This window comes from Ruditapes philippinarum, unplaced genomic scaffold (genome assembly GCF_026571515.1).
Source record: "Ruditapes philippinarum isolate M1 unplaced genomic scaffold, ASM2657151v2 ctg2887_1_1_1_1, whole genome shotgun sequence".
In the NCBI taxonomy this organism is placed as follows: Eukaryota; Metazoa; Mollusca; class Bivalvia; order Venerida; family Veneridae; genus Ruditapes; species Ruditapes philippinarum.
Genome location: NW_026866476.1, coordinates 1 through 72,089, shown reverse-complemented (window position 1 = coordinate 72,089; position 72,089 = coordinate 1). Strand labels below are relative to the sequence as shown.

The 72,089-nt window shown below is 31.3% G+C and overlaps 2 protein-coding genes across 5 annotated transcripts; both read left to right on the top strand.

Moving 5' to 3' along the window:
• The first annotated feature begins 15,981 nt into the window (after window positions 1–15,981).
• On the top strand, window positions 15,982–23,029 carry LOC132732608 (uncharacterized). Its single transcript, XM_060719088.1, has 10 exons — window positions 15,982–16,520; window positions 17,072–17,252; window positions 17,523–17,624; window positions 18,160–18,395; window positions 18,797–19,608; window positions 19,961–20,013; window positions 20,141–20,144; window positions 20,324–20,516; window positions 20,704–20,832; window positions 21,465–23,029. Exons 1-10 carry the CDS (start codon window positions 16,070–16,072, stop codon window positions 22,289–22,291), a joined length of 2,988 nt encoding a protein of 995 aa, XP_060575071.1. The 5' UTR covers window positions 15,982–16,069; the 3' UTR covers window positions 22,292–23,029.
• Window positions 23,030–41,727: 18,698 nt separating this feature from the next.
• On the top strand, window positions 41,728–69,715 carry LOC132732606 (uncharacterized). Of its 4 annotated transcripts, none has more exons than XM_060719087.1 (9): window positions 41,728–43,735; window positions 60,784–61,041; window positions 61,613–61,885; window positions 62,255–62,475; window positions 63,480–63,642; window positions 65,550–65,753; window positions 66,176–66,229; window positions 66,672–66,747; window positions 67,209–69,715. In XM_060719087.1, exons 1-9 carry the CDS (start codon window positions 43,672–43,674, stop codon window positions 68,065–68,067), a joined length of 2,172 nt encoding a protein of 723 aa, XP_060575070.1. In that variant the 5' UTR covers window positions 41,728–43,671; the 3' UTR covers window positions 68,068–69,715. The 4 variants fall into 4 exon arrangements, with proteins under 4 accessions (XP_060575070.1, XP_060575069.1, XP_060575068.1 ...); XM_060719086.1 differs by having other exon boundaries at window positions 67,197–69,715; XM_060719085.1 differs by having other exon boundaries at window positions 66,176–66,247.
• The last annotated feature ends 2,374 nt before the right edge of the window (window positions 69,716–72,089 follow it).

Here is a 72,089-nt window from a genome sequence, read left to right as displayed (position 1 = left end):
CATTCCTAGCACGTGGCTCTGCCTTTTTTGGTCTTCATCTTTATTTCATTTTTTGCTTATATAAATTTGATTAACAGTTAATTTCAGGACACGAACTGGAGTAAAATATATCTGTAAAATGATAATCACGTACTGAGGTTAAGTACTTTCAAAACATAACTCATACATGCACATCATATCAATACATAATCATGCTAAACAGTACAACTTTACATGTTTCATAATTATAATTCATAATTAGTTTTTGCACGCTTAAACTCTTAAAGCAGCTTACAATTATGATCTAGAATGCCCGAAAAATCTGCCTGAAACTTGCAATTCTGCTTACACGAGACTTTTACAGGTGGCTAATAGATTTAATTTTGAAATCATATTTCATAAATTACATGTAAAATTCTACACATAAAGGGACCTGTGGATTCATTATAAGTAACAACTTTAATCTCAAAATTGATTATCTTTAAAATGTGTTCTTAATGTAGTCTGTTAACGTAATACAATCTATCAACATGGTATCCAAAACAATCACGTTCTTGTCGAGGTCTATTAATTGCATAAACGGTAGGGATATTATAAAAAAAATTCACAGGTAAAAAACAGGTATGCTTCTGTTCCTCCTTAACATTTACAGTTTAATGCGATAAGAAATATAAGAAATTGGTGTCAGCCAAATCTACACATCTTGATATTAAATTTTAAACAATATGTTTACATACTAGGTAAAACTTATTTAGTTGTGTATAAGGTACCAAATATCCAAGAAAACAAAATGTTTGTACATACAATTTGGGTCGTAACATGCTTAAAAACAGTTTGTTTACCTATTTTATATCATAATAAAATATATAATCTTAAAAATCGTTCATTAGAGAACAATATGCTTGACCTATAGAAATCCACATGATATTTAATATTAAGTCGTTGGAGAAAATATTTTTACAAACGACAACGCAGTCTTATGGCTTAGGTGTTGTTAGTTCAAGCTCGTTTCCTGAGTAAACAAGGTGATACTGAAAGTTGTTTGGGTTCACTGGCCATAGGGAAGCCAATCTAAAGACATATCGCAAAAAACATATCTGAAAACATAAAACATTTTGTATGATTGTACTTGTACAAAATCTCTTAATACTTATAACTGATAAATCTTCATGAAGATCTCTCGTTAATAACTTCTTTGAAAACATTGTTTACTGTATTATGAACAATTTATTGTAAAATATCTTACCTTTAACATATATTATGTAATAATGGTTATATGTTATATATAGTTTGATGCCAAATAAAATATTGATTTGAATTTAATATAAACTGCAAAGTAACTTATAATGATACACTATATCACAGTTAGAAACAATTTATTTTTATATTCATAATTTCATTTTATTTTACTATCTGCATAATTTTCATATAGTTTGAACGTTCAAAGTGAAGCTGAAATTTGGTGAACAGATCTCTTCGGAGGACTTATTAAAATGGAACAGCATCTCAAGAAAGCAAATCTGTATATTTGTTTTATGTATTGAAAGCATCAATTTAACATAGCGGAAAAAGTCTTCAAACATTCGAGATAACAAAGCATAAGAAACGTCGCATTTATTTAGGTAATTCATTAACATCGTACTATCAATTGATCATGCATGAATTTATATCAATTTAATTAAAGCACGGCTATGTATTAACTTTTATTTAGAATTGAAATGCTTTATGTTTAAATACATTATGTTAGTTACGTTACATCATATTTGATGATTCCTCATTTGAAATATTTCTTAATTTTGTCTGCCCAAATTATAGGCTCAGTAATGATCATACATCATGCCATCTTTAGTTTTAAATGAATCGCTGTATGTTTTCTTCTGAATTCCTTAACTCAATGAACTTATTTTATTATATCAAATTTTAAATAGATCAATGACAAGTAAAAAGCATAAGGATTCTACGTCCTCAGGCGCCACGCATGATAATTATTTAGGTTGTGTAACATGTTTGACAGACTCCATGTTTTGGGGTTTGTTGTTCATGAGTTTTATATTTTATGACACTTTAAAAAAGTCATATTGTTATCATGATTTGGATGTTTATTATTGACATGATCATCGGAGTCTAATGTACATTTACTTTAGGAATTTTCTAAAGTTCAACCATTTTGGTGTCAAGTTAGGAAAGTTTTACAATCATTATATATTACAAAAGAATTGTTGATATCAAAAGAAACAAAAGAAACCAATACAAATTATGATATTATAAGAGTTTCCATTAAACAAAATGGCACCGCCAATGTGTCGGTTTACAAATACGGAGGAAGAAAATAAGAACGGCGAGTGTATCTGCTGTGATTCAAAATAATCATTACTTATAAGTTTTAAAAAGAGTTGCCCTATTTTTTTTCCACGAATTTCCGGTATTCAATAGTTACATAAGAGTAATTGTGACGTATTTATTTGAATATTGACTTGCAGAAAAAAGGTTCAAAAATACTTCTCTAAACTAAAAAATCCTATTTTGTTTGATGACTTAAAGTGAAAGGCGTCTGCAGTGATTCTGTTTTAAATGCCCAACTACTTTTATAGTAAGCAAGAGTTTCGCTAAAAAGGTTCAATTTTAAGTGTGTGATACATTAAAACCTAAAGCTAATACAAACGAAATGTATTCCAACAAACTGATTTATAATGGCATTTAAGGTAATCCAAACATATGATTTTTGCGACGGACGCGCCCTCAGGCACGTTCATAGCTATGTCATCACCACATTGGATTTCGTTGGCTACAATCGCGCAATATGTCCTCAACCGAATAACAGCCCACGAAATAGTACATGAATTTGATCCTATGAAACTCCCGTACTTCTTTGGGATATCTTAAAAGCTTCCATATTTAGCCTTTTCAATTTCAAATTAAGTTATCCAAGTTAAAATATAAACGTATTTGATTGATAAAAACGCTGTAGCCCCGTAGTATTATTGCGCAATTATGCAAATAACTGCTGAAACGATTTACCGCTGTCGAAAAAGTAGAACAGCAAATTATGCTATAATTAAGGAGTAAGCTCAATAATTCATAGAAATTATAAGCAGGAAATAAATATTTCCCCATTAAACAAAACATTTTTATTAACAGATCAAAAGTTTTTTCGTGACTTTAGAATAACTCGCGCATTAATTAAAGAAGAACTCTTTTCGTGACTCATACCGCGGGTTTAGCTGAATATCCAGCAGTTATTCATAAATTAGACTACAGTACACTGGTTAGTATTATAAATATCTATTTTTGAAAATGCATGTAACAAGGGAGTTTTTCAACACTTTACCACCATGTAGTCTTTCATGGTAATCTTTATTGAAGGAAGTTATAATATCAGTTCTACTTCCGATTCTTGTGTTTTGTTTACATAGTTTTCTAGGTCACGATATGAGTTAACCTGCTATGAGATTACAATAGCCTTCGACCAGAAGATAACACTATTCTAAAAATAGATTCTGCATCATCTGTGCTGACTTTCAGACGAGTACACATTATACATGTAATAAACCAGCGGATACTTCCTTTGTTTACATGCAATACTTTAAGAAATTCTATACAATTGTAAGAAGCAAACAAGTTGAAAATGGAATTTAGTGTGAAATTGAAAGAGACAACTAAACACTGTAGTGCTTAAGTGACGTAAATGAAAAAAAAAATCTAAAAAAAATACACCATTAATTGCTGATGATTTTAACCAAAAATATTTTTAATGAGACATATCCAAGAGAAATAAAAAATAAAAATACAAATGACTTATATTTTATTGTCTATATGCCCACTATGATATAACACGAAGCAATTCTAATTAACATTCTCACATGTATTATGTATTATGATTGAAGTTAATTTGCATGGTTTTATTTTAGAAATATATCGTTGACAGTCTTTTTTCTATTTACATATCATTTCTTGAAATAAATCGAAAAGGACACTGATTTTCAAGTTTGACCAGAGTTTTTAGGCATAAATTTCATTCTGTATTTAAATATTTGGATTTGTTCTGCTTGAAAGTAGAAAATCTGAATTATATCAGAATGGGACACATCAAATATATTGCTCTACAAATCTCGAACTTGTATGGAACAAATTTTCTCTGTTATATCTTTTGTGTTGTTTTTTTTTTTTCTAAAAAAAGCCTTAATGTCTCTCCGGTTGCATGTCCGTCGCATTCAGTGCTGCAGCACTTTGATTTATTATTGTAACACTATCGGCGATTTCCCTTATACATGTATAAACAATTAAGACCGGAAATGTAAATTGTAACTCTTATAGTTCTTTCGTACTACGAATACACTGCAGCATGTTACTAAAATCAGGCGAAATTCAAGAACGCATCATTAGTGAAACTAAAGATATTCAGAAACATATCTGTTCACTAAAATAAATTACAGATTGCAAATACATTAAGAAAATATGCAATAACGATCAAACCAGTTTGTGATTTGATATTTTGTAATTCTCTGAAATGTTACAGAAATGTAAAATAGATTCTGGATGTCATAAAATACAACTTTTCATTGTTATCGATTAATATGTTGGCATATTGTATATTAGAAACTGTAACATAAAAATGTATTTTATCACATTTAAAGAATTTAAAACATATATAAACAAGCTATATTACATTCAAAATTGGAAAGATTATTTTGTTATTAAGGCAATATATATTTTTGGTGAATGGAAATTGCTAATCACAAAAACAAATTAGAGCCCCATCATTATTATTTATAATATTGTATTTATTATATTCCAATGTAAAATCAAATTAAAAAACTGTTATTTTTGTACTGATTTAAGAATACATATCAATCAAATTATGTTTATTATTATCTTATAATGTTACATTACACTTTTGAATTTCATCGTAAATTGTAAAGTGCATTGGATTTCTATTGTTTTGTTATAGTTGTGTGTGCATACATAGCCATTCCTATAAATGTCCCCCCTGATTGCTAGTATTCATATTAATATACATGTTCTATATGTGTAATGAGAGTATTATCTGAGATTATTACGTTTAATGGTTTTTAGTCATCTTCAGAACTCATTGATTATAATTATACTTAAATTAGAACTAGAGATATTTTTATTTTTGCATGATCTAACATGATCCCTATAGTTATATAAATCAAGAAGAATGTAGTTTACGATCTCTATCAGGAAACATAAATTCTATTTCCTTTACACTGTATTAAATCCTGCTTGTAGCATTAAAAGTTGCATTTTGCATGTTCTATCATTTCAAAATTTTTCATCTAATTATGGTTATATCTTTCTGCATGTTTACTTTTTCTATGAAACCTTACAGCATGAAATAGACATCACTGTAACAGTAATGAACAGAAATAAAACGAAAGGCTAATAACATAAAACAGTATTTCTAGTACATATTTTATTATGTGTATTATGTGTATCATTGATGTGCCGGTGAAGTATATATTAATGATTCATTTCTTTTATATACCACTAGTAAAACTCTCAATTAAATATTTCTATTACAAAAACGAAATAGACTTTTCTATAGCCATAACCGATGCCACATGCTTCCTTGATACCAAGCTATAAAATTATCTTTGAATAAACATACTTTTTTAGATTCTTAAGTTAATTAACTTCAAACTGCATAGTCATTTAGCCATTTAGCAAACAAATTTACCATTGGCTATTTACAATATATTTTTATGGCCAAGACAATATATGAGTTATTAAAACAAACAAATACATAAATCGTAAATACACATAAAAAACAAATATTCGTACAAATTTCCAACATTATCGGAAACATAAAAATATATTGTGTTAGTCTGCGTGCGTATGTGTGTTTTCGTGTGCGCGCGCATGTGTGTGTATTTGCTGAAATTTGAGGACTTAAGCTTGAGTGCACACCTTTATAGCGAGGACTTATTGTCCTTAGGAGGACTTACACTCGAGTACTGGCAAAGAAAATCACAAATTTGATTACATTTGAGCATTTGCACTGTTTCAAACAAAAATGAACCGAGTCCTTACTTTGGCGGTTATACCCGAGACCGATACTCACTCTACGCACAAAATTATCTGTCACGTGACCTTGAAGTGTATATGATCTCATGCATATTCGGATCCCTTCAATTATTTCCGGTACACTCGTGTGTTAGTCTTCTAAAAGGCCATACGTCCTCGTAATCAGGTGTGCATTCAAGCCTAAGTCCTTTTAAATATATATGATCATGATGCGCTAGTCGCGTTATCTAGCAAAGCGTCTACAGATTTAGATATGCAATCGTGATTAAAATCCTGTTTGCTGAAGAAAATCAGTTTTAAATCAGTCTTGTTGCTGGGTTGTGTGTGTGTTGCGTTCATTGAACGCCGCCTTTCCTTGTTGGTCTTGTTCATCATATGTTAACAGTTAATTTTCGGTATTTTGATGAATATTCAATAGTAATGTCTTTGTGACAATGGATCCTTCAAAATCTGTAGCTATATACTGCCGTATTATTGCTATAAAATGATAAAGTGCATGGATTTTTGCACATCAAGGGGAATTTTATTTCATGCAGACGGTTACAAAAAAAATCTGTTCAGTAAAGATAATTTCATGAAAGTTGCAGACTTAACAGTGCGAAGTTCTTTCAAGCATCCATTGGTTGTCAATATAATGTAAGTTCTAATCTCAATATTTAAACATAATTACTTGTCAGCAGCCTTTGAATAACAGTAGCTTACTGGATGCTGAATTTTCTTCATTTGAACTGTTATCTTATGTACGAACATTAAAAGATTAACGTTTTAATAGACGTTTGTGATAACACTGCATAAAAAATTTGAAATCTCGAAATTTGTCTGCATCTACACCTGCCACCCGTAACAAGAGCCATGTCAACATGGCCATCCCCCGCCGAATGTGTTTGCTCATTGGAAGAATGTATATGTAGTAGAGCAGAATAATTCCATTTTAAGAGGTCTTTTGGTAATGAAAACTGATGGCTATAGTGATTACAGATTTGAAATTTATGTGAATACTGATGGCTGAAAATAACAAAGGGCAATAACTGAAAAATAATGCAGGGTAGGTTATCATTCTTGTGTGCTGCATCCGTCCTCAGTAAAATCTATCCACCTATGAAGTTTCAAGTTTGATACCTCAAATACTTTTTGAGAAAAAAATTGAATTGAAAAATTAAGTATGAAAAATAACAAAGGGCAATAACTCAAAAATTATAAAAGGTAGAGTTATCATTCTTGTGCAGTGCACACCTCCTGAGTGAGATCTATGCACCTATGAAGTTTCATTTTGATATCTCAAAGGCTTTTTGAGTTATGCTCTGGACAAAAATTAATTTTGAAAAATAACAAAGGGCAATAACTCAAAAATAATGCAGGGTAGAGTTATCATTCTTAAGCACTGCACTCCTCCTCAATGAGATCCATCCACCTTTGAAGTTTCAAGTTGATACCTCAAATACTTTTTGAGATAAGCTCTGGACAAAATAGCATGAAAAAAACAAAGGGCAATAACTCAAAAATTGTATAGGGAAGAGTTATCATTCTTGCGCACAACATTCCTCCTCAATAAGATCTATCCACCTATGACATTTCATGTTGATATCTCAAACACTTTTTGAGTTATGCTCCACTCAGGTGAAAAATTAGGTATGAAAAATAACAACGGGCAATAACTCAAAAATTATGAAAGGTAGAGTTATCATTCTTGTGCACTGCACACCTCCTGAGTGAGATCTATGCACCTATGAAGTTTCATGTTAATATCTCATAGGCTTTTGGAGTTATGCTCTGGACAAAAATCAATTTTGAAAAATAACAAAGGGCAATAACTCAAAAATCATGCAAGGTAGAGTTATCATTATTGTGCACTGCACTCCTCCTCAATGAGGTCTATCCACCTATGAAGTTTCAAGTTGATAACTCAAATACTTTTAGAGATATGCTCTGGACAAAAATGTCGGACGGAAGGACGGAAGGTCGGACAGACGGACGGAGACTATTTCTATATCCTCCGCCGAAAATTTTCGGCGGGGGATAATAAAGCTGCACTGGACAATTAGTGACGTTTTTTAAGTTTTGTTGTTTTCTTTACGCTTTCAGGATGACTATTCTTGACATGTCTCCATAACACACTGCTTCTAAATGTTCCGAAACAGGTTGCACATTGCACATACTTTAGTCCATCTACTTGCCTCGATGGACGTTTAAATGGTATTATTTCACCTTGCTGTTTCTCAAGAACATCAACATTATGTGAACCGCCTCCGTGGTTGAGAGGTGAGAGTAGATGACTTCTAATCCAGTTACCTCTCTGGCGTGGGTTCGATCCCCGGGAGATGCTTTGGTAGTTTAGCGCGGAGGAATGTAGTCTAGTACTTGTGTAACTCTCCAGGAACGATGGTTAGGAAACTACCCGCCTATATGACTGAAATACTGTTGGGAAAAGGCGTAAAATAAAACAAACACACAAACAATCTTACAGATCCATATACTACAGAACCATAATCTAATTTTGATTGGATAAGACTTCTGTATAATTTCAGTAATGTTGAAGAATTTGATCAAATACAAATTGTACTTGATAAACAAATTGTACTTGATAAATCCTTAAGTAAATTTAAAGCTTTTAGACATTTTGTTTAATATGTGGTATAAAGAATTTTTTTTTATCAAATATAATTCCTAAAAACTTCATTAACGACTGGAACTTAAGAACCAGATATGTAAAGTTCAGGGTCATTATGATGTTTCCGTAATCGACAAAAATGAACACATTGAGTTTTTGACTTTAGAAATTTAAGACCATATAGCAGATAAGAAAATCGTCTACATATAGAGAACAATTTATGCCTGGTGTAAGAGGGCTAGCAATATTGTTTATTTTAAGGGCAAAAAGTGTAACAGAAAGTATGCTTCCTTGAGAAACACCTTGTTCTTGTTGGTGGTCCTCAGAAAAAGTTTAACCAAGTCTTACTTTAAAGTGTCTATCGTTTAGAAATCCAGAAATGAAAAGAGGAAGTCTGCCCTTAAGTCCAGCATCCTTTAGATCATTTAGGATACCATATTTCCAAGTAGTATAATAATAATAATAATAATATCTTTATTTAAAGAAGGTTACACATTAAGAACATACAAAAACAATCATATATATCTTATTTCCAATGTGGCCTTCTGAAATAGAAAACAACAACAACAAGCATTTGATAGTATTGCGGGCAATACAGTAGTCCCCTACCTGTCCCTCAAAAAGTTCTTTAATTGTCATACACTCCTGTGTATTGCCATTTATAATGAATTTGAGGATGAAGTCTGTATTTGAAAATATATCGACCACAAAACATAATAAAAAAAGTTTGTCTATATCACAGTTATGTGTTAAGTTTCCATGCCTAGTAAGGAAATTATGTTTATACAACCTTGTCATATTATTACGATGTGGGATTTTAAAGTAAATCCTATAAGGAATGAAGAAGTTGGAGTGAAAATACCAGTTTCTCGAAAAAAATCTAAGTTCAAGGGGGACATAATTCTGGAAATAATCTTGCTAGAGTATTTAACCTTCTCAAAAATGTCGAGTGATAATAAGAAACATATATATGAAGTTTGAAGTAGATACATTAGGAAATAAAGAAGTTATTTAAAAAAGACAACATTTTTTCCCCTAAAAAATCTAAGTTCAAGGGAGGTAATACTGATATTTTTTGTGCTAGAGTTATAAACCTTGTCACATATGATGTGGTTGATGACCAGAAACTTATATTTAAAGTTTGAAGTAAACACCTTAAGAAATAAAGAACATATAGTGTAAAAGCTGAAAAATTTAAATCAGAAATCTTGAAATTCAGGCTATTTGTTGCCATAGCAACCAGAATTTTCAACATAAGAAGAAAAGAAAAAGATGTGCATAATCTCCAGACTGCCATCTACCCATATTTCAAGTTTCATAAAAATATTTTCAGTACTTTTTGAGTTATCACTGGATCCAGTTTATGTGTTAAATTTGCCATATTTTCAGACTATTTGTTGCCATAGCAACCAGAATTTTCAACATAGGAAGAAAAAAAAAAAAAGACGTGCATAATCTCCATACTGCCATCTATCCATATATCAAGTTTCATAAAAATATTTTCAGTACTTTTTGCGTTATCGCGGGATCCAGTTTTGTGGACGGACGGACTGACGGACTGACAGACTGACAGACAGACGGACAGACAGACAGACAGACGGACAGACGGACGGAGGGTAAACCTAAAGTCCCCTCCGGTTAAACCGGTAGGGGACTAACAACAGGACATGCATAGGTAGAAAAATATATGTATAATATGTAATTTTTAGAATATTACAACTCATATACTTTCATTTATTAATTTATTCATTCACTCACTCACTCATTCATTCATATGAACATCAAGATATGCTTTGTATTTTTCTTTAAAACATTTAAGGTTATTAACATTACGAATATTTAAAGGTATATTGTTCCAAATGTTCATGCCATAATAAGAAAATGTGTCTTTAATATAATTTGTTTTAGGTCTTGTCCATAATACAATATCTTTTCGTTAGCCTTCGCAAGATCAAACAGAATTGATACCAGGTGTTGTTTATGTACAAGATGATCGTGTGTACGTCTTCGTTGTTTACGAAAACCTGACTGAAAATTAGTGATAATTCCATTAGATTCTAGATTCCAAACTAAGCGATTATTTATCATTCTGTCGAATGTTTGCAATTTGTTAGTGAAATTGGACGATAATTTTTAGGGTCGGTCGTATCTTTTCTTTTCCAGGTTAACGGATAGGAATAACCAACGCATTTTTCCAAGTGTTGGGAACTTTACCAGATACCTAACTTTTGTTTAAAATTCAAGGAGCAAGTTAAGAGATTGGGGTGGTAAATGTTTAAGAAACTGGTAGTTTTCGGGCCTGCAGCACTGTCTTTTGCAGTTTTGATCGAATAAATTAAGTCATCAATAGAGAAAAGGGAATTATAATTTTCATCGTTTGTTGAAGTAAATTTAACATGCTCTTTCTCAGCTGTACATTTATGTTGTTGAAATTCATTTGAATAACTTTTTGAAGAAGAAATTTTTCAAAAGTTTTAGCCAAAGTTTCTGCAATATCCGTTTTTGTTTTGTCATTTTGGCTATTACCAGTTTTTAAGTGAACAGTTGGACTATTTTTATACTTACCACTTATTTTTCGTACTGCATCCCAAACTTTCTTAATAGGAGTATTTGAATTAATATTTGAAACATATGATTACCATGATTGGCGTTTAGATTGACGAATTGATCTTCTCGCTTTGACTCTAAATATTCTGTAATTTTTAAGGTTTTCTTTTGTACGGCAATGTTCAAACTTTTTAAGTGAAGCTTTACGTATAGGAACGGCTTTTTAACATTCATCGTTAAACCATGTTTTTCAATTTTGTTACTTTTATTATTTTTTGTTAATGGAATAACTTTGCAAGTAATCGCATGTAATCATGAAGAGAACTTATATCAGCAGAAGTGAAATTAAATTCATTTTTTTGTTATATCAATAGAACAGAGACTAGTTAATGTTTCCCAATCTGTTTTCTAAAATTTAAAAATTTGACGTCTTTCATCTAGAATGAGTCATTTGATATTAGTAACAATGGCTAATGATCACTGCCGTACTGGTCATCTAAAATTTTCCAATCTATAGAATGGCAAATGATAAAGTGTCATTAGTTGCCAGAAATGATAATGATATTGTCAGATTTGGACAAAAATGTTTCAAAAATTTTCCAGTAACCAGTATGTTAGGCAAAAGATGAGAGAACTTGCTAGATTCCTTGTCTCTGCCAGAGCTATTGATGACTGAGTGATAACATTACGAGACTGCATTAACAGTATTAAAATATGAAAAACAAGATCAACAAGGAAAGGCGGCGTTCAATGAACGCATTTTCTGTGTGTGTAAAGGCAGTAAAGGAATTGTGTGAATACAATGAAAATGATTTTACATTTAAGATACCTTCACTAGCAAAAAAATTGGCCACTCCTTACATAAAGTAGCACGGTCAGTTAGGACTGAAGCAGCAAAGACGGGAGACGATGAATTGAGAAGACGAGCCAAAATTCTGGAAACAAAGTGATCCCTCGGAAGCATTAATCACAACAAAATTACATAAGAATTGCAGACTCGGTTTGATTGAGTCTGTACATGAGAGATAATGAATAAGTGCAACATCCCTTACGCCCCCTAGCACCGGCTTGAGCGGTACTCAATTCTCAACACTTAATAGTGCTGGCATCAATGATCCCGAAGGACCTGAAAATATAACAACACTGAAGTGAAGTACGGGGCAACTTTTTACAGCTGCCACACGGCACTTGCTGTTGTGAAGTACTAAATTCTGGAAACAAAGTGATCCCTCGGAAGCATTAATCACAACAAAATTACATAAGAATTGCAGACTCGGTTTGATTGAGTCTGTACATGAGAAAACATGTACATAAAGCCTTTTATTGAAGTCTACATAAAAGACTAGGAGACAGAAATATGTCATTCTACTCTTCCGACATTAGACACTGAAAAAACAAGCCAAAAAGAATTCCATTGGCTCAAGACTTGAAAGCTTTAAAATATGATAAACAAGATCGACAAGGAAAGGCGGCATTCAATGAACGCATTCATTTAAAAACTTACCTTAGAAAGGAAGCAGCAGTAATTTTGTTGGAATTTTTTTACTCTGATCAAGCCTCTTGAATGCAAAGTAACCCTTGCATAAACTGTTCTCTTTAATAAATGGAGATAAGGAGAAGCGGAGAGATGAGAAGTAAAGCAATACTTAGATGGAATTCAGCATGGGAAAAACCGCCAAGAGGAGGTACTTAAATCCCTTTCTCCTTTGGAAAAGAAACTATTTGAAATTGTTGATAGGATAGAAATAATTAGAGGCAAACTAGGAAGAAGAGTTGCAATATTAGTCCATCACAATTTAAAAAAGCAGCTTCATTATCCCTCATGTACAGACTCAATCAAACCGAGTCTGCAATTCTTATGTTATTTTGTTGTGATTAATGCTTCCGATGGATCACTTTGTTTCCGGAATTTTGTACTTCACAACAGCAGGTGTCAAGTGCCGTGTGGCAGCCGTAAAAAGTTGCCCCGTACTTCACTTCAGTGTTGTTATATTTTCTGGTCCTTCGGGATCATTGATGCCAACACTATAAAGTGTTGAGAATTGAGTACCGCTCAAGCCGGTGCTAGGGGGCGTGAGGGATGTTGCACTTATTCATTATCCCTCATGTACAGACTCAATCAAACCGAGTCTGCAATTCTTATGTTATTTTGTTGTGATTAATGCTTCCGATGGATCACTTTGTTTCCGGAATTTTGACACTGGTAAAAACCGAATTCTAGGCTGCATTGATGAAATCAATAAGTATATGTTTGCTAGACCGGAAGATACTGAATTCCCAATGAGAGCTGCAGATTTTCTTAGAAAGTACGCAAATGAGTGTTCTTGTTGCTGGGTCATATGGGGGTTGCGTTCATTGAACGCCGCCTTTCCTTGTTGATCTTGTTTATCATGTTTTGAGCTTAACAACCAGAACTTCTCAACTCTACCTCATTTCGGAAACATGTAGCTGTCATTGTTTAGATGCTTAATCTTATAGTTTTAGCTGACATCCTAGGTCATGACATTCGAGTCCAACCGCCTCCGTGGTCGAGGGGTTAGAGTCGATGACTGTCCTTTTTATGTTTGGGGTCCGCCTGGGCTCCTTGCCATTGGTTCTTGTTGCTGGGTCATATGGGGGTTGCGTTCATTGAGCGCCGCCTTTCCTTGTTGATCTTGTTTTTCATATTCTAATCCAGTTACCTCTCTGGTGTGGGTTCGATCCCCGGGAGATACTTTGGTATTTAAGCACGGAGGAAGGTAGTTTAGTACTGGTGTAACTCTCCAGGAACGATGGTTAGGAAACTACCCGCCTATAAGACTGAAATACTGTTGGGGAAAAGGCGTAAAATGAAACAAACAACAAACATTCGAGTCAACAGAGAGTTTTCCGCCTGGGCTCCTTGCCATTGGCTCTTGTTGCTGGGTCATGTGGGGGTTGCGTTCATTGAACGCCGCCTTTCCTTGTTGATCTTGTTTATCATATTTTACAGACTTCCACAAAGTAGAGAAAGCAAAAATCCCTAAAGAAAGTCCAACACAACATAATTAAAAATGTTGCAAGCTCGGTTTGATTGAGCCTGTTCATGGACGGTACTGTAAAGTGCAAACTACCGTCCACGCCCCCTAGCACCGGCTTAAGCAGAATTCAACAATTTAAAATGAACTGGTACTATTTTAAATTCTGAAACATCCGCAGATGTGTTCATATGGCGGTTATCATGGAACCTTCAATGTGACACTAAGTGCCATTCCATGAAAAGCGGCATATGGTCCCCAAGTAAAAAAATGCGTGTGCCCTAAACGAGAAAACAATGGGCGGAACCAAATAAAATGGAATTTTGAAAGGGGATCAGATGTTATGAAATAGATAAATACAGAATCCCTAAAGAAAGCCCAACACGGCAAAATAGAAAATGTTGCAGGCTCGGTTTGATTGAGCCTGTTCATGGACGGTACTGGAAAGTGCAAGTTACCGTCCACGCCCCCTAGCACCGGCTTAAGAAGCCTGCATATCACAGATATTACGTCAAAAGACAAAAATACAAAGCAGGCTACATATCCTAAGGGTGATTCAACAGTATTCAAGTGAGGAATACTGGAACCACCCAACAAGAAAAAAGCCAAATAGAAAGAACTAAATTACCGCAAGCACAACAATTATGTCGTGCTGAACTATCTTTAAGGATCGGAAATATAACATCTCTGATTGAATGTACGGGGCGACGTTTTACTTCACTTCACTTCAGTGTTGTTATATTTTCTGGTCCTTCGGGATCATTGATGCCAACACTATAAAGTGTTGAGAATTGAGTACCGCTCAAGCCGGTCCCAGGGGGCGTGAGGGATGTTGCACTTATTCATTATCCCTCATGTACAGACTCAATCAAACCGAGTCTGCAATTCTTATGTTATTTTGTTGAGATTAATGGTTCCGAGGGATCACTTTGTTTCCAGAATTTTCAACATTTAAAATGAATGAAATACACAATGCAGGTAATGCTAGATCGCTCAGCACGACATTATTGTTGTGCTTGTGGTATTTTTAGTTTCAACTTTTTGGCATTTTCTAGTTGGGTGGTTCCAATATTCCTACTTGAATAATGTTGAATCACCCTTAGGATATGTTGCCTGCTTTTTAAATTTGTCTTTTGACGTCTTATCTGTGATACGCAGGCTTCATAACCTCTGATCCCCTTTCAAAATTCCATTTTATTTTGTTCCGCCCATTGTTTTCTCGTTTAGGGCAAGCGCTTTTTAGTACTTGGGGACCATACGCCGCTTTCATGGAATGACACGGAAGTGTCACATTGAAGGTTCCATGATAACCGCCGTATGAACACATCTGCGGATGTTTCTAAATTCAAAATTTTACTATTTCACGTTTAAATGTTGAATTCTGCTTAAGCCGGTGCTAGGGGGCGTGGACGGTAACTTGCACTTTCCAGTACCGTCCATGAACAGGCTCAATCAAACCGAGCCTGCAACATTTTCAATTTTGCCGTGTTTGGCTTTCTTTAGGGATTCTGTATTTATCTATTTTAAATTAGAGCTGTCATTGATAGAAGCGATATCGGTGTGGCATTGATATTTTGTTTTGTTGATCGATTTAAAAAATCGATACTTTCATTAATTATAAGGTCTACGAATGACAAGTATTTATTCGAAACATAAACGGAAACAGGTGCCCTGTCAAAAGGACATGTCTTAAACTATGCCGTAGCTACTTGATCATTGAGTTAAGGTAAGACCTGGGTAATACATTTCCGGTTAATTCGTGTTATTTCGACATTTACCGTCATTTTCCGGTTTATATCGGACTTTTCCGTTATTCCGAACATGGTTCCCTGCATTGGAATTAAAAATTTAATCGAGCACCGGGAACTACACTGTTACATCCTGGCATTTCAAAATGGCGTTGCGAGATACAAAAGGCCGGTTCACGGCGAAGAAATTAACGAAAAACAAGTGCAAAAGATCACGATCAACTTGTAATGATCATAATTATTATTCGGAAGAACGTTCTTCATTAGATTCGAGTTTAACTAAGTGCAGACAAAGTGATACAAACGTGAATTTGCCTGGAAATGTTGACAGAGATGGGTGGAGAGTTGGACGGCGGATTGTGGTGCTGGGCGTTCTCTTAGATAAATTAGAATACTGTGTGAAATGTAAGCTAGGACCAGTAGCCTTAACAAAATATTCTCTTGTTGGTGAGTTAAGGAAAGGGTTATCGGGTTTTCTTTACGTCAGATGCAGCAACATGGACTGTAAACATGTGAACGTTGTCCCATATGGCAAGACACATAGATTGAAAGATAGAGGCATGCCTTGCTTCACAGCAAATACAAAGCTTGGTGTCGGTAAGTTTATCAGTATCTTCTGGTTTTCATCTTAGAATTAGGACGTTTTATATATAAATAAATGAGTAACAAAATTCAGCAATCTGGTCAAAATAGTTGTGTGTATAAGTATGTGAACCAGTAGAGTCCCAAATTCTTATATTGTTCTATTCATTGTATCATTTAATTTTTAAATCTCAAGATTTTGCGGTCAGAGCTCTAACTGACAGGGAAGGGTACCTGAGGTCTTCCTCCACCAGTAAAGCTGGAACGTCGCGATATGACCTATACTGTGTCGATGTGACGTAAAACTCAAAACAAACAAATCTAACTGACAGACATTTACATTAATAACTAGGTCAAAGTCATTCATTAGAAACTACCTATTATGCTAGCCTATTATTTTATTTATTGGTAAACAGTAAGTAAATTGATACAGTGGGGTCCAAGGCTAGTATTTATTTTTATACAAGCTATCAAAACTGTTTTAAATAGTAAAAAGTTTAATATTTTCCACAAAAAATGAACATGAAAAACAAAAGATTAATTCCAGATTTTCTCTTTTAATTTAGCCATGATAGATAGCATTGGTGGTTCCGGGAAAGTGAACAACATGCTCTCCACCCTAAACATTGCCCCAGTAAATAGAAAGAGTTTGCAGGATATGGAAAGGCGTGCTGGAAAATTGGTCGAGTCTGTTGCCAAGCAGTCTATAGATACAGCTGCCAAAAACACATTTCAGAAGGAAATGAGGTAACCTAGATTGTGTGTTTATTAATTTGTATAATTTTCTCTCACAAACATTTTATCCAAACATTTGATGTAAAACTGCAATTGTCAAAAACATTTCTTGAAGATCTTATGGAAAACAATTCTTTTTAATTTATGTTAAAGTTATTGAGGCATCTCTTGACATTGTGCTTTTGTAATTTCTTTCATAGAACCCAAAAAATATATATATATATATTCATATACACACACAACAATATATACACACTGACAGTTTCGAATATATTTTTAAAGTGAAATTTCCCAAAAAGAATCCATAGAGGCAGAAGCTAGCATGGATGGTCTCATAGAAGATCTGGGTGTGGCACCATTACCAGATGCATCACCAGCAACCATGTAAGTTAACTGTTTACCAGTTTTTATTGTAACATTGAATGGAAAGTTTCATGTATTTTGTATGTTATGTAAATTATATATCATAAGCTGTTTTACAGGGCTTGTCCTGGTTTTAATAGAATAATAGACAAATTGTTTGTCAAGCGAAAAATAAATTCCAACCTTTTTGCGTGACAGTAACACCAAAATGTAATGTTGTTTTAACATACACTTGAAATACATGGATATTGTTAACATAAGTTTTCCTTGTTCAATAAATTTTATTCATTTATGTCATCAGCAAAATTTTTATAATAAAAATATATAATTGTATATATCATTGCGTTTGTATTGTGGTGGAGGAAATATGAGCTTAAGTTAAAGATATGTACATACTCGAATTGACATTTATCCGAAAAACACTACACTTTCGGCTCTCAGAATTTGCTGATGTTTAGGCCATAATATCAATTTTAAATTAAAATATTTCAGTTACATATACTTTTTTAATCCAATGAATAATGTAGATATTTCTAACAGTTTTAGAATATTTCAGGTCTGTCTTACAAACTGCATTTGTATCAACAAGTAATGAAACAGAGTGCCCTGAAAAGGCATCTCCCTCACCACCGAGACAGCATAAAAGAAAGTGTAAACTGTTTGACCATAACACATGTAAAAAAACAGCTATCAAAAAGAACCTCCTCTCCACATTCAAGCCTAAGAGTCGGTATGGTATGTCCTGCTCTGCTGATACAGCTTGGCAAAAGCGTGGCTTTGACAGCCTTACATGTAAGCTGGTTTTTTTTTGGTTAGTTTTGTGACTTTTATTGCTTCTTCTATGAAATATTACCCTGTTATAATTAAATATCACTTATTTTATAAATTAATTGTGATTTATCTTACCAAATTTAGCACACAATGAATAAATTAGGAGTAAGTTTGTTGGTTCTAGATGATAATTATAATTTTAGAAATTAATATATCTGACTTAGTTTGAAAATAAATACTTGACAAGTTGTAATGATGAAACAGGGAAAGTTCTCTCTTACACCCAAAATGATGTGTTATGTTACAGCATCCGATACCCAACTGTCTGTCTGACTATATTTTTACAATCAATATTAAGAAAGTACTTAAATGATGTAATTTTTTACGGAATTTTCAGTTTGGTGCTAATGTTAAAATTTCAGCTCATACATTTTTAATGAGTTCGTCAAAGATGGGGAAGAAGGTTCTGAAGAGTGTCATATGCCACAGACAATGTTCAACATGCAATTGGTGGAGACGTCATCGCCCTGGTCAGCAAATACGACAACACCGATGTGTACGAAACCACTTTGGAAGTGCCCGTTCCATGGAGAGTGAGAGTGGAGAGAAAGCTGTACTGGCTTTAGCAAAAGCAGGTACACCAGTTGAAATTCTTGAAGGTGATGGCGACAACACTTTATTAGCCAGACTTAAAAGCAAGCACAATATCAGTTTGAAAAAGAGATATGATAAAAACCATGTGATAAAAAATTTAGGCAAAAGCTTTTATGGTTTACAAAATGAGAAGGGAATCAAAATCAGTAAGATAACTATAAGCCATTTACAAAAGTGTGTGTCATATGCCCTTTCTAAGAACTGTGGGGACTTGAATGGATTACAAGAAAACCTTAAGGCAATTATTCCCCATAACTTTGGGGATCACCAGTTGTGTCAGCCAAGGTTTTGTGGTTATCTTAGGAATAAAGATGTATCCTATATCCACCGTTCTTTACCATACAAATCAAGTTTGACTGGTGAGATGTTAAAGCAACGGTTAGACGACATTATGAAACCTTTTATTGCCAAAGCCAGCCAACTAGTGAACCTAGGGTCAAGCCAGCAATGTGAACACGCCAACCGAGAAGTGTCCTTAAAGGCTCCAAAGAACATTTACTATGGAGGGAGTGAGGCATTAGATGTTCGAGTTCAAGCAACTGCAGCATTTATAAACGAAGGAAGAAACTACATAGTAGAGGTATAAACAGTTGGAAAGTTGTTCAAATGTTTGTTATGCTTTATAATGAGTTTGTTTTACAATTTTCAGTAAATCTTACCTTGGCAAATGTTCAATAGAATTATATCCATTTTTGAAATATGCAATTATTTTATAAACAGTCATCATTTTACTTCAGTTTACTTTGATTGCCAAGCTAAGAATTTATCCAACTTGTTAAAGTTTCTTTATCAAAGAAGTTATAGACTACAGTAACCGAGGAACATTTTTGTGAACTGTTTTGTAATGTTTTGATTTATGGTCCAAGTGCTGTAATCTATAAGTTATGTGTATTTCAACTCTTTTACAGTTTCATTGTTCTTTTGATTTTCAGTTACAATGTTTTGCAGTTTGGTTTCAATGTTTGATTTTCTACACCAGCTACAAGTAAGTACATAAATAGCAATCTTTAAGATGAAGTAAAGTTTTTTTGTTTTTTATTTTATCTTACAATTTCAATATCCACATTTTGCAATTTAGCATATTTACATTTTGCATTTATACCATCAACAAGATTTGTCTTTAAATTAATTCTATGACAATTGACAATCTATGCGTACACTTTAATCTTTCGTAATATTTAATCTATATATCTTATTTTTTGTCTTTTAACAATTTACTTCATGATTTATGTTGCTGTATGTTTTGTAAATAAGTTTAGCAATGAAAATGCATATGTTTTTAAAATTCTTCGCAGGTAAACAAACAAGCTGATTTGTCACCTGGTCATTACACACAAAAGTATGCACAGCATTGTGCCATCAAACGCCAGAAATGTCAGGAAACCTTTGCTAAGCCATCAACAAAGGGAAGGCGCCTGTTTTTGAAAAAAGAGCGTGCTGTCAACCAGTCAGCTACAGAGTCACTCGAAGGGGCAACATATCAGTCAGGTTAGTTTCCAGTCATCTTGATATACCTGTGTTTTCAGTAAAACAAATTGTAATGACTGTATAAATCCATGTGTTTGTTTCAACGTGGCTCTCATTATTTTTTTTATTGTGACATGATGTTTATAAACAACTGCTCTTTGTTATTATTTCATTTCTTTTAATTTTTTTTTGGTTTACATTTGTACAGAAGTTGGCCACACAGCTGACATAGACATAGACAAAATCCCCGATCCTTTACCACGTGGAGTGTTCAAGCCAGTTTGTTCAAGTGGCGAACCCTCTTATATCACTGTGGATCTTGAAACAACAGACCTTAGTAAGTACTTTTCATGTAGACATTACTTACCTTTTTTATTACTCCTGCATGTTTATAGATGTTAAATGATGATCCAATACAACATTTATAAATCAAAAAGTGCTTTATGATGGTATAATTATTATATAGAGGATATTTGGGTTTTTTAGCATGTAAGATTAAGATATTGTCACTGAGTGAAACCCAGATACATTTATTTTATATAAAATATTATAGCTGGTATTCACCAGAGTTAAATATATTTCAATATTGCGTACAAAACAAAATCTATTTTTTTCAAATTAGTCAATTCTTGCTGATTTTGCCGCGTAAAGTCACATCATAATGTCAAAGTATAAATGTTGAAACATAGCTCTGTAAAATTTAAATTCTGTATGCAGATATTTACTTGCTTCTAAGAAACAAATTTTACATGGAGCGGAATTTATTCCACTTAGATATATGAATATTCTTTTCACCGTCATTCAAATATAGTCTGTCTACAGTGAAAAATATATTTTATGATTTCACTGTGAAAATTATCTAATATAATTTCATTTTCCACTGCAAAGCATGTTATAAATCACTATAATACTATTGTCTTGTATAACTTTTATTCAGTTTTTTACTCCAGTACCATTTTTATTTTCCAGTTCGAGGAGATGTTTACCCCCATATTACACAGATAGCAGCCAAACATGTTGGTACCGAGAAGAGCTTCAACTGCTATGTGCTACCAAAACTACCTATGAGCGCATCAGCAGAGCGAGTGACTAAAATTATTGTAACAAATAGTACAGATATGTGCGTAGATGGTGTTCCCGTGGAAACAAAAACTATACAAACAGCTCTCAGAGATTTTCTTATCTGGCTGAATCAGTTTCGCTATGTTTTTCTGATTGCTCATAATGGAAAACGCTTTGACTTCCCAATCGTCGTTAATGCCTGTCAAGCTAGTGGAATGTTTAATGAGTTTAGTTCATGTGTGTTGGGATTGGTAGACAGTCTTCACGTGTTTAAATCTATCTCTCCTAAACGTGAGTCTTACAAGCAGGAGGACCTAGCCCGCTCATTGCTCTCCAAGGTGTATAACGCTCATAACGCACTGTGTGATGTTGATTGTTTGTCCGAGCTGGTCATTTATGCTTTGAAACAGGATGATAAGTGTATTACAGTCAAGAGTTTCTCTCCTAGTGATGTGAAATACAATATGGATTCAAACAAAGAGAAACATAAAAACTTGCCATCCTTGTCTATTTTGATTGCAAGTGGCGTCATGAAATCTTCAACTGCAGATAATGTTGCAAGTTCGGGGTTAAACTTTAAACATTTACAAACAATTTTTCAACGTAAGGGAGAGGATGGACTGTATAATGTGTTTACTATGAAAAATAGTGAAGGGTTGCCAAGAGTGACCAATTCTAAGAGAGTTTTGGAATCCGTTATTCCAAAGTTAGTGTCATACTTCGATGGCAAATAATAAGTCATGTATGATAATTCTGGATAATTTTTATCCTAACTCTTCTTATGTAATAACTGAAAACTAAATTTTCTTCATTTATTTGTAAAACATTATTCATTTGATTTATTTGTATAGCAAGAATCAAATGCAAATTGTATGTTTAACAGTTGTTTAAGACATTTTAAGCATTTTTCATGAAAATATGGCTATCAAAATTCAAGGGGGTCATCTTGTTTGTGTTCTTGTCTAAAAGAAACTAGACGGTAAAAGTTTCTTATTTTAACATATGTTATTGCTCACACATTCAGAAAAATTTTGGTGCCAAATTTGCATAGTTACAGGCACTTTCATGTAAAAATTTTGAACTTTGAAAAAATAAGGGGAAAATAACAAAATTCTGAAATGCGACTTTTTGAACCAAATCTGTTTCACATTTTTGGTAATATTTTCTTAAACCTTTTTATTATTCATGAATTGTTGTTTTTGGGTACAGTACATATACAGATGAATAGAAAACATGCTGAAACATATTGTTTTGTTCTTTTTTTAGGAAAAAAAACAAATATTTAGCAAAATATGACAATGGCAATTTTGCCGCTAAATTATTGAAACGGGGTATTTACAAAAACACTTGTAGCTATAAAACAACACGGTAAATTCTTTTAATATTTTATATTTTGATGTACATAATGATACAAAACAATAATATAATGTGCAATTTTAGGTTCATGTTATTGCCCATTACCCAGGTCTTACCTTAATAGACAACTTCTATATGGTAGCTGTATTCGAACTACGGAATCCAACATATTTGTTTGTGTTAAAAATGAAATTATTATAATTTATATAAACGAAACAATCAAAATTTGAAAATTATTGTTGAAAAGAACCCTGATAGTACTAAATCAACTGTCTTTTGATCTGAAATAGATAAAAACAGAATCCCTAAAGAAAGCCCAACACGGAAAAATTGAACCGAGCCTGCAATTCTTATGTTATTTTGTTGTGATTAATGCTTCCGAAAGATCACTTTGTTTCCAGAATTTTGATTGAGCCTGTTCATGGACGGTACTGGAAAGTGCAAGTTACCGTCCACGCCCGCTAGCACCGGCTTAAGCAGAATTCAACATTTAAACATGAACTAGTAAAATTCTGAATTTAGAAACATCCGCAGATGTGTTCATACGGCGGTTATCATGGAACCTTCAATGTGACACTTCCCTGCCATTCCATGAAAAGCGGCGTATGGTCCCCAAGTAATAAAAAGCGTGTGCCCTAAACGAGAAAACAATGGGCGGAACTAAATTAAATGGAATTTTGAAAGGAGATTAGAGGTTATGAAGCCTGCGTATCACAGATAAGACGTCAAAAGACAAATTTAAAAAGCAGGAAACATAATCTAAGGGTGATTCAACATTATTCAAGTAGGAATATTGGAACCACCCAACTAAAAAGTAAAAAGGCTGTAAAAAGTCTCTCCGTACATTTAATCAATGATGTTATATTTTCGATCCTTGAAGATCGTTCAGCACGACATTATTGTTGTGCTTGTGGTATTTTTAGTTTCAACTTTTCGGCATTTTCTAGTTGGGTGGTTCCAATACAACACGTTAGTGTCGTCAGATTCTTTCATGTGAAAAAGCTGTCCAGCTAGCCAACGGAACGCAAGTGTTGTACTTGGGTGCCTTATATGTGAGTGAAATAAAGCAAAGTTAGTTCTTGAAGATCTTCATACACTTTTAAAGATGAAAAGTCGCCTATGGCTTTAAAAACAAACAAAAACCGAGTACTTACATTTATTTGTTCATTAAAGAGTATACACAGTGTGAAAACGAAATCACTGTATCATTAGTTGCTAGTCTATATAAGTCATTTGTATTGCGAGCACAAACACCTGTTATTTCCGATCATTTATTATAGATTTATTAAATTCAATTTGCATCATTTCTAGCGGGGACCGGAAGTAGACGCGTTTATCAACTATGGTATAGGGTATATGTTTTATTGTTTAATTGATACAAAATGGAGTTTTCTGCAGTTTACACAGATAGTGGACACCACTCTTACTCCATACTATCCCATATTATAAAATGGCTTTATCATCATTAGCAATAATTTATCAAGTGGGAAGCGCTGTGGTTTCAAAGCATCCACAAAAGTACGAGGATTTTAATACAGGCCCCATAATATATACTGGTAATATTAACACTTCGATCTTTATATGTATGATATATATACATGTTATGTATATAATATTTGTAAGAAAAATAATTGACACCATAAACATCATAATTTAGTGTCTATTTTAACCCCTAACATATATTTACAAAAATCTAAGATTGTCAACATTCTTATAATTATATACAGCCTATACCTCACATCCAATTTGCTAGTTATTTTAATATATAAATACACAATATTAGTTACTTTTCAATATTTCAAAGTACTGATATGATATTACACATCAACTTATCAAAATGAATCTGTGTTATTCATCCAGTTGATTAAAATATATTTTTTATATCTTGATAACAACGTTCAGCGCGACATTATTGTGACGTGTGCATGTTTGTGGTAATTTAAGTTTTTTCTATTTAATCTTTTGTTTGGTGGTTCTAGTATTCCTACTTGAATACTGTTTAATCATCCTGAGGCCATGTTGTCGGCTTTTTAAATTTTCTCTTAGCGTCTTATATGTCATTGGCATAAAACATCTTATCCCCTTTCAAAATTCCATTTTCTATAGTTCAGCTAATTGTTGTCTGAACGCATTCTTTAAGTTCGGTATCATCCGCCGCTTTTCAAAAGTCGCGTGTCGCATTGCTGTAACCACTGCCGTCCTTAAACAGGCACGCTCCTCGAAATGAGCCTGCAACATTTTTACCGTTTGGAGTATTTAAAGAGATATTTGCCATTTATTTTAGGACCTTTTACACCAGGATTCAATAGAAATCTCAAAGTTTAGTTACCTCACTCAGCGTGACGTGTGATAATTCAAAAGAAAATCACATCGAAGAAGTGTTTGTATACAAACGTTTCTTTCGTGAAAGCAGTGACAGACAATTGAAAACGAACAATTATTTTTGATAGCAAACAACTGGTATCGCACCTGTCCATTCATAAAGTCAATGGTACACAATGTGGAAGTATCCTATCACTTCATTATATTTAATATTAACCATTTGAAATCAAATTGCAATTGCTTGTACGTGAATGTATAGAGAAATATACATTTCATTAATTCTGAGCAATTCATTTTCGTTTTAAAGTCAGTTGAAAAATATCTAATCTTTATACCAACGTTGCAAGTAAAGTAAATAACACTTAATATGTTTTATTTTTAATATTCACTCTGAAAAACTGATTGTGTCCAAATGTCTTACAAGTGGTGATAAAACAGTTCCGTCACTAAAAACTTAAAATATTAACATTTGAGGATGCCTTCCAGACAAAAACATTATGTGTCATCCTATTTTGATGGAAGCTTTTAACAAAAATGTCAAAAAGCAACTTGGTTTGCTTCATGATATATTTTCCCCTGATATAAGAACTAAATCGTGCCTGCAAAGTATCAAAACATTACGACTGAACTTTTTATGTTTTGTCACCTTATTTATGAAAGCAATATTGATAACCTTATTTTACAAAGACAGTCAAGTTTTCGTTACATAACCCAATAGCTGAAAACAGTTTAGCAAAATTCTAGCACACTATGAAAAAGATAGAATTTGCGTCCTCAAGACAGTAAACATTGAATGCATCTTCGGATTATGCTTTTCTTTCATATTTGAATTAGGAAAGGGGCTCCATTTCTCGGATTTAAAGGTTTTAAGCATGTTATAGTTTCCGTTTGTCCAAATTTTACTCCTCACGTTGTACTATTATGTTATCGTTGAAAGAACGCAAATCGTAGATCTGTAATATTTATACTTAAATATCACATACTTACATTTCTAACATTTTTGGAATACGATTTCAATATATACTCGTATTATGAGGTTTTTATACACTGTTGAGTACAACATTTAATTCTATGGAAAGAGTTCACATATGTCAAACCTGTGTTGGACGAGACGCCAGCAAAGTCCGATATAGGTTTTGCTGCTATGTACTAGTACAGAAGAACCGGTATTGTTCTCAACCATGTTAAATGACATGTTGATTTTACCCCAACTTTTTCTCAACAAAAAAATATTTTTGGCATCTTATTACCTATTATAGCATTCGGCACGATATGGCCATTTATGTGTTGACGTGCCGTAAAATCCAAACAAACAAAAACAAACAAACAGTTTCAAAAGTCTACCATTCCGCATGTACGCGAAGACGCAGTCTTTTGCATCTTTTGCTCTGTTGACAGTTGATATAACTGTAGTGAAATAGTATTTTGTATGCAATTAAAAATTCTACTTTGTTTACATTTTTCGACACATAATTGCACGTTCAGTGCTACTTTCACTTGTTGTACACGCTCAAAATCAATTATTAAAACACTATTAAACACATATTTGACCTTTCTTACTAATTGAAAAAATATGGATTATTAGGGAATTTTGTGCCTTTAACTTATAGAAAAATAAAGCATGAATGCCTGATAAGATTAAAAAGCTTTATTACAACGCGACAATGCCTTGTAAACACCGTACACAGTTACCTTCGGGCCTGTTTCGGAGCCAGTGTAAGAGTTTTTTAAGTTACATAATTGCTCATTATCTGCAAATATTGAAGTCAGTCAATGTGAAAAAAAATTTTCCCAGACGTTAATTGAAATTCAGTCTTATTTAACTCAGTTGTTCACATCATGATGTTTATGAATGCCTTACAAAGTCAACGTTCCTTGAGTTAGTTCCATTTAATATACTTCCTACAAATGGTAATACTTTAGCATCTTTTTATAATCTTGAATGATAGAATATTTGGAATAAAATGGAACCAAAATAAAAAGGGACTCACCTTCATAAAGTTTAAAGATTAGGAATTTGTTTCGTTGGTCAAACTTTAAATCTTGTATACGATACCTATCGTTAAATTCTTCTATTCAAGTATACACAAACAAGGAACATTTCTCGAATACGAATGTTAATAGTTTAGTGTTCCTTAACATAAAATAATTTTGTTATTGTAAAATTTGTTTATAAATACACTGAAGCAGTGATAAGAAGACGACGAAAGATAACCTTTGCGATAGAGAGACAGTGATAAGAACACAATAAAAGATAAACCTTGCGATAGAGAGACAGTGATAAGAACACAATGAAAGATAAACTTTGCGATGGAGAGACAGTGATAAGAACACAATGAAAGATATTCTTTGCGATGGAGAGACAGTGATAAGAACACAATGAAAGATATACTTTGCGATGAAGAGACAGTGATAAGAACACAATGAAAGATAAACCTTGCGATAGAGAGACAGTGATAAGAACATAATGAAAGATAAACTTTGCGATGGAGAGACAGTGATAATAACACAATGAAAGATATACTTTGCGATGAAGAGAGAGTGATAAGAACACAATGAAAGATATACTTTGCGATAGTGTGACACCATTGATGAACTGTAAGATTCAAGATGGACACAGAGAATGTAAAGGTTTGTTAATTTATCGGAAAATACTTATTATCATATCTTACTAAGTTGTTAACATACATTTGCCAAACTGCATATGCTGTGATACATCATAAATGAATGTGTTAAATTAATTCACACTTTTACACACAGCTTGAATATGCTAAAACTTGTTCGCAGCTGGACCTGTTTTCAAATAGTTTTAGTGAATATATTTATATGTCACCGATGAAGCATGTCACAGGTAAAGTATTACCAGAAACTGTTTATTTGACAATATGAATACCTGTGCCTAATAAAGAGCTAGAATACTTAATTATGAAATGCTGTCTTGATAACGTTTTTCTTTGCATTATTTTATATTATCACATAAACCGCAGTGCAGGCATGTAATAAAGCCATTTAAAGCAACTTGCCTCCGGGTGATCCAAAATATTTCAATAAAATCAAACTTAAGAAAACATGTACAAAGATGTTAGGAAAAGATTCAAGATTCTAGTAATTTGCATTTGCATGTTTTGTGTGATTAATAACTAATTTTTCAATACTTATAATTTTATTTCTACTGCGTTACTAACGCAGTAAGGGCTATTTTTGCATAATTTTACTTTTTTGGTAATTAACCATGGTTGCAAGTGCCACTGATAATGTGTAAATTGCTTCCTTTTGTTTACTTATCAATATTATACTTTTAAATACATTTTTGAAATGTTCATGAAAATTTATATGAATCTGGAGGCGTGCTGCTTTAATAGAAATAATAGAATAATTCAAAATATTATCTCATGTATTTAATACATTTATTAAAAGAATATAAATGAATTTTTGCATTATCTTGATAACGTAATAATTTACAATATACTTAGTTTGCTTTTAGTCAACAAAAAAACAACAAAAAAAAACAAAACATTTTTATCTCTGTCTGTTTCATTTGCCTTCAATATTTTATTTGAATATGTAATATATAATCACAAAAGCAGAAATAACTGTATTTAGGAGGCATATATATTGCGTTTGTCATTGTAGCATTATTTATATGCTTTCCTTCGAAGAAGAGATATTGTTTTGCTTATGTCGGTTGATTGGTTGGTTTGTTGTCCGTCGGTGGACCACAAGGTTTCCGTGATTATAAGCTTACCAGAACAGAAGTACAGATTTGAAATTTGGACCAGGATTCGAGTGCATAGACATGTAATATTATCACAATATACTCTGATAACTGATAAATCACATATAATTTATTTATTGTGCTACAACTCAAGATAAATTGGTATTTATTTCATGCTTATAAAGTTTTTTGCTAAAATAATGTTCTTCATCGAGCAGAGAAATAGTGTTTATGAAGTCATTTTGTTTATAAAAGTACTATAACGTATAAGCGGGCTTATACCGTTTGAAAATACACTCAACAGCCCTGTGTGTTTTATAGGAGAATTATGCGAGGCGTAATAGAAGACATATATATAAGTTGTCAAGAGAAAAAATAGAATTATACTGAAGAAATACTACAAAACATTCAAAATGGTAACTATTCTTTAGATGGTTAAACTTCTTCAACAGAAATATTTAAATATTTTTGGCGCTTTTGTGATATTCTTTTTCTGATACAGCGCAATTTCGAATTATTCAGTTTCCATATTTGAAAGAACATAGATTAGATTTCCGGGAGGTACAAAAATGTCATTAGAAAGTCAAAAAAATATGTACATGCATTATTTTAACAAACCTTGCAGAAAACGATAAAAACGTCCGAAAATATTGTCTATATTTCAAAACTAATCTCGTATAAGGTGACATTAGACTGTTTTATTATTAATGAAATTATTGCTTTATTACAGAATGTAAATGAAAAAAAATATTACTATGATTCGTGACCGGGCAAATGTAATAAGTAATTAAGTCTTCGTCATTTTATTGTCATTATTGCGTTTACGTTGGTTATTTCATGACGTAAGGAAGTAATTTCTGTAAAAGCGAGTTTAGTTTCATATATAGAGGATATTGAATGAGTGTAGTTAAATACTAAATTTATTGAACGAGTTGAATAAAATCATATTATGCGAGCCTCTGGCGAGCATTATATTGTTTTATTCAACGAGTTCAATAAATAGTATTGAATCTACACGAATATAATATTCTTTTTATCACATATATAATATATGAACAGTAAACTGTTAAAATGAGTAATTTTTCAATGTTTATAGTGTAACGCTAACATTAGCGCGCTTTAACGCTATGTTTCTATATTGCGCAAATGGCGTCACGTCAAAGTGTTATTACACTATAATATCGTTTTTATTAAATGGCTTTATTACACTCCTGCGCCGTGGTTTATGTGATAAATGAAAATATATAAGACATAAAAATTGATTTCATTATTTACTATGATTTGTTTTATTAAGGTATAGGGTATTCTTTCATTCGGTTTATTCCCTTTCACAGTCGCCGAGAAATTCTGTTTCCAGTAACTGACTGCTGCGAAACAGGAATTCATTGTACGGAAATGTTTCCGATAATAAGTGCTAGGTTGTTAATTTATTGGCGAATATAAGTAAAAGCGCTAAATGAAAATATTAGTTTCCGATTTATGCTTAATTTGGTATATGCAAGAAAAAAAGAATCAAATACCGGCTGTCGTAACAGACCAGAATATCTAGCTCGAGTGTAAACTGTTTAAGGCTGTAAAATAATGTGTTTATCAAAAATCGGATGCACCTGTTACATTTAATTGTAATCGATGATTACGATGATCACAATGATACAAGCATGTCAATGCATCAAACGAAATAATTCCTGCTTAATCATTGTCAGTTCAGTTTGCCTACAAAGGTAACAAAACCGAGATAATTGATCAATTGCAAAATATCTAGCACGTGCAGTCATTTAATTGCATTAACAACAGCTTGTTATGTTAATTATATATGAAACATCAACATATGAAGTGCATAAAAATGATTATAACATTTTATTGTACTTATTTGCTATTTTGGTACAAAACAGTCCTTCCGTTTCACTGTTGCATTCATTGAAGAATTGATTCGCTTTAAATTTGTGTTACCAAATTGCGACAATTAGTGAAATATGTAATATTTGATTTGATTGCAAAGGTGACAACAACAATCAAAGTAACTTTGTAAACATACATTTACATTCGACGTTGTGTTATAAATGAAATGAGAATGTTTTGATAGCTTATTAGAAATAGTATCGTCCTGCTAGGGTTAATGAAACCCACATATTTTGAAATTTTGACTAACACTTTTTTACGCATAGAATGATTTGGTAACCACACCACCCCTACATTCAAATTATATCAAATCGTAAATTACTTTGTAAGAAAATAGCAAATAATGATATTATTACAAAGTAAATGCAGACGGAAAAATTAGTATTTTGCAACGTCAATCAAATAAATTAAACTCACATATTAACTTCTGGGGATAATTGGATACATTTATAAAAAAAGAAGAATATAACTGGCAACAGTAAGAAGTGTTAGTTTTACCATTAATATAATTTCTAGAACTATCTTTTGACTGAACACCACAAATGAAAAAATTATTGTAGTTTTCACGAGATACGTATCTTGGGATAAGTGAGGTTTTTAGGTTTTCGTAAACCTTATTTTCCCGGTATCACAATATCTAAGGGGAGCGATGACCTATTGGGTTATGTGTCTGCCACTCAGCCTAGGGATTATGGGTTCGAGACATAATCGGGTTGCGATCATCTTTTATCTCAGTACTGGTTGGTTCTAGGAAGCAGACTCGAAAGTTATTAAAACTTGTCTCGCAATTGAGCTTAATAAATATGTTTAACCCAAACAAAATCTTAACAACAAACAAATATTACTTCAATGTAGCAATCCGTGAGTACCTTGATGTGAAAACATTCATCTGGATACACTATCTAGAAATAATGTTGCTAAACATGTTTTTACACCTAAATTAATTTTCCAATCAATATGTCAATAAATAAATACCATCAAATTCAGAATCCGACTTGACAATATAAAGGGAAAACATTGTGATTAACCATTTTGTTTTATCTTCATATAATATGATTGAAATTCCGTATTATAATTGATTTTAACTGGCAACTTTTTTTTGCATTTCTTTTCTTGTAAGTTGAATTAATTTCAAGTTCTTTCTAGTACGATCATAATATATAGTAACATTGGTACGTGTATCATAATGCCCATAAAAGCTCCTGCTAATGAACACTTATAATAAAATTATTGTTTTTACTTGGATATTCTCATGCAACATATTTATTTATTGCATAAAGTTGAAAGCTTACACCATTTGATAATGATAAAAAGCAGGCATTTGTCATCACGTTAAATGTAAGTAAGTTATTTAGGTGTATATTATTTCATCAGTGAAACCTAAGGGCAACTCATTCCTGTTTAATATAAAAAAAAATTATTATCAAAATATCATATTAAATAATTCAATCAACACGTTCAAACCTTCATTAAAATATTTTAACAAGTTGAAATGTAAAATAAAAACATTGTTTTCAACAATAAAAACACGGCAAAATTCAGCTCTTGAAATTGCATAAAGAAAGGAGATGGGATTGTTGTTGAGTAAAGCTGTATGAAAATACAGCGAAATGTTATGGATAAGGTTATTGCTGCCCATTGAACAATAAAAACAAGTGTTCGTGAATATATTTGACTGCATGAATTCTGTTTAAAAAGAAATCATTTTTTATTGTTAAATTATGGCATCACCGAGTACATAAATCGTCAGATTTACGTAATTTACGCAGTTCGAAAAACAATGTTTAGAAGTGTATTGTTTACAAAAAACGCTATCAAATGAAATATGCGTTCATTTTACAATATATTTATGCATGACGAGGAAAGGAAATGTAAAATATACATTCACGTTTACTGTGTAATTTAAAGATTGTTGTTTATTTTGCTGATGTTGTTGCACGTGACGAACGTATGCGTAAATTCACCGAAACATTGCCGAAGCAAAAAATATTCTTAATGTAATGTGACATGTATAGTAAAATAATTAATCATAAAAACTAAACTTTATTTTGATATTAATGTAAGCAAAACAGTCCTGTTCAATTGTATAGCATAAGGAATTAAAAATAACAACTCTTGGAGAATTTAAGAAAATATTGAAGAAAAATGTCTTTGAACTTGTCACATAGCTGTTGATCATTATAACTATATATTATGATGAATTAACATATTTAAGGTGATCAACAACTCTTTAGTAATGATGTGTTTTCCGGGAATACATTAAGAGCACATTTACGATGTGATAGACATCAAGAAGAATATAAGCTTTAATCACAAAGTCTATCCGTTTCATACTTTTATCGTTATGCCGAAGATGATATATATCAGCCGTTTAAACATTTGATGCTACTTCGGTTAAACGATCTCCACTTAGAAATTAACTTACTGACAACAAGTGGCAGACAAGTGTATAAAAGTATTTTTTTCCAACTGATTTTACGTTCTACCGAATACTTCAAGAGCCGAGACACTGTTTGCATTTTAAATAATAGAATGAAGTATTGATGTGAACTTGTCCCACTACATATGCAAAACTCGTGCTAACTAATTATATCTTTCATGAGAATGATTGATTATTCCGTTCGAAACAACAATTTTGATTATTTCCTACATCTATCGTTAGACTCATTTTTTATCGTATATATTTAATGTATGATGCTCAAATGAAGATTTATCAATATTGTAATTTATTAAAGCTTTATTTGTAAAGATATTACCGAATTTACATTTCATGTAAATAAAGGGAGGTAATTAGAAATTATTTTCGATAAAGTCGACGTCAATAAGAAATGAATACATATATTTTAAATAATTATGTCTTATAAGGCGTATAAACATTTGTAGCTGATACATATTAACCATATTTTCGGATGTATGGAAATTGTTTTAGAAGAATAATTATATAGATCTTTGATATATAGTAGAAACTGTAGGGTATAGAGCTGTATCAAATGAAATATTTTTGAAAATTTATATACAGCAAATTTATATTGCTTCCATTATCTTAAAGTAAATTCTTGTGGCATAGAATTACTAGCTACTTCGCATGTTTGTTTTATCCGGTATGCCCTGCAATCATATATGGAATATATTAGGTGTTAAAATGTATGTTTCGATTGTCTGCTGTTAATTTTTCATGACGCGGCTGTCCTAAAAATCAACAGTCATTGTGATCAATTTATTTGCATGTTGTCCAGGCTATTGGGATCTTAAACCGCATCAGCACCAATACTTGTATTTAAATAAATGACCACAAAGAAATCTTTGATCTACATAGATGATACTGATAAGGAGTATGTCGTTAAGTACTTGAATAATCAAACATTTTGCATTTGACGAAATGCAGATTCTATTGCACTATACATCAATGTTTTATGATCCGGAATAATTATAATATGAGTATGAAGTAATGCAATTTTAACATCTTCCCTTCTGGAACATGTTCGCTTCTATCATGTGCATCATTAAATATGTACATCAATTTTGAGTGCGTTGTTGTTGAATAATGCAACGTTTGTATTCAAGTGCATAGACATGTAATATTATCACAATATACTCTGATAAATCACATATAATTTATAAATTGGTATTTATTTCATGCTTATAAAGTTAATTGCTAAAATTATGTTCTTCGTTGAGCAGAGAAATAATGTTGATGAAGTCATTTTGTTTTTAAACGTCATACGAAGTATAAGCCGACCTTATGCCGGGCATATACCGTTTAAAAATGCACCTAACAGCCCTGTGTGTTTAATAGGAGAATAATGCGAGGCGTATTAGAAGACAAACATATGAATAAAATAGCATTATACGGAAGAAATATTACATACATTCAAAAATGATAACTATTCTTTAGATGGTAAAACTTCTTCAACAGAAATATTAAAATATTTTTGACGCTTTTGTGATATTTTTTTCTGATACAGCGCAACTTCGAATTATTCAGTTTCCATATTTGAAGAACATAGATTAGATGTTCAGGTGGTACAAATATGTAATTAGCAAGACAAACAAATATATACATGCATTATTTTAACAAACCTTGCAGAAAACGATAAAAACGTCCGAAATTATTGTCTTTATTTCAAAACTAATCTCGTATAAGGTGACACAATATTTCATAATTAGACTGTTTTATTATAATTATTGAAATTATTGCTTTATTACAGAATGTAAATGAAAAAAAAATATTACTATGATTCGTGACCGGGCAAATGTAATAAGTAATTAAGTCTTCGTCATTTTATTGTCATTATTGCGATTACGTTGGTCACTTTATGACGTAAGGAAGTATTTTCTGTAAACGCGAGTTTAGTTTCATATATAGAGGATATTGAATGAGTGTAGTTAAATACTAAATTTATTGAACGAGTTGAATAAAATCATATTATGCGAGCCTCTGGCGAGCATAATATTGTTTTATTCAACGAGTTCAATAAATAGTATTGAATCTACACGAATATAATATTCTTTTTATCACATATATAATATATGAACAATAAACTGTTAAAATGAGTAATTTTTCAATGACGCGTTTATAGTGTAACGCTAACATTAGCGCGCTTTAACGCTATGTTTCTATATAGCGCAAATGGCGTCACGTCAAAGTGTTATTACACTATATCGTTTTTATTAAATGGCTTACACTCCTGCGCCGTGGTTTATGTGATAAATGTAAATATATAAGACATAAAAATTGATTTCATTATTTACTATGATTTGTTTTATTAAGGTATAGGGTATTCTTTCATTCGGTTTCCTCCCTTTCACAGTCGCCGAGAAATTCTGTTTCCAGTAACTGACTGCTGCGAAACAGGAATTCATTGTACGGAAATGTTTCCGATAATAAGTGCTAGGTTTTTAATTTATTGGCTACTATAAGTAAAAGCGCTAAATGAAAATATTAGTTTCCGATTTATGCTTAATTTGGTATATGCAAGAAAAAAAAAAGAATCAAATACCGGCTGTCGTAACAGACCAGAATATCTAGCTCGAGTGTAAACTGTTTAAGGCTGTAAAATAATGTGTTTATCAAAACTCGGATGCACCTGTTACATTTAATTGTAATCGATGATTACGATGATCACAATGATACAAGCATGTCAATGCATCAAACGAGATAATTCCTACTTATTCATTGTTAGTTCAGTTTGCCTACAAAGGTAACAATACCGAGATAATTGATCAAGCACGTGCAGTCATTTAAGTGCATTAACAACAGCTTGTTATGTTAATATATGAAACTTCAACATATGAAGAGCATAAAAAATGATTTTAACATTTTATTGTACTTATTTGCTATTTTAGTACAATATAGTCCTTCCGTTTCATTGTTGCATTCATTGAAGAATTGATTCGCTTGAAATTTGTGTTACCAAATTGCGACAATTAGTAAAATATGTAATATTTGATTTGATTGCAAAGGTGACAACAACAATCAAAGTAACTTTGTAAACATACATTTACATTCAACGTTGTGTTATGAATGACATGAGAATGTTTTGATAGCTTATTAGAAATAGTATCGTCCTGCTAGGTTTATTGAAACCCACATATTTTGAAAATTTGACTAACACTTTTTTACGCATAGAATGATTTGGTAAACAAACCTCACAGCCACACCACCCCTACATTCAAATTATATCAAATCGTAAATTACAAATAGCAAATAATGATATTATTACAAAGTAAATACTGGTTGGTTCTAGGAAGCAGACTCGAAAGTTTTTAAAACTTGTTTCGCAATTGAGCTTAATAAATATGTTTAACCCAAACAAAATCTTAACAACAAACAAATATTACTTCAATGTAGCAATCCGTGAGTACCTTGATGTGAAAACATTCATCTGGATACACTATCTAGAAATAATGTTGCTAAACATGTTTTTACACCTAAATTAATTTTCCAATCAATATGTCAATAAATAAATACCATCAAAGTCAGAATCCGACTTGACAATATAGAGGGAAAACATTGTGATTAACCATTTTGTTTTATCTTCATAAAATATGATTGCAATTTCGTATTATAATTGATTTTAACTGGCAACTTTGTTTTGCATTTCTTTTCTTGTAAGTTGAATTAATTTCAAGTTCTTTCTAGTACGATCATAATATATAGTAACATTGGTACGTGTATCATAATGCCCATAAAAGCTCCTGCTAATGAACACTTACAATAAAATTATTGTTTTTACTTGGATATTCTCATGCAACATATTTATTTATTGCATAAAGTTGAAAGCTTACACCATTTGATAATGATAAAAAGCAGGCATTTGTCATCACGTTAAATGTACAAAAATTTCACAGAATTGTTATTTGTAAACATTTTGTATTGATTTTTTCACTGTATACAGAGAGTATGTTCCGATATTTGTTTCTTGTAAACTTATGTGCGTAAATTAAAAAATGTGAACAGTAGAGCTCCAGTCCTATTACTTTTTGAACAACCCTCGTAAGTAAGTTATTTAGGTGTATATTATTTCATCAGTGAAACATAAGGGCAACTCATTCCTGTTTAATATAAAAAAAATTATCATCAAAATATCATATTAAATAATTAAATCAACAAGTTCAAACCTTCATTAAAATATTTTAACAGGTTGAAATGTAAAATAAAAACATTGTTTTCAACAATAAAAACACGGCAAAATTCAGCTCTTGAAATTGCATAAAGAAAAAAGATGGGATTGTTGTTGAGTAAAGCTGTATATAAATACAGCGAAATGTTATGGATAAGGTTATTGCTGCCCATTGAACAATAAAAACAAGTGTTCATGAATATATTTGACTGCATGAATTCTGTTTAAAAAGAAATCATTTTTATTGTTCATTTATAGCATCACCGAGTACATAAATCGCCAGATTTACGTAATTTACGCAGTTCGAAAAACAATGTTTAGAGGTGTATTGTTTACAAAAAACGCTATCAAATGAAATATGCGTTCATTTTTACAATATATTTATGCATGACGAGGAAAGGAAATGTAAAATATACATTCACGTTTACTGTGTAATTTAAAGATTGTTGTTTATTTTGCTGATGTTGTTGCACGTGACGAACGTATGCGTAAATTCACCGAACATTGCCGAAGCAAAAAATATATCTTAATGTAATGTGCACATGTATAGTAAAATAATTAATCATAAAAACTAAACTTTATTTTGATATTAATGTAAGCAAAACAGACCTGTTCAATTGTATAGCATAAGGAATTAAAAATAACAACTCTTGGAAAATTTAAGAAAATATTTAAGAAAAATGTCTTTTAACTTGTCACATAGCTGTTGATTATTATAACTATAAAGTATGATGAATAAACCGTTATAATGATCAGTGAAATCTTCTATAAATGTGTAAGCATTTCGGTAGTTTATTCCATTCGGTCTGATATTCATAGACTTTATCGGATACCACTTTACTAAAAATCATATATACTTCACTTATTACTGCATGTTATCATAGCAAAAAAAATAGTAATAGAAAACCCGACGAAGAAATATATCAATGTATACGCTGCCTTATTTATGGAGTCTTGCTAATTATCTTAGCATTTTGTCTATGGTAACATTATACAAAGATGTCGATGTTCTAAATAATCAATGCTTAATGTGTTAAGTAAAGATTTTCTTGCAATTCCTGTTAATGTGGATGCAAACACGTTTCTACACCAATGCTATGCTAGTTTTCAAATCAATGATTGAAGGACTATCACAAAATAACTTACAAACCATAAGGCGATTCAAGTGAAGAATATATCAGTTTTATCATTTGATTTGTGAAGTGTCAGATGCTATAAGTTTGACATAATACAGGTTCTAAATCTATATCGATAGTGTTTAACGTTTAGGAAATCATTGACCTGAATAATATTTCAATATGGCTTACAAATGATTCTGGGCTTATCCTGTCATAAATTTTAGAAGTGTTTAAATGAATACATTTTATGGGTTAATATTTATAATGTTTATAAATGCTTATGAATTTCCGTGTCATTTAACAAGTGCGCACGGTTTGTATTTCCTAGTTTCAAGTTTATAAACACTGAGAGAAATTTTTTATGTGTACGTATTCCAAAAATATAAAATACTTACTGTGTGATTTTTATCGATTTTTAAAAGCTTTTTTTTGCGTTTGGTAAAATTTATTATTATAATAATAATAAAACATTTATGCGTATATGTTAAAGCAATTGTAATATATTATACATGTACACGGTATCGTCCTCTTTTTAGGACCAGTTTCTTTTTGGTGTACCTTTTCATTATAAAGATTTCGTAATTTTTGTTACAAATCGTGTACTTGCCGTTCAGAAAATACACAATTTAATTAAACATAACAATTTTATAAAGTTTTAGTCTGCAATATTTTTTGAGAACTGTTTAAAGTATTTTTAAGTAATCTTATATTATATGAATTAATACTTCTCTCGTGTAACACAACTTAATTATGGTGGGAAACTAAGTAAAAACATTATTCTCTTCAATGACCAGGTAAAGGTAATGCTGGTTGGAGAGATATCTCAAGACACTTGATCACATTTTTATTTGATGTGTATCTTAATTGTCAATATATTTACAATTTTGAATCACATAACCTAGGCAATAAAATGTAATGTATTACCGCAAAAGTATCATGCTGAAAGAAACAGGTTCTTTTGCGTGCCACCAAATAAGGTACAAAAAGGATTGCATGCCATGTTGATAGATAAAGTCATCAACCTGCAGTTTTGCGTTACAGAATAGCTGAACATTTAATTTTATGTGTTATATGTTTCATATATTTCTTATGATATTATAACTGTTATCCAATGGCCTTTGTTTTTACAATATTAATTGCCTAAGTACACGTGAACTTTATATTCATGGATTGACACACTTACATCAATTTGTAACGTTCATCTATAAATTCATCTAAGAAAATTTACATGGACAAAGTCCCTAACTAAACAATTTTTATTGATTATGTAGATGTATTCTGCTTGAAACACGCCATTCCATATGTTACTATGAAACAAATGATGCAAAATACTATCTACTGTCCTCGATTGTTTTAGCAAAACATAAAAAAGATAAATAAACAAATTCAATAAAAAATAAAGATAGGAAAATTATAGACAGGAAAGGAACAAATAAACACAATACTGTAATACAATCAAATTATGATTCAGAATATAACTATTTAATACTAATTAATTGTAACATATAAGTTGTTTATTATAAAGGAATCAAGAACCACTATGTCCTCTGATAAACAAAGGTAATTTTTAATTGAGAAAAATACGGTTAATTTGATCGGTTTTCCGTTATGGTTTTGATAAGATGTTGTTCTATAGAAGCTATACAAGGTATGTTACAAGTAAAATGGTTTCCTGCGGGGAACATATTTAATGATATAAAGATATTCCATTTAACTATTTTCAACATTGTTTGGGGGGAATAAATAAACGCGCGGTTTTATCAGGAATATAGTTGACAATAATCGATCAATATAGAAGAAGGTCTTTGGAAACTGGTGACGGTTGATGACCGGAGAAGGTCGAACATAAAAAAATTATTTCTTTTTAAGAAAATGATTTAATAGGCCCACCATTTTTGAATTATTCCGAGCAAAAAAAAGTAAACACACAAGTTTACGCAGAAAATATCTCTATTTATTCTGGCAGATGCCACTACGAATATTTTAATTTTGTAGATTTTCAGTATAAACAATTTATTGTTTGTAAAATTTGAGATACATATTAAAGAAACATTGATAATTTCCAAACACATCATTCAAGTTTTTCCACCTTAAACGGTAAAATAATTATAGAAAATTAGAAATATCACGTAATAGCTGTTTGTTCTTAATTAGGTGTCACTCTGACTAATTCCCTAGAGGTAAATCCGTAGCGTACCGGCAAACGGTATTTAGCCATGTTTTCGAAAAGGTCAATTAACCAATCATGTACGGTTTACAGATCACATGCTCCTCCATGTACCGAAAACAGGTCACGTGCTCCTCCATGCCTCAAAAGTAAAACGCGTACCAATACCCTGCGGTCTCCAGACCGCCGGGAATAAAAGAAAATGTCAAAACATGCGAAATTTTGTTCGACTTGTAAACTTCGTATTTAATGTCGTATTCATGCTCGCTCTGCGGACATTTTGGGACTATAAATTCGAGAGATTCAGCCAATCAGAAAAAGCAAACTCGTGCAATATTCACTTTAGTAACACTTGCATATAATGTTGATGTTGAAGAAAGTCTCAAAGGATTTGCTCACGACTTATTTCCTCTTAAACTTGTTTATAAATAATATTCATAATTTGTTTATAAATAATATTCATAATTCAGTCTCTACCTGATTGTTTAACGTCACATAATACGTTATTGGTTCATTGCGTACTGACCGTATTGATGAGTTCATTATATACAACTTGTAAACAACAAAAAAATTATGAATATTCATTAAGATGTACTTCTATCGGCTTGGTGGTTTGTAATTGTTAGTTGCCGAAAACAAGATGCATTGTCTTACACAATTAGCATATTAATTGCTTTTCATGTTGTGAAGCTTCTCGTGATTTGAGTTCGGTTTAAATTAAGACGTAATGTAAAGAAAATGTTTGAAAAATAGAAACTACTAACTGAAGTAATTCATTCATTTAATACATGTTTTTCTGTTCATTCGACTTATAGTTTCGTTTGTATTAATTTCTTGTCTTTCACTTGCTATTTTACTAAAGTTACTCAAGACCAATGATAACTGTGTCCCATTGAACTACTCAGTATTTTGAAGCCTATCGGAAAAACTGCTGTAGCTATATTCATTCAGCAAAATGAGCCCAATATGCAATGGCTTAGAATACTAAAAACCTCCAGCTTAACTCGAAAACTATCATACTAGAGAGTAGAGTCAATCGAATTGTCTTAGTTAGCGGTCGTAGCGTAACAATCTACTAGTGATGTTCTGCTAATATTCTGTAATTTCTTAGAGAGGATGTTACCGATATTTCTTTATATTTTGTGTATATCAGAATTTCTTGAAGAGCCGCAGACAACAATGCGACGTCTGGTTTGACGGATTTTATAATTTTAATATATTTCGGAATGTCGCAGTGATGGTTATTCAAGTAAAAGGAAGGTATATTTTTATTCGTTTACCAATATATCAAGCGGTTTGACAGAGGAAAATACTTTGATGAATGTGTCTTGAGATTAAATATATGGTAAAAAATAGAATGATCTAACGAAAATATCAAGTTCGATGCAGTTTTCTGTTCAAGATATATCGCAATTCCCCATCTTATCAGATATAATACTTATGGAAAATATATTAATCACTTACTTTGAAATGAAATTTGGATTTATTGATGTGATGCTATCTTCGCCAATGCTTTTATTCGTTTTGATGTAGTTTTTGTGTAATGGAGTACAGGGAAACTCGTATCTGACATTAAGTGCTCGGGAAATACATCTGGTTTACTGAGAATTGCCGGTGTAGCGGAAACATGTTGAATTAATTGGTACAAGATTGATATTTTTATATCAATGTCGATTTGAAAGGATAATGTTTAAATGCACTCGCTGGAATAACTCTCATGGTAATGAAACTAGACAAGATAAATTGAAACCTATACGAGTCTGTGAAGTAAGATTCAATAATCGTCTGGATTACATCAAATGAAGTTTACGGTCTATGCCTAAATGATGCAGGGACCTTACGAGGTTCAAATATTAAAATACAATTTACGTGGATCTCTGTCATCCTCATTTTTCTAATGGACGGACGTGCCTGATTTATTATGAGATAAAAAGAGTTTATTTTGGTGTATTTTATTTTGGAACGTATCAATTATGTCTTAAATGCATTTTTAAAAATGCTTCATCTTGTACAAGATAAAAATGTCAGAATGAATTTATAATTTAGTTTTAATAATCAGAACTGCAGTATTGCAAGGCAGTGTAAACAGTTCTATTAGCCACCTCTGGCTTTATAAGATTATGTATCTCTTTTCATGAGTTTACTTGAATTAGCGATGAACTAAATGCAAAAAGGAAGATAAAACTTGTCATTAATGATGGAAACGGAACAGTAGTCGGTTATTACTTGCTAATGATATCTGAGAAAGTCTGAGAATATAATAATTTACAAACCTAGCGATAGACTGCTACTGATTCTCGCGGATATTGCTGTTCAAGGGAGGTTATTTGTAGTTCCATCAGGATGTGTGTGCTTATTTCTTCCTAGTTAAGGATAAGGAAATAACATTAACAAGCTTTTAGAGGATCGTAAAGAACCATATAATGTTTTGTGTTTATTGGAATTAAAATACCAACAAAACATGGGTTGTTTTAGATATTTTATTCGCATTCGTAACATATAATAAATTTTTCCAATGCTATAAAATGTTTGATTCCGCAGAAGTGTGTGTTATTTTTTAGAATTGACGCACGTTTTATTGTATTGAACACGTTAAATGTATGTTATCCGTGGATCTAAATTCATTGTGACAGATGTTCTTATTGGAGTCCTGGACGAACCTGGTACAGAAATATTTCTTTACCGAAGCGTTTCATGTGTAAAAATAATAAATCACCCTGACCGAGCAGAATTTAACACACCATTTCCCCCAAGGAAGATGAATTTAAAATTAAGCCAGAGATAAAAATAAAACGGAATTAAAGCATGCAGTGAATCGGAACATATTTCCTGATTAAATCTGGATTTTACAAAGTCGGCTTCGCGCGTTTTGTGTGCAGTGAAGGAATAAAATCTAACGTCATAAAAGTGAATAATGCATCACTTTATCGCATTGTTTGGATTATTAACATTGGAATTAATACGAATTATTGTAGCAGGTAAGTAAGACAACTTTATTCTTTAGAACTTAAAATAGTTCCATATCCTACGCAAAATCTGAGACAGTATTCTTACCACATAATTATGTTATTTCTATAGTTTTGTTTTATCTCATTTTTTCCTATTTTAAATTCAATACTTTTATGGATCGAATCACATATGTGTTTGACATTAAATGGGCGGTAAGGACACTCGGTTGCGTAATGAGAGATAAACTTGATATATTTTTATGGCACAGAAAGTTCGACCTGATATCGATCGTGTTTTCTAAAGCTTTAAAAAAATCAATTCATAAACAGGAAAAAATGACAGAAATTATTACAGCCTCAAGTAACATTACCATAGATTTATTTCGATTAAACCTGTGAGTAATATTATGCATTAGTAAAAGATTTTTTTTTAACAAAGTCTCAACAAAAAACTTATTTAATACAATTTTTCATTTTCAAGAATGTTCAAAAAACATCGTAGTTCTGTAAACGATTTCTGTTTAATTGAGTTGTTTTCCTCAAATCCACTAACGAGGAATCGTTGTATCATTCCATTAAATTAACGGTATCTGAATTAACTTGAAATAACACTTAACATCTATGTATCGTCAGATCTTATCAAATGAATTACATTTGATAACACTTAACATGGTTTATTGTGTATAAGATATTAATCATTTTTCAAAACAGCACGAGAACGAAACATTTCTAAAAAAGAGAACAAGACAGCAAAATGAAAAAGTCTCAGAATTAAATAATTATATTATACACCAATAATAGCAATAATAAATATAATAAAAACAACGAAAATTATGAAAATGAATCTGTAATAATCTATTCATATGCAATTCACACATCGATTTACCTATCCGTGTTTACTCTATATAAATTAAATAAATTAAAAAATTTAAAACAATATTTAGACAGTTATTCCTTCCGAATTGTTAAATAAACTAATTTGACGAATCTTCAATGTGTATAAACACTAACAACAACAACAATGCAACACATTGTTCTTAATTATAGTGATAACACCTGCTGTAAGCAAAAAACGTCATAAAACAACATGGAATCCGTTTTTCAATCTGGCATCTTTTATTACCTTTAGACACTTCAGTAAAACAGCTCTTTATTGTTAACAGGAATACGCCAAATTTATGACATACCTGTGTAAATAAATGATGATAAACGATAATGATACATTTATTAAATAGCTCGACTATAAAATCTTCACAATTAAAAATGATATTAATTGACTTCCTTTTAATGATAATTGGGTTATAATAAGCAGTTTCGATGTATTTTTATGGAAACTCTAAATGTAAAAGAAAAATCAAAATGATTCTTTATATTTTTAGTACATTCACATTTAAAATTCGACCAACATCCTCTTTTATATAAAATGTATACACCAATAATAACAATAACATTTTCCTTTATGTACCAACTGACGAAGCTAACATGTATTGATATCTAAATTTGTGTTGGTTTTGATCTCTATTTGTCCTATATAAAATGACAGGCATTTTATTTTAACCAGATAAGCTTTACTGATAAGCCGTTATATCCGAATAGATATGGACATTATTTATTTACTTGATTTTGTATCTACTTACTAATTTTCAATTACTTATTTTTATTGATCAATTAATTAATTTACTAATATGAAACAAAAGAGTTATCATAATTAAGACCTTTAAGACATCACATAACATAGTGTATCAGCTTGAACTTAAAGATCCTGTATGTTATAATTGAGGTTGTATACCATACTTAAGAGATATTATATATACATGTATGTATATAATTATGCGTATAAAACGATTTTCAAACATCAAAGAATATGTAGCATATGTACTGCAAATATTTGTACATATTATATGTAATCATTAAAATATATGCATTCATTTCTTATTGAAAAATTTGACTTAGACGTTAAAGAAAATTATTTTAATACAGATTGTGTTATGAAAATGTTTGGTTAAAGATCACTCTATGTCTTTTTAAAGATCACTCTATGTCTTTCACAAATGAATGAACAGTTCAATTTAATTAAGTGATGGGTTTAACTACATGAATACCCTGTGTTTAACAGTCTGTCGAACACATTCGTGTCTCTTCCTAGTTTTCCAGATAAATACTTTGATAATAGCTATACTTATGTATAGGATGTCGCGATCGACATGTTTAGATAAGCTCTATACTTTAAGAAATTGATTCTTTGTTTCATCTGAATAAGTAAAATAAAATATATTCAGGTGTGTGTATTTTTCGCTACTTTCTTGTTTATTTTTTGAAACCGTCTATTTCTTAAATGCTGGATGAATAATAGCAACATGTATTCAATTGTATAATCAGACGTATTTAAAAGAATGACAAATTAAGCGTGCATGGTGCAAGTATAAGTATATGGTTTAATATAAAATTGTTTGAACTGTTTGTTGTTAGAAACATAAAGTATCGATTTAATTTATCTAACATTAAGGCGTACTACCTGACTAGATATGTGGGATGGAATGTAATAATTTTGAAAACAATGGCGTTCCTACTTTTGTTCCTGATAATTCATTCTCTTTGTATGTATAAATGTAAAATGTGACAAGAGTTCTAAATGGAGAAAATACTGCATCATTATGTTTGACATTTATTTTTAGAATTTGTACAATGCTTTTTGTACTGTATTGATCACATTAAGTATCACATAGTTTGATCAGAATATGTATGTATCATCCGTAACAGTTGATACATTCAATAATATCACTGTTCACTTTTATTCTAGCACTGACTGTTATGATATAAATACTTCTCATGTTCATTTCGTATCAATTAAAAATATTTGTAATAGGAGTTGATAATAACGAATATGTCAAGAAGGAAGCTGTTAAGTTGATATGCCTTCTGCTAGACTTTTGAATGATTTGAACTTTTAAATTCTTCAGAAAAATGTAAACTAAAGTGAACGTATAAAATTGTTATAACGAATATTTAACGGTCTATTTAAAATGGCTGTTTTATCTTATTTTAAAAAAAAACTGCTCTGTAATTAACCATTTTAGGAGGATCTTCTCAAAAACAAATTGAAAGATTCCCAATCCATATCCATTTTATTTCATTGTTTCTCGTCAAATTTAAACTAAATTTTGTGAGATATCAATTTTATGAAACCATATCAAAGATCTTGCTTTACACTATCCTATACATGTTGTTATTATTACGATATTAATTAAGATTACAAAAAACACGTGTATATTGTCTTTATTATCACCAAAAGTATTAAAATATTTATACAATGTCAAAAGGATATGACAAAAATAGATTGTTTTATCGAAACAATAAGTGATTAAACAGCACGGTATCTGGTATATTAACATACTGCCGATAATAATTGAGTGATAACACCTGCTATAAACCAAAAATGTTACAACACAACATCAGGTTTTCCATCTGGCATCCTTGATTACCTTTTTGACACTTTGGCATAACTGTGCCTCGTTGTAACGGAAATTATGCCAACTTTATCTCTGAATAATTTTGTGAGGGGAATTATAAAAAACGATGATAAAATACTTTGATATTTTATTGTCATGTATGGGGAGAAGTTACCAACAAGAAGTATCTTTAAAAAAAGATACTCGACCGAAGTAAAACTGGTAAACTTGCATATTATGTTAGTTCTTAGTTTTCCATGCAAAGCCATATAAAAATATTAGCAAAGCTTGCATAACGATGACAACATAATAACTTGTAGGGTTATTTATCTTGAAAAATGGAACACTTTAAGATGTATGTGTTTCTAAACGAACTTGTCGTATTTCGGTAAGTAAACTCAAATTCTTACACAAACAGCTCTGCAGTCGGTAGGCAATTATTTTGATAAATACTTGATTCATCAAATGAACATACATCTTCCCAAAAACAAAACTAATTACTCGTAAATGTGCAATTAATATTTTTTTACGTCAAATTACATAGCTATATTAAAATAGCAATGTTCAAACTCCTACAGAAGACCGAAATAAAATTGGCTAGTGTATATCATCGAGTGACCTTTAACAAAATCTAAAGTTAACAGTAAATAACCGAGACCAGTCTAAATCCAATCAACTTTGATTATCTGATGATAATCACTTATTTTCAATATTACTTTTGTAGTTTCTTTAAAGCAATAAATATTAAGCAAAATTCAGTACTTGTGGAATTAAAAATGTCTTGAAAGCAATTTGCTTTGACAAATAACAAAGCAATTTGCTTTGACAATAACAAAATATCGCCAAACCACGAGATCAAAGCTGATCGTAGATTTTCTGGATGTTTCAAAGTTGTTTTAATTGAAACAAAAAAGAAAGAAAACGGCGTATATTTTGATATTATGTAGACCAACAGTATGTTTAATAATCAACATCGTTTAATTGTGTTATAACAAAAAGTGCCAACACAACTTGAATAACATTCGCAACATCAATATAATAATGATAAATACTACACATCGAATTATTGTATAATACAAATGTATTTCAAATAACTGTGTTCTTGGCCTGTAATATAAGTTACGTACTTTAATAAACATATTTGTAGACATAAATGATATTCCCCTCATATGCCCATGATAAGCTAAACTTTTTGCTTGCTGATATTTCTATAAGGTCGTATATTTCGTGTTACATTCGTTACATTCTATCCGTGAATCAGTCAAATAATTGAAGATTGCAATTGCAAATTAAAGTAGAAAATATTTGCTTAGAGTCAATGTTATCAAAGATTTTTCTTTAAAAAAGCGTGATATTGCATGCTTACATAAACAGTGAGAATATGCATCTATATATGAATGCTTGTTCAAAGCCATAAAATCTATTCATGTCGAATTTTCTCATACAAAATATAAGATATCACAAAATAATTTTACTCGTGCACTAGATTTGCATTCTAATAGTACCCAATTTTACTCACCGACAAAATTACGATTTTACACTTTTCCTACCGAAATAAATGACAGATATTTGTGATAGGAACAACCAGTCAAATGCAGACTGCTGAAAACTTCTGTTCTTTTGATCAGCATGTCTTTATCCAACAATATATCAATTAATCAACATGTGAGATTTCGTTATTGCGATATGAGTTAAATCCCTTAACTTTTGAAACACTCTCTTTGATTATGTAACTTGTATATAATTATGTGTTTTAACTATGTCATTGTTGTCACAAATGTATTTATATATAGGTTGATGTCGATGTGCTGTATATGCATAAGACTGAATAAGTTTTCTGTTCTGTTCTGTTCTTATTCCTTTGCTCAAAATACACCAGAACGAATAATTAACTAAACAAATAATGGACTCAAATGATAATGACTTTTTAGAACAGGCATGTCTTCAAAGATATGGTTATTAATTCTTTCAATTGCTCTTATGGTCATTCTGAATTTAATTTGGATTTGAACATCTCACACATCAATAAACGTTGTGATAATGAAGAATGTTGTGACTTGTTTACTACACTGTATAATATTAGTACATATATCAAGAAGGTGTCAGACGTGCGTGAATGGATACAATTTATTCTGTATGAAAAACATATACAAAAAATAAATGTTAATACAAACACTCCGGATATCCCAATGGATATATTTTGTCATTGATAAATAATCAGCTATGACTGTCTACATTTTTACCATTTGTCTGCAATTATTTATGTTAATAATCTGCTTTGTTTCAAAATGATATCTACAACATTTCCGAAATGTAAATTGAAAATTGAAATTTTAGTAGTATAATGATGCCTTAATGTCATCTGGTGCTTCGGGGTTGATTGAATCTAGAACTGTTCATGTATAGGATTAACAACAGTTTTCTGTTTGTAACAAGAAAGAGAGCTAAGGTTCTTGTTTCACTTTTCACTGCCTCTCTTTAAAATAAGTTTTGTTTTGTTCACTTTTTACAGACATATATGAAGATAAGGTTTACATATTTGTCTCTAGGAAAAACGATATGACAAAACATTTGTAAAATCGGAATAAAAACACAAAATACAAATATTGATGTATTTTCGCAAGGGAAATTGTACTTACTGCTACTTAATCAATATGTTAAAGATGATAATGTGTTAAATATTTTATAAGTTATCAATATCCCATAATTACAACCTGTTGTGGTATATCCAAATCCTAATAACAACAATATGTTGCTCGTATATGTCTGTTTGTCTGTATGTGTGTCTATCTGAGGGAATGCCTCGATCAAACAGAGCCTGCCGTTTCTTTATATTTTTGTTTGTTGTTTTCTCTGCTTTCGGAGGATCCCTCTTTCAAAGTTTCGATTAAATACGTTCTAAAATATGCTGATAGGCCTTTCTTTTGTGATCATGAAGCAAATTATAATGGAATCAAGCTATTTATGCATGGCGCCCGAGGTCAACCATTATAATAAACGGCTCAGCTCGCGTGATTTTATCCGTTAATGCATGTTGTATTTCCCCTTGATGTACACCTGCCTGTGTAATGTTTACGCAAGAATAAATCAATCAATATGTATTGTATCTCAATGAGTGAATACTACGCCATCGAGCACCTGCATAAAGCTCCCAATCGGATGTAAACATCCCGTCGAGTCGAAAATATGTGTTTTTATTCGAAGAAATTGTTAGAATATAAAAAAGAAAAAGTACCGCACGAAAGATTGACATTAGTACTTGAATAAATTTTTAAAATATATAAAGTTGCTTAGTTAAGTCCTGGCCCCGTGTTTACAAAGAAAGGTTCATGATCAGGATCAAGTGATCCTGATTTTATTTTCATTTTTTATGTTACTAAAATTAATCGTGTTTTGCTAAGATTTAACGGTTAATATTTAAAATGTAAAAATATGCTAATTTGCAAATATTTTGGAATAAAATGAACAAATTACAAAATAAATAGAAAAATATTCGGATAAAAAACTTTGAATCGCTACATTGATTTTTTTGGTATTCTGACGATTTCTTAGAAGACAAAAAATATCTTCGAAGCGACAAAAAAACAAACCAATCCGATTGTAAGAATTTTGCAGATGCACGATGACGCACTATCAAGTCCTGACAGACGTACAACTAGAGATCCCTGAAATAGGGTTCCACAAATACTAGGCTATTCGGCACTGCATGTATCTTATTCGTATGCAACTCAATGTCTCAAAACAATATTTGTTTTCTATTTATATAATTCCAGTTTACATGCTACTATAATTAATTTACCTAATATTAAGAAATTATATGAACCTTTTCTCTTTGCTAACTCATCGTAGTATATTCATTTCTAAAAAAATACAAATTTTGCGTGAATGTTACCCGAAAAATAATTCTCAACATTGAAAATTCCTTGTTTGTAAAAGCTATAAGCACATGGTATAAGCACAGGGGTGGAAAATAAGGTATATGCGACAGCAATTCTTTATGCCGCGTAAGCTGTTACATGTTTCGTATGTAAGTAAAAGGGATATAATAAAGACTTACCTGAAAAACGCATGTAAAGCGAGGTGTGTAGGCCGCCATTTTGTCAGTACACGTTACCATAACAGTCACGTGATTCCCTACCGTTGTTAAATGTACTTTTAAATGCACTTAAGTACTCGTATATAGGTGACAAATGATTCAGAAAATTTTGTGCATAAAAAGAAAATGCCAATTATCAATATTTCTGTTGGCGACAACTTTAATCGAATGTTTCCCTTTGGGTCGGGATAATTCATCGTTTGACAGACAAACAAATTGCAAATTTCCATCAATAAATAAATGTTTGTTCAAAGCTATTTACTTCATCAATGTCAAAATTTCTTAAACTGAATTAGCTGTCAAAGTAATGCATGTCCAATTCATGTTCTGAAAATGCATTTCTAAAATTAATCAATTTCATTTCCTAACAATCCATTACTATCCAATAAATTATTATTATCTAAGACAAGTTCTATACACATGCTACAAAGAAAATCATTTCCAATACGGTCCTCTGTTAATCAAAATATAAATGGTAAAACTAGCTTAAAATGAGGCATTTACACTTTTGGTGACTTTTTCGTTTTCAGCAAGATTTTCGGGACTTTATATTTGAAGCAGCAGGCATCCGGATTTATGCTTATTTTCATTGATTTTTTAAAGAAATGTATATAACAGTAAAATATTGTGATTGACAAAGAAAGTAATTTTCGCTTTACAAACGGCAGGCACTTTAAATTTACGAAAAATATTAGAAAAATGTCCAGAAAATGAAATGCAAAAAGAGGCCTTACGGCTTTAGTCACGGTGTAGAACTATGATTATCAATACTGCAAGTCAGTCATTAATTGCATATTACATGTATACTAAATTATTTCTTGAATTGTGATAATTTTTACTTCCTTTAAATGTTTAAAACGTCGTACATTTTTCTCAAGGAGAGTTGCCGTGAAATACTTGTGCTTATAAAATCAGTCAGCTGTCTGTCAACTCGTTAGGATTGTCGGGGTTGTCTATGTCTAACACGTAAATGTCTGCCATGCTGATTTGGTTACCGTACAGTATCCAAGCTTCTTTACCTTGGTTAAATTTAACTGTTGTTACAACTCAGTAACTGTTTTTGATGTCGTAACCGTGCGAACAAATTATTTATACAATTGGCTACTGGAAGCAATATGGTGATGCTATGTATGTAGCTTTAACTAGTGCAGATTCAATGCTTTTCTACATATGACAGGAAATAATATGATATGGCGGGTTGCTAATGTAACTTACATGTTTCGATAGCGTCATCTTCACTTGTTAGATTATATGTCTCTAACCTCAGTCTCCACAGTAATGAGATACAACTTTCTTCAAGATACTAGGCAACGTTACAAATTCAATTCGATTGCATTTTTCAATTAAACTATATGTGTTATTCCGAATTCACCAGTTTTACATGCCTTCGTATGTCACGTAACGTCTTGGATATATGAGAAACGAGTTTGGTCTGAAATGCAAATGCGGATAAGAAATGTTTCTTTTTATGATAATTTTAATATAACTAAATCTCATAGGATTTCACTGTAATGGGAAAAAAGAACATTGGAAGAATCTGTTGTATTTCATACTTTAGTTATTTATGAATATTAATGGTTTTCCAGCAAACATCTTGTTTAGCCTCTTGACTTTTAAATAAAAACTATTTCATACTGAATTGTGAGAACATTTTCAAATAGTGAGCCATATAGGACACTAAGAAATTAATTGTCAGCATGTATTCCAATCAGTGCAAAGTGGGTCGTTTGTAAACTGACATCTTAATTTGTAGAGAAAAAAATCCCCTTTGTTGGTTTGTTCCTTTAATTTTTTTTTAAAAAAAGATTAACTGTTGCATTCTTTATTTTATCCCAATTATTTTTTTAATTGTTACAATTTAGCGAGAAATATCTCACTAGTTTTCCGAAAAAGAAAATGAATTTAATAGTATTTTATATAATTTAAAAATTGAATTAATTTAAAGTGGCATCATGCTCGTCCAAAGATAAATGGCGAGTGTACATGCACACGTCCAAATAATTTTACATTATGCCTTAATTCAGTTCGATTTAATAAGCTTCTTCGTATGAATGATAAATAACACATATAATCCAATTATCTAAATATCTACCGAAAGGTACATGTAACCTTCAATTTATAAAATGAGTGGGACAGTCGTATGTTTTAGACAGATTGATTCCAAATATTTTTTAATATCAACTGTTAGTCAATCACCGTTACAACAACCAGTCTTTTAAAATATATTGTCCATTAAACTCAATTGACTTTTAAAAAAAATGAGCATAATGCCACTTTATTGTATGATTTTGTTATATGATAATATATGTATACATAGAGTATCATCTACAAATTACATGGTTTCTTTTAAATATCTTATAAAATAACAATAATAATAATAATAATATATAAATGTTCATTTAAGTAACAACACATTTTAAACAAAATAAACTGCATTACATAAAATGGATTACCTGTTACCTTTTTTGTTCTCATCACATAAACAGCATGTGGGTGCTAAAATAATGAATGGTCCGTAAATTTCTATTATTAAGCGGTTTTATACAGAGCTCGTTGTCTTAAGCGTGAATCATGAAATATGAATTAAATTTATGCAATATCGAGGAAACATGGTTATTTTATATTAACGTGATAGTGAACGATTTACGATTATTTTAACTACACTTTTTATTTTAAATAATCACTGCATGTTTTATAGATGCGGCAAAATCGAAAATGTTACAGATTCGCTTTGATTAAGCCTGTTTTTTGATTGTATTTGTGAAAACAGTCCACTATGTACGCCCCATATCACTGGCCTAAACATAATCCATCATTTAAACATGCCTATTCGAATGGAAATAAGAAATACCCGCAAAGGTGTTTGTTTACAGGGCGGTTATCATAGAACCTTTAGTTTGACATGTTTAGGCTATGCAATTGCATAAAAGGCGGGGTATGGTTTTCAAGTCAAGTGTTTATTTATATGAAATTTACTTAACTGAAATTGTCATATCAAAGTATATGACATAATTACTATACTGTTTGTCTGCTGATGAACATTGTCAAAAAAATGAAATAATCGTTTGTTGAACATCAATTTTGTCTTAAAATTGATTGCTTTGTCCACCAATATATCAGTTATTTGGTTATCATTTTAGATGTAAATGGTTTCTTTTGCTGACAGTAATGTTCGTTTCCATACCATGAAGCGTGTAGAAAGTCATTAAATTCACAAAGGTGCTGCAACAATTCATTACAAAAAATATTTAAGAATTGATAGGAAGTTCTGATAAAGATGTTATAGTTACTTGAATTATGATACTTTAAAGTTATCTGATTTAATCACTTTAAAAATGTTGGCTTTTGTTAGAACTTAAAGGTTTTCTTTAAATTTCTACCTAATAGTTTAAAATTGAATCATGGTTTGTTTTGAATGCTTTGGTTTGAGTATATATGATGAAACCGAACGTTTCTATAATGTAATATGCTACTTGAGATTGATTTATTTCATTGATCCGGGTAATAATTAATCCAGTGGTGTTTCCATTAATTACTTCATTGCAACTCGGGTAAATAAAAACTACAAACTAACCTGTATACTGCCAGAAGTAACATCTGAATTAACAACAATATGACACGGGTTTATACATTAATCAATTGATAACATCTGCCGTTCTCTATACTGTCATAACATTATGTTGTCATAATTTCCATCTGACATTTTATACTCCTCTTCGATACTTTGAATCGTTGTTACATAACAAGCGACACTCGTTTATCAAGTTACATAATAAAAAAAAAGTACCTTTATTTATAATAATAGGACAATGGAACCTCAAATGTTGTGCTGTCAAAAAGAAGTATTAAAGAAATATGTTAAACTTTACAATGTAGTGTAACTAAGAAACAAAATATTTTTCAAAAATAAACATTGCAATTAATTAATTTATCAGCTCAAATGAAAAACATAAAATAGTTCTAAGAAAGATGTCAGGTAACGGATACATATGCCAGCAATATTTATAATTCTGCATTTGGGTTAAATTGTCCTTTGAGTAGTCTTTGTTGAAGTAGTGTTAAGTTATTTTTAGCTTTGTTGTTTTTCTTTTATGTGTTTATATATCCAACTAAAATGATCTGTACAATACCAGTTACCAGTGACTCCATCAAGAGGAAGAAAGAGATAGCGATAAACGCCAAATCTATTAAGCGGATCATATGATATTTGTTAGCTGATCAAGGAAAGCAAATGCGCATGCAAAAAACCAAAACATTGACACAGCTTTTTGTATTATAAAAAAACAAGTTATTTTTCAAAAATTCTAGAAATGTTCCTGAAAGCTATTTTGTATTAGATCACTATGATAGTATCATGCTGGCTTGTTTTAACACTGAACACATCGATTTCATATCTGGTGAATAGAACACTGCATGTTGTCATCGAAAGTGTTTTATTTGCCAATGATAATTTTCCAAAATTATATTTTAAGCTAACATTTTAAATTGAGCCCTTAAAAAATGAATATAAAAGTATCCGTTATATGACACATATAACCAATCATAGTATATCATAAATCATGTTGCATAAAGAAATTTGTTATTTTACATACTTATATACGACGTAAAATGTAATTAAATCCAGTAAGCTATTTTGTCATCATATTAAACGCATTTCGAATACAGAAAAAGCCGATCGTTTAATATGCAATCATTTTCACAAACGGATGTCTTTCATCTCCTGAAAAGCGACGGGTTATGTTGCATGAGAGCCTCGTATTATCTAGTCTGCTAAACACGTCAAATTTACGCGTCTGTGATAGGATTTATCTAGCATAAGTATATGTTAATCAGCAAACAAAGCAGGAGACCGTTTGTAATTGCTATATCGATTTTATTAAAATGACTTCTGATCTTAGAAAAATATACGAGTATAGCAGGCAAATGTAAATAATTCAATTTAAGTGTAGTACTATCTTAATAAAAAGCATTATCAAATTACGGCTTTAAAATTAGTGTTTACTAAACTGATTAATCTACCAAGGTAAATGTGTAACGATACATTTGAAAAAAGACTACAATAATTCTTCTAAAACTAAGACAAATAATAATTTCATAGACTAGATTCTAGTTTAGTTCTATATAATTTTATTCAGTTATCGTTAATAAGGTTAATAAGTAGTTACCGTTTTGTAAGTTGTCTTTGTTTTTTTCCTTGTAAACATTTTTACTCACAAAAAACGACGACATAACATGGGAGCCGCTTCGGAATGTTTTATTTTAACATGAGTATTTTACTTTATAGATTGAATACATTCCAATTATAACTCGGTTAGGTCGGATAATTTATAAGCATGGGTTCAAAGCAATATAAGTGAAGTAGCTTCTGATAATGTCACATTTCACAAAGTCGGCTAACGAAACAGAAATGTTATGACTGGTTAAGATTGATTAATGGTTGAGACTCGACATCAATTGAAATAAAACCAAGCATTAACATAAATAAGAATAAGGTCAACAATATATGCAACGTTAATAACAAAGTTTTTTTTTGTCATAAACAGAAGTAAGACATCATACTCAACATGGCTGTTTATGTATTCTTTAAAATTGTTTATAATTATATTATAAAATAAGGTTATAGTTTATTACTTATTTCAGTTTCTTAGACCTTCATTTCAAGTTACGTATGGAATGTGTATTTCAATGGTACATTTCTTAAATTGTAAAAGTAAGACTTAAATTAGACTCAAATCGGTCATTGGGCTTATTTACTGTTTTGCTATGCAGTTTGCATGGAATTATATTGATGAATAAAGATATGATAGACAAATACAATAAACGAATGTTATAAAATGTTTGGCATAACTGGCACAACAATCTCGCCTAATTGCAGTCAACTTCAGTCTATTTGGCTCTCATTTCTTCCACATACTTATTACAATGTTGCTATGTAGACACTAGATAAACAACACATTCATCAAGTTTTTCTCTAGAATCTACTAAATTCCCCGTATCAAGTCGATTGCAGAAATTTACCAGTTCACTTTTTGTCGATGTAATGAAAAAATATCTACACCAATGATCCGCACAATTATGTATCTAAAACGCCAGCAAGATCAGTTCACATGATTATTATAAGATACACATTAAAATTAAAGTTCGTGATTGGATAAATAATAAATGCATCTTTGAACATACGTTCGTTGAACTTTTAAAGATTAATACTATTGGCGTGTGTTTATCTTTTGTTATAGCTATGCCATAAATTGCTGTGACATATCTATTTCCAAGAAAGAAGATGATCAATAGTTGAGTTGAGCCTTGGATTAGAATCAAATATTATATACACATATTCTGTTCTTGTCACATGAACAAAATTGTCAGTCATCACACAATAAACAGCTTTCGCTCGGAACACCCTTAGATTCAAATACTACACTACTAATAAACGTATTTAGTAAACAACTTTTCGAATAAATCTATGAAGTATGATCACTGTAAGACAAAGTTGCTTGTACATAATGTAATTAAACAGCTAGGCAATTATTTTTGATTTCCCTTAATATTTAAAAATATATTGTTATATCCATTTTGTAAGGGAAGTCATAAATGCATGAAATTTACCTCATGTCCGTCATATGAATTCAGCGCTTTGCAGTTGTTATTAAATTCAAAATAATACGGTTTTATTGTTTAAGCGTCGCGAACAATGTATCGGCTAAAACAGGAAAACATATGTAATAAATACATTACGAATTAAAGGAGAATCGGAATAACACACTGTTTTTTTTTTTTAAATAAAGTGTTGATCAAAAATTTCAATAGGACTTTGATACATAATTTGTAATAATTTGATGTTATACTCCTATACCTATGCTAATGACGAGTGGTGATTATAATTATTGTCTTTTCAGCAAGGACAAAAACATTTTAATTGTATAACATGCCGTTATTAAATCAATGATCAACTTATTTTGAAACATGTTTTCGAAACAGTTTGGTTTCGAATTTGGTTAAAATGATATTTTAGTCATTAATGTTAATCCAATGCTTTATATGTAACGTGGCCAAAGATTATTGACCCCTCCCCCCCAAAAAAAAAAAAAAGAAAGAAAAAAAGAAAAAGAAAAAATAATAAAAATAAATAAACTACATAAAAAAATAAATAAAAATTGTTTCATTCAGTTAAACAATGTGATATGAAATATAACGAGTTACAACAATATTTTTATATAATTTGATTGAATGTATTATCAAGTGTTTCATTTTGCTACACCAAATGCTTCATTTTGTGTTCATTACCTTTGTAAATTCTTTAAATGGATATAATTCTATCTTTTAAGCTTTTAACTTTTTTGACCTAGCTCTCAAAATATTCCTTTTAAATTGTCTTCAGAATGTTGGTGAAATGATGCGATTTCAATCATTATTGATAAAATGAACAATACTACATGTAGTCTAGGAAATGAGTATATTTTAAGATGTTTGAAAGTAAGTAAGATAAACATTTTTTCTGACGCATTTTTCTAAATTACACATAACAATACTTATCTTCGTGCAAATTGATAGAAAGCAATTGAAACTTCGTAGTTTCTGAAACTCTTAAAATCTTCTATTTCATTATCTGTCTATGTTTTGTATTCAATTTACATTTATGCGAGTTTTTATGACTAGAATCACATTTGCATGCAACAATACTGTCTGGAATCATAAAAAATATCTAGATTACGAGAATTTCTTCATCTGTGTGCAGCTGCAGATGAATGATATACTCAGATATATAAGCGTTATAATACTTTCATTTGAATACAGCAATAACTGTTCTGTTTAATGCTTCTCAATATTCTGGCTTGTTTCCGGAAACAAAAATGATAAGCATGACAAACATGTGCTAGTATCTCTCACAACGTCTAAAATAATTGTTTGTTTATATGAAAAGAAAGTCTTATATCTCGATTTATTTTTCGTCTCACTGGGTTATTACTTTAGAGTATGTAATACAGCAAAGATAAATGACATTGAAACGAATAATAACTATTAAGCGTCACACGTTTCGATTTTAAAGTATTTTCCTATGATATATAATGAATGAAGAAAATACTTGTTATATCATGTGGACCAAAAATGGTATAAAATAATTTACAATGATATGATCTTTGCTATAATTGATGGTTGCAGTTAGAGAGCCATTAAATGTTAATATGAAACCTTACAATTGATTTTTTTATTTCTATTTTTCTATTACATGAATAAATTAATAATTTATTGTGCAGGGTAATTAATTAGTTTAAATTAATTTGTAAACCGTATTAATTTTCCTATTTCGTAAGAGTTTTGTGTTAAACGTGTTGTCTTGTCATACCGTTCATGACCGTCAATTTGTTCCGATGTTTCTTTTTAAAAGGTTAGCTGATCATGACAGACGAAGCAATGTTGACAAAAACACACACACAAACACTTCAAGTCGCATTATTTCATTTTTAAAGGAAACGCCAATTTCATGTTAAATGTTCATTTTGAGCCGGTGCAAAAAATCATGGACTACTTCTTGAATTTATCAATGCCGCCAATTAGCAGGCTCTATCTGTCCGATTCAATACTATATTTACATATTTTCTATCGGGCTACTTTAATAATTATGATTTTAATTATTATTTATATATTAGTAATGTATTTCCAAATATAATTTTAAAGATAACTTTCGTGCTAATAAGAAATTAAAGAAAACACCACTGCTGACAAAATAAATAGCATGCTTATTAACATCGCTACCACTTTGGTGAAATTGTTGCACTTCAAAAATGAAGTCTTCCTAAAATGCACATCTTTATCATCTTTGTTTCAGACCGGTTAATATTAACTTTTCTTCTTCTAGCAAAAAACGAACTTCGAACTAATGCAATATATTTTTAAAAAGATGAATGATGTCTTGTTCCTTATTAAAGATTGCCGTAGAATATATAACAATGCATTAAAAGCGATATTTTATAAAGAAGAAAGTATTTAAACAAGTGCATTTCAAATGCGTATTGATGTAAAAGCGTCACTATTTTGAATTTATACAATATGTTTAACTGCTTACAAGGCAGAATATTGATTAATTGATACAATTACAATTTTCACAAAGTGTAAGTATAAAGTATTGAAGCAAATATACTTGTTTTGTTTCAAATTTTTACTATAAAACAGTATAAAGATAATATGGTAACATTATTAAATTATATTATTGCTATTTAGCTAGTTAAACAATTGCAAAATGCGACAACCGGGCAGGGAAATATACATATAACGGAATTCAAATTTCATATAAAAGAGCCAACAATTAAACACCACATTAACATATGTGACTAAAATGATAATAGAGAAACAAACGGATGTATGACATATTGATTAGTTAGTTCAAACAAAGAGAATTCTAGTCGTTTTTGATGTACTTTGCATTTTCTTGTTTACTAAAAATAAATGTAGGTTGAACGCTGCAATTCCTTGTTAATCTTGTTTATCATATTTTATCGTTAGATCTTCTATTTAAATGTTCCTGTCTTTGCCAGGTTCGACAACTACTTATCACATTGATACCTGTGATGAAACTGGTCGTAAGGCTCTTTTCTGTGAAGATGGGGAGGTTATTCAGATTGTAGATGTTAGACTTATGCCGCATAACTTTTCAAGCCTTGAGAGAGATGTAGTGGCCAACCTTTGCAATGGTCTTAACTCGTGTTCCTTTGTTGATCTCAGAAAACAACTTTTCTATTACTGCCAAGATTACCCGAATAAACAAGTGTACACGTCCTTTAAGTGTATTCCAGGTAAGATATTTATATCGATATTTGGATAGAAAAAAAAGTTACCGTAACCTGTATGAGATGGTGTTTTACAATGTCATACCGATTCTAAAAACATAGTTTAATGTATGCATTATTCTTTCATAAGAACGTAGATTGGTATCTTTCTTATATAAAGCTTTAATTTACTGAATAATAAACAATTGTGTATCAAATAAATCGACTAGATTGCATTCCATGGACAGACCTAACTAATGTAAAAGAGCAAGTACATATGAGCCGCGTCACGACAAAACCAACGTAATGCGTTTGCGACCAGCATGGATCCAGACCAGACTGCGCATCCTCGCAGTCTGATCAGAATTCATTCTGTTCGCTTACAAACCCTATTACAAGTAGAGAAATTGATAGCGAACAGCATGGATCCTGATCAGACAGCGCGGATGCGCAGGCTGGTCTGGATTCATGCTGGTCGCAAACACACTATGTTGGTTTTGTCGTGACGCGGCTCATATCATGTATCATATGACGAATGACAACTGTTTATTTTCTCTATGAATATCAAAACAATAACATGCTTACAATTTATATTCAGCTAGCGCTAAACCTGTCTGTCGTACAAACATCTGCAGCGCTGACAACCCAAATATAAAGTGTCGCCGTGGTTATGTGTTCCATCTCATAGACACGAAATGTTTCAGCATGTCACAAAACTGTCCAAAAGAGGTATTCGTGCAAATTTATAGGACATGTGAGGGCCAACGTCAGTGTCAACTTTCAATTATAAGGGCAGGAATACCACAAAGCATTTGTAACGACAGTCTGTTTCGTCAACAAAACTTATTCATGGACTTTATATGTGTTGATAGTGAGTAAAATTGTTATTTCTTTCCGTGCGTTTGTATCTTTATGTTGATGGTTATGCTGAGCTATTATCAATCCATTTCAGAAATGTAATCAGTGTTTAAAATTGTTCTTGTTCAACACGGAAATATATTTCCTTTTATCTAAAAGCATTTGGTTTTAAAAATAAAACCGATACGAATTTGATAACGTTGTTACAAACACTTTGATTTTAAGGCTGACAAAACATATGCGGTTTATTTTAAGTCAGTCAGAGCATTATTAAGTAGCGTGAAATTACTTATTTTTATTTTGCCTATTTAAATATGTTTTTTTTTATTTACAAATAGGTAAAATGTTTCTATTATAAATTAAACACATACTTCTCTCTCAGAAAGTGTCGTTACGTCAACGTGTTCAGGACATTTTATTGACCAGAAACCAAGGTTTGGTATTCTACAGAATAGTGGCTATCCTAACAACCCTATAGGTAATAAGGACGGATGCTACTGGGTTATATACCGTGACAAAACTACTCCAGAAGAAATTGAAGTTACTGTACATGAGGCGTACTCTGTGGAAGGTCAACACCTATGCGATTCTCAATTTTTGCAGGTATTCATATCATTTGTAACAGAATATTTATGTGACTACGTGTGTAAATTATCACAATTAAATTATGTTGTTCTTCTTTATGACCATGTTTTCATGAAGTAATTGTATATTTTAGGACGAAGTATATTTCTAATATAGGTATTTATATACATGTATAGTTATACAAGCTATCAGTTTTATGTACTTATTGTATTTGTATTTATTTCCGCAGTTTACATTTTATTTTGATAACATACAATATTCATGTGTGCTAAATGACTGAGATATTCTATGTAACAACTCTTCCGGAAATCGACTATAAGATTATGAAACCAATATAATTGTACTGTTGATAGATTTTATGAAATCATTTCAGACGATATTTCTTCATACGCTTGAAAGCAATCATCTTCATTCGAAACTTTAATAATGTATTAACATAAGTAAATTAAACGACAAAACCCGTTAAGAACTATCCAAGAATTAAAAACACAAAAACGTCTGATTTGACCCGACAATTTGTAATTATTAAAAAAGCATATAATCCATCGATTCGTTCTTGTTTCCAAGAAACATCAAGGTTTTCATATTAAATGAAACACAAATGGATCAGTTTTGAAATCCTAGAGAAATTGATTAGAACACTGACGTCTGAGAGAATGCTTGAAAATTTGATTGCTATGCTCAATTGGAAATAAAATGTTAATTTTAAATTGTTTGTGTGACTGACACTTAAGAAAATTGAGCATGGCTAAATAGTAAATTGTATGGAACCGTTGTTTTTATATGTGTACACCTATCATTATGCTTTTTTAGTAAGTAAACTCTATACGTTATACAATATATGTTTTGATAATTCGATAACAATATATTTTACTGAAACATCTAAAAGAATGTAGACATTTCTGGCTATCTGATTTATTCTGATTTCTTTGTTGCACTGAATAAAATTGCTCGGTTTTGCACAAAACGTATTGCTGCTTACATGTTTGTTTTAATAAACTTGTAGTGTTGATCGATTACAGGTTCAATACACCTTATGTGAGACACTTCAACAAACAATAGATCGGTTTTGTGATGAAGGTCGAGTCAATGTTGTAATCAGGTCATGTGGTACTGTCTATGTCACACATTACAAATTTCTTAAGGGAGAAGACCGAGGAAACCGATTTTTGGTATCTTATTCAGGTAAATATCTTTATTTCTTTTTAAAGTAAAATAGATTTGAATTGATTTGATATACGTATTATACCTGTTCTTTTTGAGTAGATCCCTTTCATATTAATACTTAATTTTATAAAAAGAGAATAGGCGCATGGCATTCTCAATTTGTTATTTCAAAATTCGATTTATTATAGTAATAACAATGTCCTTAGAATTCATCTTAAGTGTGATATTTTAGGATAGTAAATTCAAGAAAACAATCTGGATCTGACCGACGTGAATAGCGAAATACAATGTAAGGGCAGTGATACACACTACAATTTTAAATAAAACAGACGTTTACATTAATGTAACTGTCACTTCAGTAGATCTTATTAACCTCTAATTCATTGTGTCTGAAATATCTTTGATGCATATGCCCTTTAGGAGTTTATGTGTCAACGATATAATGATTAAGTTGTCTGAAATTTCTCCTTGTGTTTTCGAATAGAATGTAATCGGTTCTTTATTTCTTAGATGGTGAATGGGTGTCATGTTATTGCTTTAGTATAGGCACAATGGAAAGTTGAAGTTAAGGTCATAAAGGTCACTTTGCAAATGTTTGAATAGTTGTAGTTTCACAGACTATTTCGAAACCAACCTTTCATGGTAAAGCATAAACAAAGTATATAACTGTTTAACATGTATCTGATCATTGTTAAATTATATTTATTTGATATTTATTTAAACAAATTGTATTTTCTTGAGCGAGTGAATGTTTTGTTAACATGTATTTATGTCATACTTCCGGTTAAATTTGAACCTTATTGCGATTTTTAAACGTTTAACATTGTTGTAAAAATACTGATTTTTGCTTAACTTTAAGTTAACGAAACATTAAACGATTGTCAACGATGATAGAAAAACTATGTAGGACTGACATGATTTAATTTCGTACTTACCTAACACCGCTGTTTTACAATGTTTAACAGTTTGGGAACAAGTTGTGTTTATTTTTATTATCTTAAACGGGCCTGCATTGTAGCATTGTCTCAGTTAGCTAAAAAAGCTATACCTTATGAAATACGCTAACACAATTTATGTCAAAAGTATGTTGTTTCAATAATCAGGTCGTCGTTCTCTCGATTTTTTTTCAAATATAATGTTTCGTTTATGAACATACATGAATAAAAGTCTGGAAACAAAGTATCCGTTGGAAGCATAATCAAAACAAAATTACATTAATTATTCAGACTCGGTTTGATTGAGTTTGTACATGAGGGATAATGAATGAGTGCAAAATCCCTCACTCCCTCTAGCACCGGCTTGAGCAGTACTCAATTCTCAAGAGCGATACTCAATTATCAACACTTAATAGTGCTGGCATCAATTATCCCGAAGGACCAAAAATATAACTACACTGAAATGAAGTAGGGCCAACTTTTAACAGCTGCCACAAGGCACCTGGCACCTGCTGTTATAGAGTATAAACATCTGGAAACAGTGTGATCCCCAGGAAGCATTAATCACAACAAACAACAAAAGTACATGACAATTGCAGACTCGGTTTGATTGAGTCTATACATGAGGGATAATGAATTAGTTCAAAATCCCTCACGGCCCCCAAGAAATAATATTTTGTACAGGAAATATATTATGGGTCTATTTATATAATATGTCATCATTAAGCAATGGTACCGTTCCTTTATTCGCCTTTCATTCTAAATGAAAACTGCATACCTATTTCTTAAATACCATAAAAGCGCATAATAGGAAATGAGACAGGCACTGTTTGGTTGGACCAGATCATGGAATATAATTGCAAGTGCAACGATCAGTACTTCCTAATGAATCATTACAATTTTTAATTTTCATCCATCAAAATGTAAAATATCTGCTTTCACAAACGTAAACATATTTTCATTTCCTGTATGGTAAGACATCTTTTTCAGTGAAACAACCATCTGCATCTATAGAACCTTATGAACAGTATGCTTCGCCGTGTGAGAAACGAAACTCTGCCATATTTACAGTGCGATATACATTACCACAACCCCAGACAACCAAAGCCACGGCATATGTCAAACCTACGACAGGTCGTCTGCTGTTACCAGAGGACCAACCTATCAACGACAGTAGTGTAGGGGACCCAGAAGGTAAAACAACATTTTAATTTTCACATTTTCATATTATAAATACATGCCTGAATTAATTGCATATTTTGAATTTATTAATCAGTTTAATTCCAAATGAATACTTGAAATATATTAAAATGGATTGAGACTACGATATTAAGCAAATATTTGTTGGGAATAACAAAAAACAAGAACATAAAAGCGAACATATTAAAGATATTGCTGGTAGCAGTGTTGAATGTTCAGATAATAACTATTCATATTTTCTTACAAATCACAATTTTGAAATAAGTGTAAACACTGGAGTTTCACAATAGACTGTGTATAGATTGATGTTTTATGATTATAAAATACTTAACATCAACCCAAAGAGCAAGATGGCAACGTGAGACTTCTTAGAGTGTTATTATGACATATATAACTTGCTTATCATTTTTTTACAGTTGAGCCGACAAAAGAAGTAAAGAATGAAGATAAGGAATCTTTTGACCCTTGGCGTATGGTTACACTTCTACGTATGCCTACCTTATCATTCCATGAACATTATCTTATCATTTCCTCATTTCCATTTTCATTGGATGTTCATACATAACATGTCTTTCTTCTTTGCCTTTACTAAAAATTTTCGTTTGAAAAGTAAAATCATGTGGTAAAGTATAATGATAAAAATGGTGTATCTGATGTATAATATTTCTCAATTAAGATGTTTGAAAACAAAAAATATCTAATCTACAATAATATTTTGCAACAAAGCTGGTTTATACTTTCAAAGGACATAATGTTTATCTCACAAGGACTTATTCAGGCATTATTTCTTTAGTATTAAATCGTTAATAAACATTCAGATTATATTTTCTGGAAGAAATTTCACACTAATAATTTTGTTATATGCTTCATTGTGGTTTATTTATATACTTACATGGTCACTTTCTGTTTCAGGAGTAGTGGTAGTTAATGTCTTCCTTGGTTTGCTTATAGTTGCCCTCATAATGGCGCTAGCATTTGTTTGCTACCGGTATGATTTTTATTTTATATCAAATAAAAAAATAGGTATACATGAGACATTTTTGTTACTGTCTTCTGCTGTTTATGGTGTCTAAATTTTTCAACTTTCTATGCAAAAAGAATGATAGCATTTAGCTTCCTTTTAACAATTTGTCGAGCAATTTACTTTTTTCTGATAGACGCATAACTCAGTGTAGAAATTAGTGTTTCTACTATATTGTTTATTACATGTCGTTTATCTAAATGCATAGATACGTTGTTTGTAAAACAGTGGTAGGTCATGAGTTTTATTACACACTAATATGCATGTTCCAAAACGAACGGACATTAATCAAGAACTCGCTTTCAGATATTAAGATTTTAAGATTTTAATCAAAAGTTGTAAAATACGATTTGCTTGTGTTTAAATCTACTGACATATATTTTAAAAAAGTTTACACTCGAATTTACATATTTCAGATCAAATTTCAGATACATAATACTTGGAAAGGAAAAGAAACGGGAGACAGCCAAAAAAAGTGAGACAGCTACTACACTAGATGACAAGCAGAGTACGGAGATGCAACTTTTACCTCAAGATGGTGAAGTTGTGCCGTCATCTTCTAACAGACAAGGTGATAAATCTCATGAAAGCCCTTGTTCAGATATAAAACAAGACTCTTCTACGTACGAGACAACGATATTTCACTTCAATAGACCTAATACGGATACTGACGATGAAACAATATTTTGTGATTCGGGTAGTGGAGTCTCGTCTTTCCTACCACACCCACCGTTACGTAGAAGTAACGGAAAACAACAAAATGCTGAATCAGCGTATTCAAGCCTTGATGATGAGCAAGAAGATTTAGAAGTATATTCACAAATTCATGATCATCATAGAACGAATTACGAAGCCGTTCCTAATAGGAATGTACCCAATAATTTAAGTGCTCAACTAGTAAAGCAACTTTCAATCGACGATGAACGTCGGCAAACAGGTGAAATGCCTTTACAAAATTTATCACATCATTTGAATATAAATGAAGACAACTACGCCGTTGTGAAAAAAATTCCAAATCATAGAAATCACAAATATCAGTCAGATTCCCCTGATGCGCATCATCACAACGTTATCGATAATTGCAAGGAAAGTGAAAATCGTCATATCCACGCTGTGCCTGAAGACAATTATTCACGTGATCATATGTCTGCTACTACAATGCAACTTATACCAGAACATGATTGTCTGTTACATAAAATACCTCCTCCTCCACCTCCACCTACTCGAGTTCAAGCTTTAGACTCTCCGGCAACAAGCAGCTATTCATCCGTGCAAGCAGACGTATAGCAGACGTTTTACGTTAGACATAGAATAAAAGGAGACGCAAACCTAAAGTTTATATCAATACTTTTGGTTTACAATAAATTATCTTATGTTAATAAAGATTTTTTGTTTTTAATAGCTTAAGAATGTTTCAAGTAATGTACATTTCTTTAAGTAAATACCTGATGAAATAAGGTAAAATAAGTTTTTGATTTTGATTAACATTTGTCTGCCTGTTACTTTAATTCTGAACAAGAATAAAATAAATCAACTGTGGAAGAACTTCATTTTTAGTTTGATGGACATGTACAAAAAGAGTAGTGCTTCCGTTGATTGTAATTTCATTAAATGAGCAAATACAATGATTTGATAGATGAGATGACTATTAAAGTGATGATTAAAATCAAAATATTCAGAACAAAAACTCATTTATGAGCGAATCCAATCAATGTTTCTGACGTTGTCTTTTATTCTTAAATCCATGTATATTTTCATATTACATGTTGATTTAATTACAAACAACTGTCTTAATATTTTACAACTTTTGAAATTTATACATTTAACAGGTTGTTCATTTTGTTTTGAAATACGCCCAAACATGTTATTTAACTAAACAAATGTTTGAATAATATAAACTGATTGACAACATTTTTATGAGTAAAGTAAGCTCATATCAGTTAGGACATTGTTCTATTTAACAAGTAATATTTAGCAATCAATCTATCTTAGTTTTTAATTACATATTAAAAATCAAACAGCGAGACTTAGATATAAGCACAATTCTAAAATGACTATGTATGTAATGATATATGTTTTTTTATCAAGGTCATTCTCCATTGTTCACAATAATTTATGATATCAGACCAAGCTTTGTATTAACATTTGTATTTTATGCGACGCTGTGATAGGTTACATATTTATATATATTTTGTTTTATTACAATTCATGTTTTAAACATTATACAAGTATGTGCACAGATAGGTGTATAGTAAGTAAATAATAAAACGATTTTCATTCCACTGTACCAATATTGCCAAAACGTATTTGTTTTATTCATTAATAGTCATGCATTATTTTATATTGTTTGTTTATCTGTTTGATAATGTCAGTGTCGATATAGTCTTTTAATACAGATCATACATAGATAGCAGGTATGTTTATGTTTAAATATAAATTTAATGATGATAATGAGATCGTTTTCTCTTCATTATCTAAAACAAAAAGTTGAAAGCGACTTACTTTTTATTGTTTGACCTTCACTGATGGTGGTCCATATTAAAATTGCTAATTGTGTATCCGTGATTCTACGTGTCTACGTGTGCCTGGAACAATACACGATGAGAGTTTGAGGTCTCTCTGCACTTGTAAAGCTGTGCATTTGCAATATTTGACCTTGACTCAACAATGCAAATGGTTTGAATGAAATGATAAAAATAAATTGATTTTTTCGTTTACTCTCATTTTGTATGTCCAGGTGTATTTAATGATATAATAAACATATAACTTAAATGATGATAATAAACATATAACTGAAATGGTGGAAATACCTTAGTCTAAAAACATACTGTTAACATATTGAAATGTCGTGTGTATTGTGAAATATACATGAGAGTTTATGATATATTTGTTGCATATAAAGATTTTATGTTTATACAAATAAATGTTACATGAATGCGAGTGTTTGGTTTCTGCATTATGGCTTGAGGAACAAGAAATTCAAAGTCTTTTCTTGTGCTGTGTCATAAATTAATGATTTTATAGACTAATATATCAACAAAGCTGCTCCGTTCTTTTTTTAATGTTGTTGTATTTTTTAGTAAGTTATTATAATTATTAATATTGGAAAATAAGAACTGATATGACTGTGCCTCAGAGATTTTGCACTTTCCACAGTTCCTCGTGAACAGTCCAAATAAAAGCGTTTACAACTTGCAACTATTCGTTAGTGTGCCCATTGATGCTCTTGGTGATCTCTCCGTTCCGAAATGTAAGATATATTTATGTATTCTTAACATTGTGTTAAAATATTTATTCAGATATTTCATTTATGTAAATAAAACTATCAATGAAAATGTGTAATATAGATAATTATATAATTACAAATATTTTTATGCCACCGCAGCATCTGCGATGCGGTGGCATATAGCGATTCACCTGTGTGTGTGTGTGTTTGTTTGTTTGTGTGTTATATAGATTATATAGTGAACTTCAAAAATCTTCTTGTGAAAAACCAATGGTCCAATTTCAACCAAACTTGGCAGGATTGATCCCTGGGTGAAGGGCTTCCAAAAGTTTTTCAAAGAAATTTATTCCATGCAGAAATCTGGTTGCCATGGCAACCAAAAGGAATTATAAGAATAAATTTAAAAAATCTTCTTGTAAAGACCCAAAAGGCCTAGAGCTTACATATTTTGCATAAAGCATTGTCTGGTAGATCTCTACCAAGATTGTTCAAATTATAGCCCTGGGGTCAAAATCGGCCCCGTCCCGGGGGTCATTGATTTTCACTATATGTACATATAGTAAAAACTTAAAATACCTTCTTGTAAAGGCCTAAAAGGCCTAGAGCTTTGATATTTTGCATAAAGCATTGTCTGGTTGACCCTTACCAAGATTGTTCAAATGATAGCCCTGGGGTCAAAATCGGCCCCGCCCCGGGGTCATTGATTTTCACTATATGTACATATAGTAAAAACTTAATATACCTTCTTGTAAAGACCCAAAAGTCCTAGAGCTTAGATATTTTGCGTAAGGCATTGTCTGGTAGACTTCTACCCAGATTGTTCAAATTATAGCCCTGGGGTCAAAATCGGTCCCGCCCCGGGGGTCATTGGTTTTCCTTATATGTATATATTAAAAACTTATAGTAAAAACTTTAAAAAAATCTAGCAATTGACAAATGCTAAAAGTTAGATATTTTGCATGAAACATTGTGTAGTGAACCTCTAGCAAAAGTGTTCAAATTATAGCCCTGGGGTCAAAATCGACCCCGCCCCGGGGGTCATTGATTTTCAATATATACATATAGTAAAAAATCTTATTGTCTGAAGGTACAAGGCTTAGAGCTTTAATATTTGTTATATAATATAATCTATAGGTACTCTACCAAAGTTGTTCAAATTTTGCCTCTAGTGTCAAAATTAGCCCCGCCCCGGGGGCCATAGGTTTTCCTTATATGTATATAGTAAAAAATTAGAAAATCATCTTCTCTAAATTTACAAATTCTAGAGGTTAGATATTTTGCATAAAACATTATGTAGTGAGCCTCTAGCAAGATTGTACAAATTATAGCCCTGGGGTCAAAATTGGTCCTACCCCAGGGGTCATTGATTTTCACCATGTACATATAGTAAAAAAAAAAACTTCTTGTCTGAAGGTACAAGGCTTAGAGATTTTATATTTGGTATGTAATATCATGGGTCCTCCACTAAAGTTGTTTTAAGTATGCCCCTAGTGTTAAAATTGCCCTGCTACAGAGGCGATAGTTTTCCTTATATGTATAAAGTAAAAACTTGAAAAAACTTCTTCTCTGAATTGACAAAGCCTAGAGGTTAAATATATGGCATGAGACTTTGCGAAGTGAACCTCTACCAAGATTGTTCAAATTATAGCCCTTTGGTCAAAATTGGTTCCACCCCGGGGGTCATTGATTTTCATTATGTACATTAAAGTAAAAAAAAAATTGTCTGAAGGTACAAGGCATAGAGCTTTCATGTTTGCTATATAATATCATCTATAGGTCCTCTACCAAAGTTGTTCAATTTTTTCCCTTGGTGTCAAAATTGGCCCTGTCCGGGGGCAGTGATTCTCATTATGTACACAGAGTAAAAACAGAAAATAAAACAAATGTTTTCTGAATGGGGGAAAGCTACAGCTTAGATATTTGACTTGAAATGTTGTTTGGTGGACCTGTATCAAGATTGTTTTGAATTAAACCCTTGGGTCAAAATTTTGCCTTGCCCAAGGGGAAAGTGTCCTACTTTCTTATCCTTTGATGTACAGCAATGAAATTTTGACCATGTGCACAGTTTAAGTTGTAAAATTGA

Bases quoted from the DNA above. Each gene is read 5' to 3' on its own strand.
- LOC132732608 (XM_060719088.1), top strand. From the start codon at position 16,070: ATGGCGTTGCGAGATACAAAAGGCCGGTTCACGGCGAAGAAATTAACG. The intron at 17,625-18,159 runs GTAAGTTAACTG...AGAATATTTCAG, and splicing joins GATGCATCACCAGCAACCAT to GTCTGTCTTACAAACTGCAT. The intron at 20,833-21,464 runs GTAAGTACTTTT...TTTATTTTCCAG, and splicing joins TCTTGAAACAACAGACCTTA to TTCGAGGAGATGTTTACCCC.
- LOC132732606 (XM_060719084.1), top strand. From the start codon at position 43,672: ATGCATCACTTTATCGCATTGTTTGGATTATTAACATTGGAATTAATA. The intron at 65,754-66,175 runs GTAAAACAACAT...ATTTTTTTACAG, and splicing joins TAGTGTAGGGGACCCAGAAG to TTGAGCCGACAAAAGAAGTA. The intron at 66,248-66,671 runs GTATGCCTACCT...TTTCTGTTTCAG, and splicing joins GCGTATGGTTACACTTCTAC to GAGTAGTGGTAGTTAATGTC.